Source organism: Macaca mulatta, chromosome 6 (genome assembly GCF_049350105.2).
Source record: "Macaca mulatta isolate MMU2019108-1 chromosome 6, T2T-MMU8v2.0, whole genome shotgun sequence".
In the NCBI taxonomy this organism is placed as follows: Eukaryota; Metazoa; Chordata; class Mammalia; order Primates; family Cercopithecidae; genus Macaca; species Macaca mulatta.
Genome location: NC_133411.1, coordinates 60,930,046 through 61,002,134, shown reverse-complemented (window position 1 = coordinate 61,002,134; position 72,089 = coordinate 60,930,046). Strand labels below are relative to the sequence as shown.

Here is a 72,089-nt window from a genome sequence, read left to right as displayed (position 1 = left end):
CTGGATTAGGAATCTAAAACAATTAGGATGGCAACCCTCAGATCCATATTCCTGGTGTCACATGGCTTATTCTTATGTAGATGGGCAACAATACAAATGTGCAGGGCGTGTTCCCCATATTCAGCAACCAAGACAACACCCAGGACAATATAGTGTGTGCCAATGGTTACTGGAAGGCTTAGGCCATTTATCTTTCTGTCATCCCCACTTCACTGGGAACCATTTCACCTATCATCTCTCTTGTTTGGGATCAGCAATCCTAACTGTGGAGTTCTTCCACTCGGGGTACCGCTCACACTGTGGGAGTTAAGTAATATAATAGACCATTGACTCGGAGACCAAAAGTCATATTCTTATGATGGAAAGTGGGGACAAAGGCTAGTACATGAGATGCTATTTCAGCCTTGGCCCAACACCCCATTGCCCCCCACCTTAAAATTGCTATGTCTGTGTACAATCTTTAAGGAGTTTATCTTATTGGGGCAGTTTCGTGCTCAGAAATATGCTAACTAGAGCCTCATTAACCACCTAAGAATATGCCTCAGACTTAGAATCCACTCACAGGAACAAAACTGTTTCAGGCACGCTAGTAAGAGGCCAATAAACCCAGCAGCCTGCCCTCGTTTTTTGTGGCTAAGAAGGGAGGGAAAAGAGTGCAGTTGAAACTGCTATGTCAGTAAGCACAATTAAAGCTGATAAGCAGGGTTCCATGGGTGATTGTGCACCCTGGAAAAAGGACACTAAAACAGAAGGGGACACCTAGTACCAGTGTCCACTGGGAATGACTAGGAGTGCAGGCATCCCTATGCTCTCCTTTAATATGGGAGACGTTCCCTCCAAAGCAAAGTCACCCCTGAGGTATATTCTGAGTAACTGGAACCAATTTGATCCCAGACATTGAAGAAGAAGTGGTTCATATTTTTCTGCAGCACTACCTGGCCACAATATCCTCTTCCAGGAGGAGAACAATGGCCACCTGAGGGGAGTAGAAGCTATAATACCATCCTGCAACTAGATCTATATTGTAAATGAGAAGGCAAGTGGAGCGAGGTACCATATGTTCAGACCTTCTTCTTATTAACAGATAACAAACGATTGTGTAAGACATATAACCTGCACCCGACAGGGAGTCCTCAAAGTCTACTCCCATATCCATGCCACCCCACTTCTCTTTCTCCTACTAATGCTGATCCCTCTCTGGCCTCTATGGCCAAAAAGGGAACAAATAAAAGAGCCTCCAAAGAGCCAAGAGACCCCACTGGCCCTTGGCTCTGTCCTCTTCAGGCTATAGGAGGGGAATTTGGCCCAGCCTGAGTACATGTTCCCTTTTCCTTCTCTGATCTAAAGCAAATTAATGCAGACTTACAAAAGTTCTCAGATGACCCTGATAGATACACAGATGTCCTACAGGATCTGGGATAATCTTTTGAACTTTACAGGAGAGATTTCATGTTATTGCTCGATCAGACCCTAACCTTTAATGAGAACAATTCTGCTTTAACAGCAGCCTGAGAGTTTGGGGTTACCTGGTGCCTCAGTCAAGTAAGTGATAGAAGGGTACCAGAGGAGAGAGAGTGGTTTCTTATGGGACAGCAAGCAGTTCCTAGTATGGATTCCCACTGGGACCCTAACTTGGATCATGGGGACTGGAGCTGCAAGCATTTACTGACCTGTATCCTAGAAGGGTTAAGAACTAGGAAAAAGCCTAATCAATGATGTCTACTATGACTCAAGGGAAGGAAGAAAACCCTCCTGCCTTCCTCAAAAGGCTGAGGGAGGCTTTGAGAAATTATACTCCCCTGTCACCAGATTCCCTTGAAGGCCAGTTAATTTTAAAGGACACATTTATTACTCAGTCAGCTGTAGACATTAGGAAAAACTCCAAAAGTTAGCCTTGTGCCCCAAGCAAAATTTTGAGGCATTATTAAACCTGGCAACTTTGTGTTCTATAATAGGTACCAAGAGGAACAGACCAAAAAGAAAAAGCAGGATAAGAGAAAGGCCGCGACCTTCATCATGGCCTTCAGTCAAACAAACCTTGGTGGTTCAGAAAGGAGAAAAATGGAACAGGCCAATCACCCTGATTGGGCTTGTTATCAGTGCAGTTTACAAGGACACTTTAAAAAAGATTGTCCAATGAGAAGCAAGCCACCCCCTCATCCATGTTCACTATGTCAAGGTGATCACTGGAAGCCACACTGCCCCAGAGGATGAAGGTTCTCTGGGCCAGAATCCCCCAACCAGATGATCCAGCAACAGGACTGAGGGTGCCTGGGGCAAGTGCCAGCTCATGTCATCACCCTCACAGAGTCCTGGGTAAGTTTGGCCATCAAGGGCCAGGAAATTGACTTTCTCCTGGACACTGGCATGGCCTTCTCGGTTCTACCCTTCTGCCCTGGATGGTTGTCCTCAAGGTCTGTTACCATCCAAGGGATCCTGGGACAACTTGTAACCAGGTGTTTCTCCCACCCCCTTAGCTGCAACTTGGAAAACTTATTTTCTCTCATGTCGTTCTCGTCATGCACAAGAATCCCACACCCTTACTGGGGAGGGACATGTTAGTCAAAGCAGAAGCTATCATCTATATGAATACAGGGAACAAAACACCTATCTGTTGTCCCCTGCTTGAGGAATAAATCAATCCTGAGGTTTGGGCATTAGAAGAATAATTCGATGGGCAAAGAATGCCTGTCCAGTCCAAATCAAACTAAAAGACCCCATCTCTTTCCCTTACCAAAGACAATCCCCCCAAGACCCAAAGCTCAAAAGGGATTACAAGGTATCGTTAAACATTTAAAAGCCAAAGGCCTAGTAAGATGTTGTAACAGCCCCTGTAACACCTCAATTCTAGGGGTACAAAAACCAAATGGTCAATGCAGGTTAGTGCAGGACCTCAGGCTCATTAATGAGGCCATAATTTCTTTACACCCAGCTGTACCTAACCCGTATACATTACTCTCTCAAACACCAGAAGAAGCAGAGTGGTTTACAGTCCTGGATCTTAAAGATTCCTTTTTCTGTATCCCTCTACACCCTGACTCTCAATTCCTGTTTGCCTTTGAGGATCCCTCAGATCAAACAACTCAGCTCACCTGAACAGTCTTGCCCCAAGTATTTAGAGATAGTCCTCACCTGTTTGGCTAAGCATTGGCCCAAGATTTAAGTCACTTCTTGCACCCAGGTACCCTAATTCTTCAATATGTGGATAACTTACTTCTAGCTACCTGTTCAGAGACCCTGTGTCATCAGGCTACCCAAGACCTTTTAAACTTTCTAGCTGACCGAAGTTACAAAGTATCTAAATCAAAGGCCCAACTTTGTTTACAGCAGGTCAAATACCTGGGGCTGTTTTTGGCTAAAGAAACCAGGGCCCTCAGCAAAGAATGTATCCAACCTATACTGGCTTATCCTTGCCCTAAGACATTAAAACAGTTGCGAGATTTCTTGGAATAACCGGTTTTTGCTGACTGTGGATCCCCAGATATGGTGAAATGGCCAGGCCACTTTACATTCTAATTAGGGAGACCCAAAAAGCTAACACCCATTTGATAGAATGGGGATTAGAGGCAGAGGCAGCCTTCAGAACCCTAAAACAGGCCCTAACACAAGCCCCAGTCTTGCATATACGTATGGGACAAAATTTCTCTTTATATGTCACAGAAAGAACGGGACTAGCCATTGGAGTCCTTACCCAGACTCAAGGGACTACCATACAGCCTGTAGTTTATTTGAGTAAAGAAATTGATGTGGTCACAAAGGGTTGGCCTCATTGTCTATGGGTGGGCATTTTAGTATCAGAGGTCATCAAAATAATACAGGAAGAGACCTCACTGTATGGACTACTCACGATGTAAACAGCATGCTAACTGCTAAAGGAGGTTTGTGGCTGTCAGACAATCACGTACTTAGGCACCAGGCCTTATTATTTGAGGGACCAGTGCTTCAGATGTGCACTTGTGCACCTCTTTACTCGGCTACCTTTCTCCCAGAAAACGAAGGACCAATAGAACACGACGGTCAACAGATCATAGCCCAAACTTATGCCGTCCAGGAGGATCTTTTAGAGGTCCCCTTAACCAACCCTGACCTCAACCTATATACTGAGGGAAATTCATTTGTAGAAAGGGGATTATGAAGGGCAGGATATGCCGTAGTTAGTGATAAAGCAGTTACTTGAAAGTGAGCCCCTTCCCCTAAGGACCAGCACCCAGTTAGCAGAACTAGTGAAAGTTACCCAAGCTTTAGAGCTGGGAAAGGGAAAAAGAATAAATGTGTATATAGACAGCAAATATGCTTATCTAGTTACACATGCCCATGCTGCCATGTGGAAAGAAAGAGAGTTCCTAATTTCTGGAGGAACACCCAATAAATACCATAAATAAATCATGAAATTATTACAGGCAGTGAAAAAACCCAAGGAAGTGGCAGTCTTACACTGCCAAGGCCATCAAAAAGGAGAAGGAAAGGAAGGAGAAGGAAAGGAAGCAGAAGGAAATTACCAGGCAGAAGCTGAGGCCAAAGTCACCACAAGACAGGATCTTCCATTAGAAACACCTATGGAGGGACTCCTAGTATGGGATAATCTCCTTTGGGAGACCAGGTCCCAGTATCCCGTGCAGAAACAGAATGAGGACTTTCATGGGGACATAGTTTTCTCCCCTTGGGATGGCTAGCTACAGAGGAGGGAAAGGTGCTCATACCCTCAGCTAATCAATGGAAAAATGCTTCATCAAACATTCCATATGGATATTAAGAATAACCATCAAAAGACCAAATCTCTGTTCACTGGACAAGACCTCCTTAAAGCTCTCCAGCAGATAGTCAAAGCCTGCAAAGTGTACCAAAGGAATAACCCCTTGGTCCATCCTGAAGCCCCTCAGGGAGAACAAAGGACAGGGCACTACCCTGGAGAGGGCTGGCAGTTAGATTTCACTCATATGCCTAAGTCATGGGGACTTCAATACTTATTAGTCTGTGTTGATACCTTCACAAATTGGATTGAAGCCTTCCCCTGTGAGATAGAAAAGTCCCAGAAGGTAATCAAAGCCCTGGTTCCTGAAATAATTCCTAGGTTTGGACTTCCCCTTAGTTTACAAAGTGATAATGGCCCGGCTTTCAGAGATACAGTGACTCAGGGAATTTCCAAGACACTAGGGATAAAATATCACCTTCATCATGCCTGGAGACCACAATCCTCAGGGAAAGTCGAGAAGATGAATGAAACACTCAAAATGCACTTAAGGAAATTAACACAAGAAACTCACCTCCCATGGACTACCATCTTACCCGTAGAATTATTAAGGGTCTGAAATTCTCCCCACAAGATAGGACTCAGTCCTTATGAAATGCTATATGAACAACATTTTCTCACAAACAACCTCTTCCTTGATCAAGAAACTGCCAACTTAGTCAAGGACATAACTTCTTTGGCTAAGTACCAACAAATCCTTAAGACATTACCTGAGAGACGCCACTGAGAAAAGGGAAAATAATTGTTCCATCTTGGGGATCTAGTATTAGTCAAGTCCTTCCCTTCCGACTCCCCATCCCTAGATCCACTGTGGGAAGGACCATATTCGGTTATCTTCTCCTCTGCAACTGCAGTCAAGGTGGTTGGAGTAGAGTCTTGGATCCATCACACCCGAATCAAACCTTGGATGGCAACCTGAAAAACCTGCGCAATCATCAGCTTAGGAATCTAAGAGTCAGCCAGACAAACCTTCTTACACCTGTGAGCCATTGGAAGACCTACGTATCTTCTTTTGGAAGGAAAAAGCACAGGAAAGTAATTAGTGCTCATAAGCTCTACCTCAGTTCTTGTTTTAAAAACAGAACGTATTCTAATATCCTAAATTTCTCTGCGTTTGCCTAAGTCTTAACCTTTTCCCACTCAATATTTTCCCCTAACTTTGAGGGAATTATAAACATGTCCTCCTGGTTTTCATTTGAAGCACATCCCAGCTGGAGTAACTCATCCTGATGGGTTTGCATGAACCATAATTCCCCCTTATGTACAGCAGTTCCAGCCTCTCAACATAAGGGTGGAAACCTCTTATACATAGGTAACACTTAAAAAGGCCCAGGATTTTTTCATCCTAGTGGTAGGTCCAATTTTCCTGAAATGGCTCAAGCAGCCTTAAAAGCAGCCACCACCATTCTCTGACAATTCACCATATCAGTCATCCCAATCATAGGTTTTATGGGCACAGTAACCTCCTTCTCTTCACCTGCACTCCTTCGTATCTCCTGTCAAGTGTTCCCAGGATCACAAGATGTGGGACATGTGGCTGGCTGCAACTATACACTTGCCTTGGGTTTAGAGTCCAAATATTCTAATTCCTACAGTACCACTACTGGTACTCCCACATTTTGTGGAAATAAACAAGAGCTCCTTGGAGATCCCATTTCAGTCACCTATCCCTTAACATTTACCAACCCGAGCCAAATAATTCCCCCAGCAGAGGCCAAGACAACAAGCAATTACTGATGAGGCAGACTTCCCTTTGTCCAGGATATTCTCCTCCTGGGATTTTGTCCCTCTCTTACAGGTGAAGGGTTAAAACTCCATTGCTCCCTGCTTCCTGTCCCTAGAGCATGAGTTTTTCTTAATGTATTTAGCCCTCGGTTTGCCTTAGAGGAACCCCATAATATATCCTTGTCAAATTCGATTCAGCTCCAACCACTAGGAGTGGCCCATTTGTCCTGAACCGTCAAATCATGGGAATGAGAAATTAATGCAGACCAAGCTCAGCCCTTATTAGATTTTCAGCTCTGGGGTATATAGAACCCTGGCAAGGAGTTTTCTTTGAGTGTGGAAATCCTTCTATGTTTGCCTCCCCACCAACTGGATGGGAACTTGTACTTTAGCCTACACAGTACCTCCTGTGACTTACTCCTTTTCAGAAGAGGCAGTAACTGTGCCCATTCATGCTAAGCTTCAGCCAAGAGCAATCTCGCTCCTTCCTCTATTGGCTGGTTTAGGATTTACTACCACCCTATGAACCAGAATCACTGGACTCACAGTGTCCTTAACATCCTCTAAAGAACTAAGAGAAAGTCTAGATGAAATCTCTGTCCAACTTACTCAAATCCAGGACCAAATAGACTCATTAGCAGCTGTGGTTCTCCAGAACCAACAAGCACTAGATCTCCTCACTACTGAAAGGGGAGGGACATACCTTTTTCTGAATGAGGAGAGTTGTTTTATGTCAATAAATCAGGCATAGTCAGATATGGTATTAAACCACTTCAGGATAGAGGCAGCAGACTACATGGTGGGATAACCGAAGCTATCTCATGGTTCTCACAGTGTGTTCTCCCCTGGTTTCTTCCATTTTTAGGTCCCCTCCTTATGATTATTCTAGGAGTAACTTTTGGCCCATGTCTTTTCAATTCCCTCATCTGTTTCATTTCTTCATGAATAGAATCAATGAAACTACAAATGGTACTGCAGATGGAACCTCGGATGCCTTCAACCAGCACCTATTATCAAGGACCCCTAGACTGGCCTGCCAGCCCATACCCAGATGTTGACACCAAAACCACCTCTCATGAGGAAACCTCAGCTGCAGGGTCTCTTCTATGCCCCTATTCAGCAGGAAGCAGTTATAGTGGTCATTGTCCCACACCCCAACAGCAGTTGGGCTCTCCTATTGAGAGGGGGGACTGAGGGGTGGAGTTGGCAGGACTTCCTGGGCTGGTTTGAGGACTTTTGCAAAAGACCCCTGTGACTCAGGGTTTGAGTTCTTAACCATTCAAGTGAAGGATTCAAAATTAACCACTCCGACGGAGGATTGAAAAAAGAACCACTCTCAATGGACAAAAAGAAAGGAAGAAGAGAGGGTAACACAGGAATATAAGCCCTAGCCACCCGAACCAGCAACAGCAACCCTTCTGGGTCCCCTTCCACCATGTGGAAGCTTTCCTTTCACTTTGTTCAATAAACTGCACTGCTGCTCACTATCCTGGTCCATGGACTCTTTTTGGACTGTGAACACTCACCACGAAGTGCAGCTTCGTTCTTTGAAGTTAGCAAGACCAGGAACACATCAGCAGAAAAAACTCCTGACTGAATATGACCCAGCAATTCCATACCTAAGTATATAGCCAAGAGAAATGAATTCATATATCTTCATGGAAACATGTATACAAATGTTCTCAGGTTATTAATAATAGCCACAAAGCAGAAACCATCCAAATGTCCATCAACAATTGAGTGGATAAATAAAATGTGGTATGGCCATACAGCAGAATATTATTCAGCCATAAAAAAAGAATGAAGTACACTTTGCCCTCAAACAACACATGTTTGAACTGTGAGGGTCCACCTGTACACAAATTTTCTTCCACCTCTGACACTCCTGAAATGAGACCAATCCCTCCTCTTGCCCCTTCTCCTCAGACAATATGAAGACAGTAAGGATGAAGAACTTTATGATGACCCATTTCCACTTAATGAATAGTAAATACATTTTCTCTTCCTTGTGATTTTCTTAATAACATTTTCCTTCTTCTAGCTTATTTTATTGTAAGATAAATATATTTTACCAATTGTATTGTGTAATACATTTAACATGCAGTATATTGTTTCTATTGTTTATGATATCAGAAAGACATCTGGTCAACAGCAGGCTATTAGTAATTAAGTTTGGAGAAGTCAAAAGATATACTCAAATTTTTGACAGTGCCAAAGCTCAGTGCCCCTAACTCCTATATTGTTCAAAGGTCAACTGGTCTGATTAATGCCACAATCAGATAAGCCTTGAAAACATTTTGCTAAGTGAAAGAAGACAGACACAAAAGGACAAATATATAATTCCATTTATATGAAATGTTCAGAATACTCAAATCTGTAGAGACAGAAAGTAGATTAGTTGTTTCCAGGGGCTGGGAGCAAAGGAAAAGGGGAGTGACTGCTAATAAGCCTAGTTTTTTTTTCTTTTTCAGGGTAGTGGGGGCAGGTGATGAAAATGTTCTGAAATTAGTTAGTGGTGATGGCTATGCAGCTTTGCGAATATACTAAAAACCACTGAATTGTACACTGCAACAGGATGTATCTTATGGTTACGTGAATAATATCTCAATTTAAAAACAGATTATGCTGTTTCAAGACATTGAATAGTTTGGTTTTAGCTCGACTAATGAGTTATTGTTAATGATGTTTTGGAAGTGATATTACATCTAGAAATAGAAAATGAGAGAAATATTCTGCATAAGGTAAACTCTTTGGTTTATTGAATGCCCCTTCAATCTGCCCCTCTCCACACCAGATGGATTTTGCATTATATGTCATTACATTAGAAATGTGACTACTTCTTTTCTGATTGGTCTATCCAAGGGATCCGCAAGTAATCCCACTACAGCATGAAGACATTTTACTTTAAAAAATAAAAATAAAAATAAACTTACCAAACAGGTACATCTTTAAGGAGTTTATATTGAATAGTGAAATTCTTGTGATTTAAAATATGATAACATTCACAAAGATTGATTTGCATATGCCTTAAGAAACATGTGATCAAAAGGTCACCAGTATATTATAATCAGTATTCTGAAAGGATTTGCAAACTACAGCTCCGGGGCAACATCTGGCCTGTAAAGGCACTTTTTGTGGATTTCAGGATATTTTGTAAGCCAAAAAACCTTATAAAAATTCTGAGTTGATGTCTTCTTTAACAAAATTGAAAGACCTGGCAACGCTTCCTCTATTTTATTCCAAGAAAGCAGTGGGCTGGAGGTAAAAAGTGGCTGCTCCTTTTGGATGGGGCTGTCAATTTCTACTTTGCCACAGTCCCTGACATTCTGTGCTGATCACATACTTAGCCCATGTCATACATTTACACCAATTCCTTGATTGTTTAGGCATTTGGGGTTATGACTTCTTTTGAAATTTTGAGGTTGTTAGAACTTTTGGTGTTTTCTTTATTCCCCCCACCCATTTTTCTTTTCTTCTTTCCCTCCCTTCTTTCTTCTGTCCTTTTTTTCTTCCTTCCTTCTTTTCTCTCTTTGTTCCCCTCTCTCTGATTCTCTCTCTTTTTCTTGGTGCATACAAACTTGTGTTTGTCACCCAATTAGCTCAGATTCACAGAACAGTTGGATTTAGGCTCATTAACACCTTTATTCTTTTTTTTTTTTTTTTTTTTTTAATCAGTATAGCCTGACTTGGAGAATGTGGCCATATAAAAACTCTCCAGCACAGCTTTTCATGCAGATCAGAGAGATTACTTTCTTTCTCTATTATGTTAAAATACTTAAAAGACTTTTATTATACTGGTAGTTACAAAGACATCTCCATTTCCTGTCCCACTTTAACTAAATTAATCACAGTAATGACTTTGCCTGCCACAATATTCAAGCAGAAGCACAAAGTAGAGACACTGAGAGCTTGGGTGGCCAATAAATTTAGGAAAGTTGGATAATTTTCATAGGGAAGGATGAACTGCCCCTTACTAAGGGCATGCATTTTTTCACGTTGTCTGCTTCTGTAAGACAAAGGAAAGCCCCATAAATGTGAATCTATTATGAGTACATGTTCAGTTCTCCTGGAAGGAGACTCTGGGACTGAGTTTAGTGTGCAGGATATTTACTAAGGACTATGCTGGAATCAATACTTATCCAAGGGACAAGTCAAGTTGTGATGAAGGCCTGAGGAACTTTAAAGCCAGAAAGGTCCTTGAGAGGTATTCCTCATCAGGCCAAAATAGCCAAGCCTTTATGCTCCTGTATCAAGAAGTTGTTAGTAGCTGTCAACTGCTCCGGGAATGACATGACCTTGAGTGAGGAGACTTTTTGCAAATGAGACAGTCCTTGAAGAGAATGACAGTTCTAATTGTCTTCTGACAAACCTCAGCTGAGGCTTTGGCTCCTTCATTGAAGGAACCAAACCGTAGCTGAGGCAATGATTTCTTCATTGAAGAGGCATCCAGGTGGTAAATTTTAGTCACCACCACAAATGACATAGAACATAGCTGTCAGTTTCAAGCAATCAATTGATGAATCCATTTGTAGGTGGTTTATAAATGTATTAGTTATTCTCATGCTGTGATAAAGAACTGCCTGAGACTAGGTAGTTTATAAAGGAAAGAGGTTTAATTGACTCATAGTTCCAGACTGCTAGGGAAGCCTCATGAAACTTACAATCATGAAGGCACCTCTTCACAGGGCAGCAGGAGAGAGAATGAGTGCAAGCAGGGGAAATGCCAGATGGTTATAAAGCCACCAGGTCTCGTGAGACTCACTCATTATCACACAAACAGCATGGGAAAACAGCCTCTATGATCCAATTACCTCCACCTGGTCCTGCCCCTGACATGCAGAGATTATCACGGTGACATTTGGGTGTGAACACAGAGCCAAACCATATCTGTGAATATAGTAGGTATTTAGGTGGAATGGACTTCATTTTATTTTCAATCACTTGATGACTGAATTTTAAGTCTCTTTCTTTCTCTCTTGCTTTTAAACTGGGAATAAAATGTGCAAACCAGTACAAACTGGGATGCCAACAACATACATGTCAACTGTAGGAATCCTATCACCTAAATACCAATACTTATATTAAGGCTGGTGAGAAAAGCAAAATAAAGTCAATAAAAGCTACTTTGGAGGCTGGGTGCAGTGGCACATGCCTGTAATCCCAGCACTTTGGGAGGCTGAGGTGGACGAACTTGAGGTCAAGAGTTTGAGATTAGTCTGGCCAACATGGTAAAACCCCATCTCTACTAAAAATAGAAGAATTAGCTGGACTGGGCACGGTGGCTCATGCCTGTAATCCCAACACTTTGGGAGGCTGAGGCGGGTGGATCACTTGAGCCCAGGAGTTCCACGCCAGCCTGAGCAACATGGCAAAATCCTGTCTCTACGCAAAGTACAAAAATTAGCCTAGCGTGGTGCCTGTAATCCTAGCTACTCAGGATGCTGAGGCAGGAGGATCGCTTGAACTCAGAAGGCAGAGGTTGCAGTGAGCTGAGATCGTGCCACTGCACTCCAGCCTGGATGACAGAGAGAGACCGTGTCTCAAAAAAAAAAAAAAAAAAAAAAAAAAAATTAGTTGGACACGGCAGCAGGTGCCTATAATCCCAGCTACTTGGGAGGCTGAGGCAGGAGAATTGCTTATACCTGGGAGGCAGAGGTTGCAGTGAGCCAAGATCACACCACTGCACTCCAGCCAGGGTGACAGAGCCAGACTCCATCTCAAAAAACAAACCAACAAACAAAAAGCTACTCTGGAAACATTCCTGATCCCCCTCTCAGGAAGCACAAGCTATTCAGGATCTGTCACAAGTATGATACATCTGCTTTAGGTCTTCAGGAACTGAGCCTTTGTGAGTTTGAGTGATAGGACAGGCAATAGCTTTCTTGGATCTGGACTCACTGAAGCACAAAGACTCCATGAGCTGGCTGAGTGATGACTACTCATTTCTTTACTCTTTTTTATCTCTTTCTTCCTCTTTTCGTTCTCTGAGATCCTCCCAACAACATGTCCCAGTATTGCTGTTGCATTTGGATAACTCAAACAATAATTCACAAATTCTGATTTGTATAATTTCCAGTATATATTTTTTAACTTCCTTAGAGAATCCCAAACTAAATAATGTTTTTCCTTTCTGTGCTTCATTTGAAATGATCTGCACAGAAACGTCTTCAATAGTGATCTTTATGTTTTGAAAATCAAGACATTGTTTTGACTTCAAAATAATCTCAATCTTTGCTTCACAATTACACTTAGTATCTTTGCAAATGTAGAATCTTTTATTAAGGCTTTTCCTTATTTTATTAACCCTAAATATGTATTCATGAATAAACATTACTTTATGTTACACTTTAAAGTACTATTAAACTTTCTAAAATTTTATTTCAAGCATATTTTGAACAGTAGTATGTTCAAAATATATGTAGTCACTTAAAATAGCCCCCAACACAGATTTATAATCAAATTCAAGACTAGCTGAAGCAAAATAAGAACTTGGAATACAAACTTAAGTCAGATTATCTGATTTCATGATTTCTCTGCAGCAAGTTTGCCTCTGAATTATTTTCTTCACTTTGAGGAGTAAGCTCTGATTTTTCTTTATGTTGGCCAAATTATTATCTAAGGGGTCTGGGGAGTGATGCCCTAAAAACCATAAATTCTCATCAGATGGGCTGACCCTGCATATCATGACTTACTTTCCAACCTAACTCTGGCATAACAAGAAACAAAATCAAAATGTTTTACCCCAAAATATATTTCCTTACCATACCTTGAATTTGCCCCACAAAGCCTCTTGTGGGAAAAATCCACATTCTATAGAGAATCCCATTTCCTCCTTGATTTCCTTCCTTCCTTTCCAGACCCAGGGGATAATCATTTTAGAGCCAGGTACCCTTTTAAGTCAGATAAGAAATATTTTACAACCTTCTCTCTCTGAAGTCTACTGTCTGAGAGCTTCCTTGGCACAATAAAATGTATTCCCCACAATCCTTGATCTTAACCTGAACCCTTCCTTTCTATTGATTTCAGGTCTTCAGATAAATCAACCAATTGTCAACCAGAAAATGTTTAAATTTACCTATAGCCTGGAAGCCCTTGATTTGAGTTGTCCCACCTTTCTAAACCAAACCAATGTATTCCTTAAATGTATTTGATTGATGTCTCATGCCTCCCTAAAATGTATAAAACCAAGTTCTACCCCAATCACCTTGGACACATGTTCTCAGGACCTCCTGAGGGTTTGGCTCAGAATAAATCCCTTAAAATGTCTTACAGAATTCGACTCTTTACATCAACAATAATTTGGTGCCCAAACACATGGGGCCTCAGAGAAGACTAAGGACTCACAAGGAGTTGCCCAAACTCGGAGCTAAGGTACCAGCGGGGCCCACTGAAGCCTGTCCAACTTCGAGTTTCTCCTCTGGTGGAACTGGTAAGCCCTCCTGAGCCCTGGACCCCCCTAGTTGATAGTCTTTGATTTATTCTGAGCTGGTTTTCTCCTAGGAAAATGTTTAAGGATCATAATTGAGTTTGGAGATGCATTCTAAAGGGAATTCTCTATTGCTTTTTCTCCTAAAATTTATCTTGATTTGGTTTTTCTGTGTGCATTTGCATGAGGAATGGAACTGTTGCTTTCACAGATAAATGAGAGACTAAGTTTTTCATCTCCAAAGAGAAAGGACATTTGCTCCTCCTGGCTGAAAGGTGCCCCTGGGTGACCAGGAGCCTCGTGGGAGTGTCTGGGGGGTTGATCCCCCACGATGTGCAGTGGCCCTGCAGGGAAATCCCCAACAAGAATTAATTTAAAAACTACTCGTCCAGGAAACGCATATAAGGGCTGATCACCCAGCGTTCTGAGCCCTCTCATAGGTCATAGACCTCTGGAGAGAGAAACTGAGACATGTCAGAGGGTGGAAATGACTCAGTAGTGACACACTGTGGAGTCCTGTCCACAAGGAGCACGCATCCATCCACTCAGAATAACCCCAGGCAACAGCTCAGTTTCTCCTTTTAAGAAAACAAACAAACAAACAAAAAAAGCGGGAAACGATTTAAGAATAAGTACAAAACAAGGAGAATGATCCCCTTTCGGGCACTTCATAGGTTTTATGGCACCTCTACTTGACAAACTTTATGTAAAATGGAACTAATACAGTCTCTGTGCACGTTTACATTAGGGAAAAAGAGTCCTAGGGTAGACCTGCAAACTATAGAATACCTAGGTTCTATTTTCTCTTCTGCCTGCTGTAAATCTGCTGTAGCTTTTCTACTGAGATAAAAACCACTGTTCGGATCTAACAGTGTTTTTGCAAGTTGGCAAAATTGTATTTATCTCATGGCTAAAGTACTGAAGTAATAGCTATGGGAACTTTGTATTTGTGTGTGTATATGTGTGTATATATTTAAAGGTCTTTATAATAATAGACTTATATTATTTTATGTTCAATTGACAATTGAATCCGTTTTAATATCCCTCTAGCACACTAGACTAATTTTGCTATCTGATGTTTACCTGAGTTGCCTTTAATATGCAAATTAAGACCATTTAGCTGACAACTGCTTAGGGTTAGATTTTTTAAAATAAGAAAAAAAGGTCTTTCAGGGATGTCCTCTCTCACCACTCCTATTCAACATAGTGTTGGAAGTTCTGGCTAGGGCAATCAGGCAAGAGAAAGAAATCAAGGGTATTCAGTTAGGAAAAGAAGAAGTCAAATGGTCCCTGTTTGCAGATGACATGATTGTATATTTAGAAAACCCCATTGCCTCAGCCCAAAATCTCCTTAAGCTGATAAGAAACTCCAGCAAAGTCTCAGGATACAAAATCAATGTGCAAAAATCACAAGATTCTTATACACCAGTAACAGACAAACAGAGAGCCAAATCATGAATGAACTTCCATTCACAATTGCTTCAAAGAGAATAAAATACTTAGGAATCCAACTTACAAGGGATGTAAAGGACCTCTTCAAGGAGAACTACAAACCACTGCTCAGTGAAATAAAAGAGGACATAAACAAATGGAAGAACATACCATGCGCATGGATAGGAAGAATCAATATTGTGAAAATAGCCATACTGCCCAAAGTAATTAATAGATTCAATGCCATCCCCATCAAGCTACCAATGACTTTCTTCACAGAATTGGAAAAAACTACTTTAAAGTTCATATGGAGCCAAAAAAGAGCCCGCATCTCCAAGACAATCCTAAGTCAAAAGAACAAAGCTGGAGGCATCACACTACCTGACTTCAAACTATACTACAAGGCTACAGTAACCAAAACAGTATGGTACTGGTACCAAAACAGAGATATAGACCAATGGAACAGAACAGAGTCCTCAGAAATAATACCACACATCTACAGCCATCTGATCTTTGATAAACCTGAGAGAAACAAGAAATGGGGAAAGGATTCCCTATTTAATAAATGGTGCTGGGAAAATTGGCTAGCCATAAGTAGAAAGCTGAAACTGGATCCTTTCCTTACTCCTTATATGAAAATTAATTCAAGATGGATTAGAGACTTAAATGTTAGACCTAATACCCCAAAAACCCTAGAAGAAAATCTAGGTAATACCATTCAGGACGTAGGCATGGGCAAGGACTTCATGTCTAAAACACCAAAAGCAATGGCAACAAAAGCCAAAATTGACAAATGGGATCTAATTAAACTAAAGAGCTTCTGCACAGCAAAAGAAACTACCATCAGAGTGAACAGGCAACCTACAGAATGGGAGAAAATTTTTGCAATCTACTCATCTGACAAAGGGCTAATAGCCAGAACCTACAAAGAACTCAAACAAATTTACAAGAAAAAAACCAAACAACCCCATCAAAAAGTGGGCAAAGGATATGAACAGACATTTCTCAAAAGAGGACATTCATATAGCCAACAGACACATGAAAAAATGCTCATCATCACTGGGCATCAGAGAAATGCAAATCAAAACCACAATGAGATACCATCTCACACCAGTTAGAATGGCAATCATTAAAAAGTCAGGAAACAACAGGTGCTGGAGAGGATGTGGAGAAATAGGAACACTTTTACACTGTTGGTGGGATTATAAACTAGTTCAACCATTATGGAAAACAGTATGGCAATTCCTCAAGGATCTAGAACTAGAAGTACCATATGACCCGCCCATCCCATTACTGGGTATATACCCAAAGGATTATAAGTCATGCTGCTATAAAGACACATGCACACATATGTTTATTGTGGCACTATTCACAATAGCAAAGACTTGGAATCAACCCAAATGTCCATCAGTGACAGACTGGATTAAGAAAATGTGGCACATATACACCATGGAATACTATGCAGCCATCAAAAAGGATGAGTTTGTGTCCTTTGAAGGGACATGGAAGCAGCTGGAAACCATCATTCTCAGCAAACTATCGCAAGAAAAGAAAACCGAACACCGCATGTTGTCACTCATAGGTGGGAACTGAACAATGAGATCACTTGGACTCAGGAAGGGGAACATCACACACCGGGGCCTATCACGGGGAAGGGGGGGGAGGGATTGCACTGGGAGTTATACCTGATGTAAATGACGAGTTGATGGGTGCTGACAAGTTGATGGGTGCAGCACACCAACATGGCACAAGTATACATATGTAACAAACCTGCACGTTATGCACATGTACCCTAGAACTTAAAGGATAATAATAATAAGAAATAAATATTAAAAAATGCACAAATACAAAACTAAATAATTGCTTAAAACAAAATTTTATGACAAATAGAGTTATTTTTAATACAAGATATTTAAAAATTTTTTAATGCCATAATCTGTTTTTTTAACATTCTTCAGGTTGGTATCTTAAAAGCGACAAGCTTTCTCTTTTGAAAAGGTCTTGAATGATGACTCTCTCCTTCACCTTTTTTTTTGGCTCCTGTAACTTTACTAATTATCTGCAGTAAGGGAGAAAAATTGTTTCTAAAATCAGGCAAATAAGGTATGTTTTGAACATGTCTTTTATTGTGCATGCCTGTTATATCTCTAACTTTATATGTGTCATGTAGAGGTGATATTTCAATACCTAACTGCATGAAAAACCTCTAATCAATTAACTTACAAAAATGTAAATGCTTTTCAGATTAGTAAAAGCTAGCTCAGATGTTTTTTAATTTACATTACTTTGGTAATCTTTGGTAAAAATTAGTTTGCTAAATTTAATCTCAAAATTGTCCAGTAATTTAAAAACCTTAAAGTCATGTTTAAATGCTTGTTTTCTTTTTCCCACAGAAATTTGGGTTACTAAAAAGTTAAAATAGTAAAAGCATGAAATGTGCCTTTGTTAGAATTTTATAAACACAAGGATGTTAATTCTCAAAAATATGTTACTTTTTTTGTTAAGAAACTATTTAAGAGTTGCTTTATAATGAAGAAAATTATACAGATAAAATGAAATAAATTAGAAAAACACAAGCCAGGGCATCAAAAGTTAACTCTGAGCCCTGTGGTTACCAAGAAAATAGTTGATATGGGAGAACAGTAAAACCAAGTAACTATTAAAAACCAAAGGGTGTAATGCAAGGAATTGTTCCATTTTTAGATTGGTATCATTCAGTTTCTTTAAAAATGGTGGATTGTAAAAATAACCACTTTAAGGACCAAATTCTTAATTTTAAATGCCAGAGAACTTAGGAGCTTGCCTGGATTACTGCAGGACCCACAGTTCATTACTGAATGATTACTGAGTATATGTGATCCAAATGCACAGGGGGTTATTCCTGAGAAAGCTATCAGCCTAGTAGACCAGATAATGCCATTACAAGGTCCACTTGCCTTGAGAAGGGGACTGCCCAACTCTCCCTATAAAATACCAAGTGAAATACCCCAGATGAAGCAGTTAATAAGTTTCATATGCAAGCCATGTTGGACTAGCTTTAGATAACTGGACTATCCTCCCACCAAATAGGTCTATTACCTGGGTCATGGCAAATTTGGGGTTAAGAGGGCCCCTTTTGCATGGGTACCCCTCCCACAGAATCATAGATCTGTTTAAGAAGCCTTATCAAGTCTGCTGCCCCTCATGAGTCTTACAGATGCAACTCCCTGATGAGAACCCAAACCCTTTTCACAAGAAAAGGTAAAATTATCTAGGGCAAAAACAAAAAGGGCTTCCTGGGACCAGAACATAAAAACTTATAGGTTAATAGAAGTATAAAATGTTTAGACACACTTTATGTAAGGTAGCTGTAACCCCCTTTACCTAAATATCTTATGAAAATGATTACTATATCTAATTGAGGGATGTTTTCCCCTTTCTATTACTATAAAACTGAAGACCTGTCAGTCTGCTCATGTAAATCCTCCACTGCATAGCCTTTTGTGTAACACATTTATCGGGGCTGATGGCAAAAACTATGAGTACTTTTCAATAACACCAACTGAGCTAGATAAGTTCTACTTGATGAGGCATTTACTACCTTGCTATGAAATGTTAACTGAAGCTACCCCTATACTAATGGAAAAAATGTTTCCCAAAGAGTTCCATGATCAAATAAAAAATAGTTTACATAAATCTTGCTACCTAATAAGTAGAGAGCCTTTTTCCTAGGACTAATTGTGAAAAGCTGCTAAATTCTATATGTCTATCTGGTTTGTAAATAACATTTCCAAGGTAAACAAACATCTTGTCTTAAAAGCTGCTGCCGTGGTTAAAGGAGGGTCAGGAAAATCTTTTTTTTTTTTTTTTTTTTTTAAGTTATTTGGGTAAAGTATGTTTTTGTAAGCGAATTTACCTTTCTGAATTCTCCAAAATTTAGATTGTAATTTTATAACAGTATAGTTGTCTGCATGAGTTCAGTAATAGTTAAAAAAAAAATTGTTTTAGGGGAAAAGCGTGACATTCAATACTAGATTTCAGCCTTAACTTTTTAGGTGCAGATTAATTCATTCTTTCTTGGCTACAATAATCCTCTAGAAGGTACCAGATTATAATTTTTCTGTATATTTGTCATTGGTGCTCTAATGAAATAGGTTTCTTTTTCTGTTCTAACATATGAATTACTCTTATAACTGTCAAACTATAAATGTTACTTATCTCTCCTTGTTTTACTTCCAAGGAAACCAAAATCACGGTATTCTGAAAACCAGAAATATGAATCTCCCTCATTTGGCATCCCGCTGACCCCAGACCTGTTTCACTGCTAATGCTCTGCAGCCAAAACTCTACAAGCTGCCTCCCTCTAGGCCCAGGTACTATCGTGGAAGAGGTGGGTACATAAGATTGTAAGAGACTGTTTTGAGGAATAAAATTGGGTCAAGATCAAACCCTCCAAATCAAAAAGATGGTAAAAAAAAAATGCCTAAACAGCTGGTAAAACAATTTTAGTTGCCTTCTAAACTATTATGTGTCACTTTTGCATCCACCCCAACCATAAATTTTTCTGCTTACTATAAAATTAAAGGGAAATATTTCCTAACAGGATAAAATACCTTGTAACAAAGCCTCCTGGGTATAAGACTCCCAATTATGAGTTGTGGAGATAAATCTATCTATCTATATTTTTTATTTTTCAGAACAATGTTTATGTTGTGTATAGCTAATTGCTGTTAAGTCTAACACAAATGAAGCTTACAGTAGCTCAACACATAAAAGTTAAAAATAAGTTGATCTTGCAACTTTGCCTTTTGGTTTTATTGTCGGCTTTATTGATTGAATTATTTACTTTTTGAGGAATAAACAGTCTTTATTGGACTCAGAGCAGGAGTCCGTGGGTCTTGAGGACCTCTGTATATTTGTCAGTTTTCTTCTCCACGTTCTTTTCGGCTGTTTCCATAGCCTCATGAGCTGTTTCTTTTTCCAGTAGTGGATCTTGGTCTTCTCCTTCCTCTTCTCCTTCAGGGTGGCTGTGACTGTCTGGCACTTCTAGCTTGAGGGCAGCAGGAACCACCACCTGTTTTTTCTTGTCATAGGGTGTTGGGATGCTGTCAAACACCTTGAAGGGTCCAGGGAGGCCTGGCCTCCTTGGTCTTGTGAGGCAGCATGCCTCGCAGTCTGCTGGAAGATGAAGCTGGGGGCCAGGAAGTGGTGGGGACCAGGAAGTGGTGGGGCCAGGAAGTGGTAGATGTCTCAGGAAGGGTTGCTGTTCATCCCCTTGCAGAGGAAGGCCAGGTACTTCAACTTGTTTCTGTAGACATTGCCAGAAATGTTAATGCCCCTGCAGCATATGACCACCACCTTCCAGCCAGCTTAGCCACCATGGCAGTCAGGAAGCCCAGGAGATGGCTTCAACCACAGAGCTCCAGGCCTTGCCCCTACACCATCTTCAGCAGCCACCTGGGAAAAGAGTTCCCTGTTTTTAGATGAAACAGGGAAGGGTATGGGGCCCCCTCACCCCTGAGGTACCTCTGCCAGATTTCCCTGGAACCCTGTTTGAAAACCACAGATCAATTTCAATCCTCATTGTCCGTATGAGGAAACAGAAGCCAAAATAATAGAAAGAACCAAGATGACCTTGTGCAGAGGGAACAGCAGGATTAGGACTTCACCCTCCTAATTCTTGGAGTTCTGATATTTCCTGCTCCCTACTCTGCTATGAAGAACAAAGCCAAGGTGTGAAGTTACAGGGGCTGTGCAGGGTCTGACCTCCAGGGCTGTAGGGGACCATTTACCACAAGAAGCCAGTAGCCAGGTACGGTGGCTCACACCTGTAATCCCAGCACTTTGGGAGGCCGAAGAAAGTGGACGACTTGAGCCCAGGAGTTCCAGACCTACTTGAACAACGTGACAAAACCCTGTCCCTACAAAACATACAAAAACAATTAGCTGAGGGTGGTGGCACTTGCCTGCAGTCCCAGCCACTTGGGAGGCTGAGGTAGGAGGCTGTAGTGGGCCGTGATTGCACCACTGCGCTACAGTCTGGGCAACACAGTGCGATCCCATCTCAAGAAAGAAAAAGAAAAAAAAAAAGCCACTAGCCTGGCATTACTCAGCTCAGTCAACAAAACAAAACATTTGTTTGTTTGTTTGTTTTTCTGGAAAAGGAATTACAAACATTTTTCCAAGGGCACATCTAGCATGTCTCCCAGAAATGTACCTGCCTTAGTATCCCTTCCATACCCAGGAACTAGCTGCAGGGCTCTTGTATCGGGTTGAAGCCCAAGAGTGCACCAACAAGCAACGCAAGGTGGTGTGGAGCAACATGCTGTTTTAATGAGGATCTGGGTGCAGGCGGGCTGAGGCCTAAAATGGCATCACCCTCAAATGAGGATGGGGCAGGGGTTTTATAGTCTCCTGTAAACAGGAAGTGTCTCAGTCTGATGTAACTGCTACGCAGTACCCAAATGGAGTCTCTCTTGATCTTCAGGAGTACGTGTCTTCTGGCTAGCTGTCTTCTTGCTTTTGCTATCTTGCTGATGCTTGCTGCTGGCACAAGTGGTCTTACACCTTGGAACTGGGCCTGAGAAGGGAGGAGTTATTCATTCCCTTAAGCTTTCAGGCCCCGGGGAGAATCTTTCATTCCTGTCTATTTGGTTATTGAAAAGGGAAAAGGGATGGCTTTGTCATTACTTTAAATGTGACATAAGAGTAGCGTGGGCACCTTGGAAAAAGATAAACTTAACTTTGGGGTATTCTTGAGAGATAGGTTGGTATCCATTGTGTCGCTGTAGCAGGAACATCATTTAGATTGTCTGGCAGCTAACTGCAGTTTCAACAAGAATTTTAATGGCTTTTATTATTAGTGGGATAACATAGGTGAGAAACAGGAAGAACCCAGTGATGAAGACTACTGTCCCTACCAGCGTTTTAAATCTTCCTAAATTAGAGAACCACCTTCCTGGAAGATTTGTTGGGTCCAATCCCTTCCAGGTTTGGACTGGTACAGGGGCTACTTTTCTGATGTTTAAAGCAATTTCTAGTACTGCTTTTCTGTTATCGTCTATGTTAAGACAACAATTGGAGATATGAAACTTACCACAGGCCCCACCTTCTTCTGCTAATAAGTAGTCTAGTACCAGCCTGTTTTGATAAATTGCCACATGCATTTGGCTCTGTTATTACACGAGCATTTCCAGGGCTGAGGCGGTTTGGTTGGTGATTATCTCTAGAATCACCTTTAGTCTAATTCTTCTATTTAGCGTATATATGGCAGTTGCAATAACCCCATGAATCATCCTCAGCCCAAGTGGCAAGACTGTAATATTCGATGATCTGCTGTGGAGGCCATTCTTCCTATTGCCATCTTTGGCTTCTTTCTACCTTTAAGGATCCTTTTGTTGTTGTTGTTTAGGTTATTATATACAGGGACACTGAGGGTGTTGCCTGCTGTTAATGTTTCGGAGGAAGGAGTAACCTTGGGCATGAGCTTGACTCATGTGCGATGGACCCAGTGGGGGAGTTCTTGGACTCTCACTGCAGTTGGCATGCTGAGTATTAGTGTAGGGGCCTGTCCACTTCAGTTGTAGCTTTTTGTGAGGGTCAGGTTGGAAGATAAACACGTCTGTCCTACAAGACAGTTATGTTGAGAGGACAAGGAGGTGTTGACAGGGAGGGGCACAGCCTCATTTGCTGCTTCATGAATGAAAGACCGTGTCTGGATTAAGGAGAGGAGGTAACTCCCGAGTGGCTCAGAGTCTGCCAAGGGTGGAGGCCCTAAGACAAAAGTCTGACCATACATGATTTCAAAGGGACTTTAAAAAGAGGGTGATTTTGGTGTTGAGTGGAGTCTCATGAGGGTGAAAGGGAGATTTTTTTTTTTTTTTTTTTTTTTTTTGTCCACAACTGGCAGTTTTCTAGAGTGAACTTGCTGAGTTGGGCTTTAAGGACAGTTATTTTTTTCAATTTGCCTGAAGATTGAGGCCTGTAGGGTATGTGGAGAACCCATTTTATACCTTAGGATGTAGAGACGCCTTGGGTAATTTGGCTGATGAAGGTGGGCCTGTTATCAGACTGGATGGATGTTGGGAGACCAAAATGGGGAATTATATGCATGATGAGAGATTGTGTGATGACATTTGCACCTTCTGAAGTTGTTGGGAATGCTTCTACCTATCCAGAGAAAGTACAGACAAAGACTAGAAGATAGTGGAGCCATTTATCAGGCCACATGTGAGTGAAGTATACTTACCAATCTTGCTAGGTACCTGGCCCCAGGCTTGGTGGGTAGGAAAAGGCAGTGGCCGGAGGGAGCCCTTGTGTGAGTGCCAGATAGAGCAGGACTGGGTAATTTCTCAAACACGGCTGGAAAAGTAAGGACAAGTGAGAATATGGTGGAGAAGTTGCAAGAGAGGTTTGTAACCAACATGGAAAGAGTTGAAGCTTTGGAAGTGAGGAAGGCTTTGAGAGTGAGGAAGAATGAAGCACCCTTCCTTGACATGCCATGGTCCTTGCTTTTGAATGTTTTGGGCTTGGAAGTCTTCCTTTTCTTCTGAGGAATAAAGAGGAAAGAACAAGGAAAGGGACAGAAACTGGGCTTGCATGCATTGTAGGACTACTTGTTTGGCTACATGATCTGCTAGCACATTTCCAGCTAATATAGTATTGTCTGGGGTTTGGTGACCCCTGCAATGAATGAAGGCAACTTTCTGTGGGAGCCTGGCAGCTTGAAGTAGTTTGCTGACAAGAGAGCCATTTATGACAGGAGTGTTTTTTGCAGTTAGAAAACCCTGTTCTTTCCAGATGGACAAGTGTGAGTGTACTATGTGGAACACATAACAAGAATTTGAATATATGTTGATCTGTTGTCTGGCTGCTAGAGTTTGAGTGAGGGTGATGAGTTCAGCTTTTTGGGAGGTGGTGCCTAGGAGGAGCAGCTTGGCTTCGATAGTGTTGGGGTGACACTACAGAATAGCCGGCATGCTGGCATCCTTTATGTAGGAAGGAACTGCCATCTACAAACCAAGTAAAGGAGGCACCTGGAAGGGATTGGTCTGTTAGGTTTGGAAAAGGTATGAGAAAGGTTTGAACATTGTTCACACAGAAGCATGTAGGGTCTTTGGCTGTTGTAGCTTCAGGTAAGATTATGGCCGGGTTTAGATGGGAACTGGTTAGCACGGTGATGTGGGGAGTTTCTATGAATAGAGCATATAGTTGGAGGAGCCGTGGGGCAGATGAGACTTAGTACACTGCGGTGAGCTAGCATGTCTTTGATGTTAAGGGTTGACTAAACTGTTAGGTTGGCATGAAGAGATAGTTTTAGGCTTTCAAGGGTGAGGACAGTAGCTGCCGCCAATGCTTGGAGGCAGGCAGGCCATCTGAAGACTGTGACTTTGAATTGTTTGGAGAGGTAGGCAACAACTTGAAGGGTGGATCCCTTAGACTGAGTTAGAACACCTAGTGCATCTCCATGCTGTTCATCAGTATAAAGGGAGGAACGTTTGGTGAGGTCTGGGAGAGTGAGGACAGGCGCTGAGGTGAGAGCCTTCTGCAGTAGATGGAAAGGTTGGGTAATAGTCTGTGCAGTGTTTAAAGGCTCCTGGAGAGGGCCTTTAGTGGCTTGGTATAATGGTTTGGCAAATAGAGCAAAGGAGGGAACCTAGAGTCTAAAATATCCCGCTAGTCCTAGAAAAGAGAGAATTTCTTGTTTAGTCTATGGAGGCAGGAAGGATTGGAGGAGGGATATGCGGTCAGTTGTGAGCCCTCAGGTTCATGGAGTAAGTGCTAGGCCTAGATAGGTGACTAAAGTGGTGCATATTTGTGCCTTTTAAGGGGAGACCCAGTACCCCCGCTCTGTCAGGAAATTTAAAAGAGAGATAGTATGGGCATTGCAGTCCTTTTGAGAGAGCTACATAGGAGCAGATCATCAACATATTGAAGGAGAGTGGACAGTTTTAGGGATAAGGTACAGAGGTCATGAACAAGGGCCTGTCCAAAAAGGTGGGGGCAGTTTCTAAAACCTTAAGGTAGTATGCACCAGGTGAGCTGACACAAAATGTTGGTGTGGGGTTTTCCCACGTAAAGGCAAAGAGGTTTTGGGAAGCAAGGTGTAAAGGAATTGTGAAAAAAGCATCCTTTAGTTTTAGAACAGAAAAATGGGTGGTGTTAGAGGGAATTGCAGAAAGTAAAGTATATGGGTTAGGATCTATGGGACATACTGGGAGTATAGCCTGGTTAATGAGCCTGAGGTCCTGGACTAAGGGAGAAGTTCCATCGGGCTTTTTAACAGGTAGAACTGGTGTGTTAAAAGGGGAGCTTGTTGGGCGGAGTAAGTCATTGATGAGGAGGCGAGAAATGGTAGACTTTAGGCCTAGAGGAGCTGCTTGGGGGATTGGATACTGCTTCTGTGATAGGAACTGGGTGGGCTCTTTAAGGGTAATGTGGACGGGGGTGTCATGTTCTGTGACTGAGAGTGTAGAAGTATCCCAAACAGTGGGGTGAAGTACAGATAGGGGATGAGGAAAGGTTGCGTGTTTTAGGGTGGGAGGTTGGAGTAGAAGAAAGCTGTAAGTACCAGAGGTGTCTAGGTGGATGCGTTGAGTACTATGGGGAATGTGGAAGTAGAGAGTAGTCTGGAGTTTTGAAAGGATGTCTGTCTAGGAGTGGAGTTGGGCATGAGGACAGGACTTAAAAGAGTGAGTGAAAGAAAAGGTGTGCAGGGAGTAGAAAAGTGGAGAGGACCTCGGGGTTTGGAGACTGGTCCTTAATTCCCACAACAGAGACTTGGGACGACTGGGTGGGTCCTGAAAAATTAGATAAAACAGATTAGGTTGCCCCGGTATTAATTCAAAAAACATACGGGCCTACCTGCCACCATCAGGGTTACCCTTGGCTCAAATTAAGAGATGGTAGTTGCTGGGGCATCCATTCCAGGGCACCATCAGTCTTCAGTGGCAAGGCCACTGAGATCTGAGTAGGTTTCGGCCAGCTCAGGAAGGGATGGGTGTGGTCCTTGTGGGGGCTGCTTACAGTCTGACTTCCAGTGGGGTCCTCTGCAGAGGGGGCACAGGCTGGTGGGCTTACCTGGGTTTCAACATTGTTTGGACCAGTGGCCTTCACTGCCACACTTGAAACAGGTGTCAGGTGGAGATGGATTGCTAGGAGGCTTCCGTGTGGAGCTGTGGCCCCATGGCCCTGTGGGGCTCCTGATGACAGAGGCAAGCATTTGAAAATCTGCCTGTTTTTGCCTTTTACTTTCCTCATCATGATTGTTAAAGAATTTGAAGGCTAAATTCAGAAGGTCTCGTTGTGAGATTTGAGGGCCGTCGTCAAGCTTCTGAAGCTGGCATCAAATATCGGATATGGATTGGGAGATGAACCAAAGTTTTAAAAGTGGTTCCTTCTGGGCTAGCTGGGTCTAGGTTGGTGTACTTTCTTATGGCTTCAGTTAAATGAGAGAGAAAAAGGGCTGGGTTTTTGACAGGACATTGGGTGATTTCTGAAAGTTTTTCATAGTTGACTGCTTTATGGGCACCCTTTTTGAGTCCTGCAAGGAGACACACAATCATGTGGCCTCGATGGTGGCATCCAGGGGCTCCATCTTGATAAACTCAGTGGTGGTACTGGTTGGAGACTGCCTCTGCACCAGTAGGTAGGGCAGGAGCTTGGTGACGTATCAGCATGTGCCTGAGCTAGGGTCCAGATAAGGTCCAGGTCTTCTGGGGTGAGGGTGGAAGAGAGCATAACATAGAGATCATGCCAGGTTAGTTCATAAGACTGGGTAAGGTACTGAAACTTTCTAATGTAAGAGGTAGGGTCTTCTGGTAATGAACCAAGTCCTTCGTTAATTTGAGAGCAAGCAGTGAGGGAGAAGGGAACATGAACTCTAACAACACTTTCTGTTTCTGCTACTTCCCAAAGGGGGCACTGCAGCACAGGCACTGAAGTAAGGGTAGAGCATGGGCCAAAGATGGCGCCTGAGTATGGGTGGGAGAGAAGGAAGAACCTGGAAGTCCTTCTTGCTGAGGGTTTGAAGGGGGAAGTAGGGTTGAATGAACAGGCAGTAGAGGATAGATAGAGGGGAAAGGTGGCAGGATGGGTTTATAAGCCTCATGAGAGGGCGGTGTGGGAGAAGAATGGGTACAGGCAATCCTAGAATTGTCCTGAGGAGGGGATGGTGTAGAAAAAAGAAGTGGATACTCCTGCCTGGGAAGATGGCGGCTGGGAAAATGGCTACCAGGAAGACAGCGGCTGAGAAGATAAAGAGGAGGCTGGGGGGTTAAAGAAGATGGTTGAGAAGGAGAGGTAGGGGTTGGGAGGGGTAGGCAGCAGTCTGCTGGATCAATGGAGGAAAAAGAGGTGTGGTCGGGAGGAGGAAGGGGATCTGGGTGGCAAGAATGGAGAAGGATTTGAACAGGTGAGCAAGAATTGCAGAGGTCACATTGTGATCTGAGTGCAAAAAGGCCTGGACAAAAAGGCCTCCCCATTTCTCCAATGATCAGCAATAATTGCTTAAAGCAGTTAAAATTGTAAAGTCGAATGTTCCATTTGCAGGCCATTTGGACCCATTATCCAATTTGTTTTGTGTCCAGACTGAATTGCAAAAAAAGACAAGGCATTTAGGGCAGATATCTTGCCTGAGGCCTAAGGTTTGTAGGTTTTTTTTACCAGGCAGCCTAGAGGGCTGGCCTTTGGAATGGAAGACTGGGAATTTCCCATAACAGAGGGTCAGCTTGGGAGAACAGGGAAAAGGAGACCATCCTGGACAGCCAGAGGGAGACAATAAAAGGAGCAATTGTCACCGCTGCCTTTTTCATTCCCAGAATGGGATCAAATGACTTAGAGGCCTCTCCCTAAAACCAGATGATCAGCGAGTGCCTGGCACCTGCTGGGAGCGTTCTTGGACCAACACTGGATTTTCAAACCAGAGAAACCAAAAGAGGCCATGCGGATTTTTTCCTGTTAACCGGGCTCCCGGGGAAACTTACCAGTAGGCGAGATCAATGACTGATGTCCATGCACAGAGAGACGACTGAGGAGCTTCCTTTGTCTGGCTGCTGTGACCTGCTCTCTGGGGTGGAGGGGTAGGTCCACCGGGGACATGGACTGGAGCCCCTCCTGGGTTTCGGCACCAGACACAAGGCTCTTGTATTGGTTCGAACCCCAAAAGTGCACCTACAAAAACACAAGGCGGTGTAGAGCAACACGCTGTTTTAGTGAGTGCCTGGGTGCAGGCTGGCTGAGGCCTAAAATGGTGTCACCCCCAAATGAGGACGGGGCAGGGGTTTTACAGTCTCCTATAAACAGGAGGTGTCTCAGTCTGATGTAACTGCTATGCCTCTCTCTTGATCTTCAGGGGGTACAAGTCTTCTTGCCAGCTCTCTTCCTGCTTTTGCTATCTTGCTGACACTCACTGCTTGCGCAAGTCGTCTTGCACCTTGGGACTGGGGCTGAAAAGGGGGACTTATTCATTATCTTAAGCTTTCAGGCCCCAGGGAGAACATTTCACTAGCTAGAAGGAGCCTGAAGGAAACCTGGTTTCAGCATAAATATGATGATGGATTTCACAGTGCCACAGTATTGTCAGTTTTTTAAAACTTTACTTAAAATAATAATTTTCAGAAGTAATGAATACCTGTCTACATCCATTCTTATCTGGCCTAGAACAATTAATTGGCTATAAATCTTTTGACCCTTAAGGCCCTCAGTCATACGGAGTCCTGCCAAGAAAAAAAAATGACACTGTAGAATTATATGACCTTTCATGTGACAAAACCTTTTGTCTCCCAAATACCAGTATATGATGCAATACAAAAGTGGAGGTGGGGGAATAGATTTGTCTGCTGTTAACAAGTCTATAATAATTTAGATACCAAGGACCAGGCGTTTCTTGCATTTAATTTACATCTTCCTCAGGATGCTCTACTTATGGAGATGAACTAGCCAGAAAAGAGATTAAATTTATTAAATTATAATTCAATGTTGGTCCCACAATTTCCAAATCAGATTTATCGTAGGGTTCAAATAACCCTTAATAAGGAAGGTAAACACATTTTGGATCTGATCAAAGAATATGATGATGCATTCAGGGTTTTCTTTCTGGCGATGGGGTTGTTAATTGCCCTCTGAGTCCACCTATAACCTTGGATGCCCAAATCTTCACTGTCTTTATGATAGACATTTTCTTGTAAATGTTATGCCAAATACAGCAGAAGGAAAGGCACAATTAAAGACCCAGGTAATGATAGCTCAGAAAATAGATGTGATCCGGCTTTTTTTTTTTTTTTTTTTTTTTTTTTGGCTAAACCGTAAGCCTGACCATTTCACCCCTTAAAGAATTGGCTATTACATCAGGTCAGGCCGTGTCCTTCCCCTAATTTCAAATCGCTAATGCTTCAAACTATTACCATCAAATCAGAGGACTCCAGGAACAAGGCTTCCTAGCACTGTGGGACCCTGCTAGATGGCCAAATTAGACAACTCTCGGAATGAGCCTTCCTAGCGCTGTAGGATCTGCTGCTGTTTGCTGGCCTGCATGTGCATTCTATGGAATGCCTTTTAACCAAGAGCGGGAACTGAGGACTAAGCTCTGATTTTTTTTTTTTTTTTTTTTTTTTTAAATCTTGCCCAAATTCCTATCTAAGGGGTCTGGGAAGTCATGCCCTACAGGACATAAATTCTTGTCAGATGGGTTTTATTTAACCCTGTATGTGGTGACTTACTTTCCAGTCTGACTCTGGCATAACAAGAAAGAAAATCAAATGTTTTACCCCAAAATATATTTCCTTGCCCTACTTTGAAATTGCCCCTCAAAGTCTCTTGTGGGAAAAAAACACATTCTATAGAGAATCCCTTTCCCCTTTGTTTTCCTTCTTCCTTTCCAGATCCAGCAGATAATCAACTAAGAGACGGGGACCCTTTTAGGTCAGATAAGGAATATTTTACAACCTGCTTTCTCTAAAGCCTGCTATCTGAGCGTTTCCTCTGCACAATAAAACTTATTCCCCACAATCCTGGATCTTAACCTGAACACTTCCTTTCTATTGATTTCAGGTCTTCAGATAAGCTCAACCAATTGTCAACCAGAACATGTTTAAACTTGCCTATAGCCTAGAAGCCCCCACTTTGAATTGTCCCACCTTTCTGAACCAAATCAATGTATTTCTTAGATGTATTTGATTGATATCTTATGTCTCCCTAAAATATAGAAAATCAAGCTGTATGTTGATCACCTTGGGCACATGTTCGCAAGACCTGAGAACTGTGTCATGGGCCATGGTCACTTATATTTGGCTCAGAATCAATCTCTTAAAATATCTTACAGAGTTTGACTCTTTTCATTGACAACTTCAAGTGTGGACTTCATGCGTCTGGTTTTAGTCCCAGTGCCTTTGATATTCAAGAAGAAATTGTCCTCAACAGGATAAAGAGTATTTCCTTAAAATACACAGTTTGCATCAGCTGACTTATTTGTATTTTTTTACCTCTGCAGTTCAGACTACTTACAAACATTCATTAATCAGCAATCTGTCCTTAGTTCAAGTATTTCATAATTTAAAAACCATAAATTGCTTTGGAGTGTACACTCATCTCTGTGCTTAGAACATTTTGATATATTGACAACGTATACTTAAAGACGGTTTTGATCGTTATAAACTTAGTTCCATTCATCTAGTTACAATGCATACAGCTATGATAGCCATAAACATATCAATACAAAGAGACTGAAAGGCAATATTGGTTAAATACAGATAAAAATGCCAATGAAGACTTGCACACCAGGAGGACATTTGAGGGTGATTTTTACATGAATCTTTGGCTTGGGCTTCTTAGTGGGCTGGGTTGTAATGGAAGCATGTTGCCCAAGTGGTATTGAAAGCTCTTGAGAGAAGAGCTTAGGAATGGAGACATTAAATGACAAATAGAAATCCTTCACCTATTGAGTTTTATCATGTACAAAAGGCAGCACTTTAAAATGTATGACTTTTATTACATCTACTAAGTAGGAATAACTTATTTATCCACTATATTGCATGACTATATCTGCATCATTCCTCTTTTTTGCATGCAGGGAAATGCCAGAGAAGTAGCAGGAAAGAGGCCTTGGCGTCCATAATCACTCTTCATGGAAGGGAGAAAAGGAGAAAGAGAGGGAAGAGAAAATTCCCAGACAACCATAATTTCTCTACCGTATCACTGAGAAAATACTTTATTTCTAGGAACATTGACATAAAAAGAGAATAAACTCATATGTTGTTGATGACTTGGACTTGGCAAGAAAGCTTACACAGGCTTTTTCTAATCATGTGGTAATATCATGTTAGGTGGCAGATCCTTTAATTGCCTTAATACTTTGTGATCCCAGTGGTTAGATGTACTTTGTAGATGTGAGATGCATAAAAACATATTTTGTTATCACACAGCATTTTGAGTTTGCTTTTTCCATAGAACCTGAATGCTTTTATGTCTTCTGTGTCTTAGAGATGAGTAAAAACAAACAAAAAAATCCACTATTTTTATAGTACTTTGTCCTCTGTTCTCTGTTTTACATCTACTTTTTAATAGGTTTTTTTTTTAACTCTTCAGAAGAGATTTCAAACTTTTCTTCACAAGAGATTTAAAATTAAGACTGCTATTATTTTTTTGAGGCACTTTCTGAAGACCCTTCTCTCCCCACCAGTTTGTGTTTGGTATACTGTAGATGCTGTGAGGATTTAATCAAATTAAAATATGTGCTTCCTGCCAGGGTCAACCACAGCCTCTGAAGATTCTTTGTGCAAATTTGACAAAGGCACCCCTTCCCTGGCAGTTAGAGCTCTGCACAAGAGTATGTAGCCTGGAGAGCAGAGTACAGACTAGATTTCTGGCCCTGCTTAGACATCAGCTGGGTGCTTAACTGGAGGAAAAAAAAAAAGATTTGTAACACTATATGTTTGACATGAGACAGTGGGAAGATCTGATCCAGGTACTCAGGATTCCAGGTGGTAGAGGCTTTCTCACTGTGGCATGATCCCATCTAAAATAGCCTTAGTGAGTGTCAAGCAAGGGGAGAAGAGACAGAGGGGTAAAGAGCCAGCCATGCTTTGGCCTTATACCCACAGATCATTGGCAGGACTAGCCACACAGCCTTGCCTAACTACAAAGGGGCTGACAAATTCAGGAGAGCAAACAGAACATTTTGTGGGCACTATTATCTCTATCAAAGCTACAATCTTTGAAGGATATATTTTTAGATGTTTTTATCCCTAGAGTACTTAAGATAGTGCTCTATACACAGAAACCACTCGAAACATTCATCATATTGAATTCATTAAATTGTTTGACTCGACCCATTTTGCTTTTCTTTTGCATGTTGTTTGCCAACTTTAAAAGGAAACCTGGCTTTTTGAAAGCCTCTTACTTCCCTATTGGATCTATTGTAGAAAGGTGACACATAAAGGGATGTGCATTGATAAATTTCCCTTTGGGACTGTCTAGAAGCTGTGACAGAAAAGAATAAAGTAGAAAAAGAGAAATAAGACCTCTTACTTACCTCTCTGTATCAGAAACAAATGCTTTAAAATAAAACTGAAAACAGAGATGAGGGAAGAGTCAGAACTGGTTCTCACCATGAGATACTGTTACTTATAAACATAGTGAGAGTCTTCTCTTTGCCAAAACATCTGTTTGTTGTTGTGTAGACATGGCCTCTCCGATGTGATCTACATTTAAAAGTATGTTATTACATATTGATCTACGACTAAAGGTTACATGTGGAATCTTGTGAAATTTACTGATGGCTTTATCTCTGGGAGGTAGAGCTTAAAATATTCAAGTAACTCTCAAGCTAAATCTTTGAAGCTGTGGGAAAGGAGCTGAAGTTGGAAACACACATGTGCTGTATCCACATCAGCAGAGATATTTTATGTAAAGTGCAAGAGTATTCACACATCTAACTGTGAGATAACTCATCTATGCCCACTCTGGATGGGACTGACATGGGAAGTGGAAGGAAATTAGGGAAGAAACAATCTTTGATACTGTTGACACTCCTTTACCCCTTGGTCTTTGAGTTTCTTTTTTTTTCTGTGACTTTAGTTCCTTCCTGCTTCTACTCTTCCCTCTCTAACCATTCTATTCCTCTTTTCCTGCCCTGGCTGCTAGACAGTCCTCAAGGAAATGTATCAACATGCATAGCTTTATGTGTCACCTTTGTGCAATAGGTGCAATCTATATTTGCAAGCAATAAATGTAGGACTTCAGTTTCCCAGTGCATAGCATCTAGGAAATTATCAACATAAATTTCAAAAGTTATAGGTCTGGTCTGGCTTTGACATTTTCTCTCCTTGGGGTTTGGGGGCAAATTATTTAACCTCCCTGAGTTTTGGTTTCCTTTTATATGAAACAAAAATAATAAATGCATCTTGCTTATACTTGCAGAGCTGTTGTGTGAGTAAAGAGTGAAAATGGTGAGAAAAGACTATTTAATGTATGGCCAGTCCTATAAAAAATACTCGAAATATTACTGAGAAAAAAATCTGAAGCCATAGCCCTGACCACTCTTTCCAGCATCAGTTCTGAATTTCCACCTATTTACTTGGTATCTTAAGTACCTTAACTTCAACATCTTCAGAAGCAAATTCTATCTCCCTATTTCCCATGATATTTACCTTCCCCTCACCCATCTCTCGAGCTTCCTTTATTTGTCCATGTCATCACCACCTATCCATTTTTTTTCTCACCTGGGAGCCTGTCATCTATAACTCATCTCTCTACTGAACCCTCATACTTGCCTTATCCAATCAGTTTACAAATCTTGTCGATATTTCCTCTAAAATGCTGCTGAGTCTATATACTATTAAGTTCAGATTGCTACCACTCTTCTGTCCTGTTCAGATACTAACCATTTGTCTTCTTCCTTCAGCCTGTCATCAGCATCTTACCTCCTTCAGCCTGTCAGCAGCATCTTACCTCTATATCAGTGATGATTCATTATGGGAAGAGATCAGTGGCTGTTCCTGGTCCCTTCCCTTTGGCAATGACTGTGGAGAAAAACTGTATATTAGATAGACCCGATACTTTAGTCCCTTCTGATCTGAACATGTGCCTCAGAGTCTATAGTCATAATATATTTCAGTCAACCAAAAAAACAAAAACTCTTAAATAAAAATACAAAGGTATTTTTAAGCTCCTGATACAGGAATTTGGTGCACAATAAGCCTATTCGAAGAAGAAATGGACTAGTATTTTCCCTTTAGTGAAACTAACATTTTATCTGAAACCAAGGAGGGAATAGCTGCAAAACTACAAGACTATATGTGTGTCACTTGCTTCCAAGTTAGTAATGTCAATGAATTACAATGGGATTTTTGTTTACTTAAGTTCAGGCAATGGTCTCTTCATCCTAGATCTTAAGCTGTACCTCCTTGTGCCCTGACATATGTGTTCACCGTGAAAAAATCTTGTGTTTACTTTGTGAGACCAGAAATGAAGATAAAACAAAAAAGTCTCAAAACTCTCTAGTGTGTTTATTATTTCATCTGTGTATCTCCTGAAAAGTCTTGTTTTTCACTCATGATATAAAAACTTTCTAACCAATTAAAGACAACTTCAGGTCTCACACATGCAAACTGAAGAGCTGTGCTTTCTTCACATGTTTCACATTAGATCAATTTTTTCATCAGTGAGAAACAAAGTGGTAGATTGAGTTCCTAGCAGGGGCTAATCTAGAAATATCAAAGTATTGAGAGATTAATGCAACATCAAGACTCAGAGTCAACAGGGTTTCTTTCACTTCAGAAACACTAATATAAAACCCCAGTGACATTCCAAGGAGTGGTGTATCTTTGTATTTCCAAAATGCTAGTTTATCTGCTTTCATTTTGAGTGAATGACTACATAGGCACTGACCTTTTGAGTTTTATCTTACAATACTGATGCTGAGCTAAATAGCCATTTCAGGGTTAAATTTGTCTTCTTCTTGAGATTGATTCTGTTTTCTGCCAAATAATATTATAAAAATTGGTTGCAGCTTCAAAACTTCCTAGACCATTTATTCATTTACTTTCAAGAAAAGCCTTTCCCCTTCATGAGCAATAAAGAGGTGATAAAAATTAAAAGTAGAGGATATTTGCATAGCTCTTATCCCATGCTAGTCATTGTTCTAAGCCCATTACATATGTTAACTTATTTAATTGTCACATTAACTCTACAAAGTAGATATCATTATTATACCCATTTACCTATGAAGAAAGCAAGGCAGCATAGAGAAATAAAAAGGCATGGCTCCCCATCTTGCATCTCATCTTGTTCAAGCATGAGACTCCAAAGTCCCTCACTCTCACAACTGTTAACTTATTTATTCCTGTTTTTATTAGGAGTTGTCACAGCACACATCATTCATTCAAAAAATATTCTTTTAGCACATACTGTGTACCAAACACCAAGTAAACTTAGAGAGCAAAGATAAAGGCATGGTCCCTGAGGAAGAAGATCTCCTAGCCTAGTGAGGGAGACACCAGCCAAAAGACAATTGTATGTGTGAGACCATAGCAAAGGAGCATGCTAATGAGACTCCCAAGCCAGGGATGGAAGCTAGGAAAGAAGGTGGAGTGACCCATGTCCTGAAGGTCAAGTATGAGAAGGCATGTGGCTCAGGGAGCAGAACATGGGGAGTAGGAAGATGTGAAAAGACATCTGAGTAGATTGGTGTGACTGGAGTACAGGCTAAAAAAGAAATTGGGCTTTGGAGTTTCCTTCAGCTTCACTTTTCTACTAATTTGTCAGGTGACTTAGGACACTTACTCTGACCATTCATTTCCTCATCTTTAAATGAGAAATGATAGTTACCCCAAACACTTGTCATGAGGATTAAATGAAATAACGTATGTGTATTAGTTTCCTGTGACTGCTATAAAAATTAACACAAACTCGGTGACTTAATGCAACAGAAATTTATTCTCTTATAGTTCTGAAGACTGGAAGTCTGAAATCAGTATCAGTGGGTTGAATTCAAGATTCCAGGAGAGCTGCACTCCTCTAGACGGTCTGGAGGAGAATCAGTTTCTTGTCTCTTTTGGCTCTTGGTAGCTTCTGGCAGTCCTTGGCTTGTGACTGCATCACTGCAATTTCTGCTTCCATGGCCACATAATCTTCTCATCTTCTTCAGTGTAACACCCTCTGCCTCTCTCTTATGAGGACACCTGTGATTACATCTAGGGCCCACCTGGATAATCTAGGATAGTCTCACCCTCTCAAGATCCATCTACAAGGATCCCTTTTCCATATAAGGAAACATTTTAAGGTTCCAGGAATTAGAACATTTCAGGGTGGTGGGCAATTATTCTGCCTACTACACTACGTAGAGGATCTACGCATATCAGAGATCCTCAATACATGCTAATTTGCACCTCTCTGTGTTATAGTTGTGCTGGGGCATCAAAGAGCCTTAATCTGAATGGTTAGACTTTATTTCTGCTGGCCTCTCTTCCTATTCCTAAGAAAGGGTTAGACAGCTTTGGTCTTCCAGACAAGCTTGTCAATATAAAAATAAAAAGAACACAAAGATGAATAGCTTTGTGACAATGCAGGAAATAATTTTTGTTTATTTTGCTAATGCAGTCTAAACCATTAAGATTACTGTGTTGAGGTCACAATGGTGGTATATTTCAGAAAGGGTTTCTTTTCCACGATTTATATTCCAGGCATGGCAATGGGCTTTGTGTGCAATTTAGAGTAGTTATCTATTGATCTCATTTTCTCTAAGTGTTACTCATTCTCCTTTGCCCATCAGCATATGGGAAGAATGATCATTGCAAAGGTCAAGTAGCACTTAGGAGCAATTTAAGAGTCAAAGCACGAGGCTATGAGCTTGGGGATATTGCTCAACCTTATACAGACTCATCAACTCTTACATTTATTTTGACAAAGAGACAAATATTTTCATAACTCACTGACCCTAAGTCAAGAGACAAAGTCTCAAGGATTTGAGATAAAATATTTATTGCCCTGAAAAAGTAAAAATTTAAATTCACTTAGAAAATGACTGTTAATGGGCTCTGGTCTACAGCTCTCACTGAGATCAATGCAAAAGGCAGGTGATTTCTGCATTCCCAACTGAGGTACCTAGCTCATCTCACTGGGACTGGTTAGACAGTGGGTGAAGCCCTTGGATGGCAAGCAAAAGCAGAGTGGGGCATTGCCTCACCCAGGAAGCACAAGGGGTTAGGGAACTGTCTCCCCTAGCCAAGGGAAGCCATGAGGGACTGTGCCATGAGGAAACAGTGCACTCCAGCCCAGATACTATGATATTCCCATGGTCTTTGCAACCCACAGAGTGGGAGATTCCCTCAGATGTCTATACCACAAGGGCCCTGGATTTCAAGCACAAAACTAGGTGGCCATTTAGGCAGACATTGAGCTAGCTGCAGGAGGGTTTTTTTCATACCCCAGTGGTGCCTGGAATGCGAGCGAGACAGAGCCATTCACTCCCCTGGAAAGGGGGCTGAACCCAGGGTGCCAAGTCATCTAGCTCAGAGGATCCCAGCCACATGGAGCCCAGCAAGCTAAGATCCACTGGCTTGAAATTCTCGCTGCTAGCACAGCAGTCTGAAGTAGACCTGAGACACTTGAGCTTGGTGGGGGGAGGGGTGTCCACTATTACTGAGGCTTCAATAGGCAGTTTTTCCCTCACAGTGTAAACAAAGCCAATAGGAAGTTTGAACTGGGCAGAGCCCAACATGGCTCCAAAAAACTGGTATAGCCAAACTGCCTCTCTAGATTCCTCCTCTCTGGGTAGGGCATCTCTGAAAGAAAGAAAGAAGCCTCAGTGAGGGGTTTATAGATCAAAACTCTCATCTCCCTGGGAAAAAACACCTAGTAGAAGTGGTGGCTGTGGGTGCAGCTTCAGCAGACTTAAACGTTCCTTCCTGCTGGCTCTGAAGAGAGCAATGGATCTCCAAGTACAATGCTGAAGCTCTGCTAAGCCTCCACAAGTGGGTCCCTGAACTCCATGCCTCCTGACTGGGAGACACCTCCCAGCAGCGGGGGACAGACACCTGATACAGGAGAGCTCTGGCTGGCATCTGGTGGGTGACCCTCTGAGATGAAGTTTCCAGAGGAAGGAACAGGCAGCAATTTTGGCTGTTCTGCAGCCTCCGCTGCAGGGTCTGGAGTGGACCTGTAGCAAACTCCAGCAGACCTGCAGTAGAGGGGCCTGACTATTAGAAAGAAAACTAACAAAGGGAAAGGAACAGCATCAACATCAACAAAAAGAACAACCACACAGAAACCGCATCTGAAGGTCACCAACATCAAAGACCAAAGGTAGATCAATCCACAAAGATGAGGAAAAACTGAAAATTCCAAATACCAGAAGGCCTCTTCTCCTTGAAAGGATCACAACTCCTTGCCAGCAAGGGAATGAAACTGGACAGAGAATGAGTTTGATGAATTGACAGAAGTATGCTTCAGAAGATGGGTAATAACAAACTCCTTTGAGCTAAAAGAGTATGTTCTATCCCAATGCAAGGAAGCTAACAACCTTGAAAAAAAGTTAGAGGAATTGCTAGTTAGAATAACCAGTTTAGAGAGGAGCATAAGTGACCTGATGGAGCTGAAAAGCACAGCACTAGAACTTCATGAAGCATAAACAAGTATCAATAGCCAAATTGACCAAGCAGAAAAAAGAATATTAGAGACCAAAGATCAACTTAATGAAATAAAAGGTGAAGACAAGATTAGAGAAAAATGAATAGAAAGAATGAACAAACCTTAAAATATGGGGCTATGTGAAAAGACCAAATCTGTGTTTGATTGGTGTACCTGAAAGTGACAGAAGAATGGAACCAAGTTGGAAAACAATCTTGAGGATATTATCTAGGAGAACTTTCCCACCTCACAAGACAGGCCATTCAAATTCAGGAAATACAGAGAATACCACAAAGATACTCTTCAAGAAGAGCAACTCCAAGACACACACTCATCAGATTCACCAAGGTTGAAATGAAAGAACAACTGTTAAGGACAGTTAGAGAGAAAGGTCTGGTTACCCACAAAGGGAAGCCCATCAGACTAACAGTGGATCTCTCTCCAGAAACCCTGCAAGCCGGAAGAGAGTGGGGGTCAATATTCAACATTCTTAAAGAAAAAAATTCTCAACCCAGAATTTCATATCCAACCAAACTAGGCTTCATAAGTGAAAGAGAAATAAAATCCTTTACAGACAAGCAAATGCTGAGAGATTTTGTCACCACCAGTCCTGCCTTACAAGAGCTTCTGAAGGAAGCACTAAATATAAAAGGGAAAAACTGGTACCAGCCACTGCAAAAACATACCAAACTATAAAGATCATTCACACTATGAAGAAACTGCATCAACTAACAGGTAAAATAACAAGCTAGCATCATGACAGGATCAAATTCACACATAACAATATTAACCTTAAATGTAAATGGACTAAATGTCCCAATTAAAAGACACAGACTGGCAAATTGGAAAAAGAGTCAAGACATATTGGTGTGCTGTATTCAGGAGACCCATCTCACATGCAAAGATGCACACAGGCTCAAAATAAAGGGATGGAAGAATACTTACCAAGTAAATGGAAAGCAAAAACAAAAACAAGAACAAAGAAAAAATAGGGGTTGCAATCCTAGTCTCTAATAAAACAGACTTTAAACCAACAAAGATCAAAAGAGACAAAGAAGGGCATTACATAATGGTAAAAGGATCAAGGCAACAAGAAGAGCTAATTATCCTAAATATATATACACCCAATACAGCAGTAGCCAGATTTATAAAGCAAGTTCTTAGAGACCTACAAAGAGACTTAGACTTCCACACAATAATAGTGGGAGACTTTAGCACCCCACCATCAATATTAGACAGATCAATGAGACAGAAAATTAACAAGGATGTTCAGGACTTGAACTCAGCTCTGGACCCAGTGAACCTAATAGACATCTACAGAACTCTCCACACCAAATCAACAGAATACACATTTTTCTCAGCACTACATCACACTTATTCTAAAACTGATGATGTAATTGGAAGTAAAACACTCCTTAGCAAATGCAAAAGAATGGAAATCAGAGCAGTCTTTCACAACACAGTGCAATCATATTAGAACTCAGGATTTAAAAACCCACTCAAAACTGCACAACTACATGGAAACTGAACAACCTGCTCCTGAATGACTACTGGGTAAATAACAAAATTAAGGCAGAAATAAAATAAGTTATTTGAAACCAATGAGAACAAAGACTCAACATACCAGAATCTCTGGGACACAGCTAAAGCAGTGTTTAGAGAGAAATTGATGGCCTAAATGCCCACAGGAGAAAGTGGGAAAGATCTAAAATCGACACCCTAACATCACAATTAAAAGAATTAGAGAAGCAAGAACAAGTAAATCCAAAAGCTAGCAGAAGACAAGAAATAACTAAGATCAGAAGTTACTAAGATCAGAAATAACTAAGACAAGAAATAACTAACTGAAGGAGATAGAGACATGAAAAGCCCTTCAATAAATCAATGAATCCAGGAGCTGGATTTTTGAAAAGAATAACAAAATTAATAGACCACTAGCCAGACTAATAAAGAAGAAAAGAGAGAAGAATCAAATAGACACATTAAAAAACAATAAAGGGGATATCACCACTGATCCCACAGAAATACAAACTACCATCAGAGAATACTATAAACACCTTTACACAAATAAACTAGAAAATGTAGAAGAAATGGATAAATTCTTGGACACATACATCCTCCCAAGACTAAACTATGAGGAAGTTGAATCCCTGAATAGACCAATAACCAGTTTTGAAATTGAGGCAATAATTAATAGTCTACCAACCAAAAAAAGTCCAGGACCAGATGGATTCACAGCCGAATACTACCAGAGATACAAAGAGGAGCCAGTACCATTTCTTCTGAAACTACTCCAAACAACAGAAAAAGAGGGACTCCTCCCTAGCTCATTTTATAAGACCAGCATCATCCTGACACCAAAACCTCACAGAAACACAATGATAACAAACAAATTTCAGGCAAATATCCCTGATGAACAATGATGTGCAAATCCTCAATAAAATACTTGCAAAGCAAATCCAGCAGCACATCAAAAAGCTTAGCCACCATGATCAAGTTGGCTTCTTCCCTGGGCTGCAAGACTGGTTCCATATACACAAATCAATAAATGTAATCCACTATATAAACAGAACCAATGACAAACACCACATGATTATCTTAATAGATGCAGAAAAGGCCTTTGATAAAATTTAACACCGCTTCATGCTAAAAATTCTCAATAAACTAGGTATTGATGGAACATATCTCAAAATAATAAGAACTATTTATGACAAACCCACAGCTGGAAAAATTCCCTCTGAAAATTGGCACAAGACAAGGATGACCTCTCTCATAACTCCTATTCAACAGAATATTGAAAGTTCTGGCCAGGGCAATCAGGCAAGAGAAAGAAATAAAGCATATTCAAATAGGAAGAGAGAAAGTCAAATTTTCCCTGTTTGCAGATGACATGATTGTCTATTTAGAAAGCCCCATCATCTCAGCTCAAAATCTCCTTAAGCTGATAAGCAACTTCAGCAAAGTCTCAGGATACAAAATCAATGTGCAAAAATCACAAGCATTCCTCTACACCAATAACAGACAAACAGCTAAATCATGAGTGAATTCCCATTCACAATTGCTACAAAGAGAATAAAATACCTAGGAATCCAACTTATAGGGAATATGAAGGACCTCTTCAAGAACTACAAACCACTGCTCAAGGAAATAAGAGAGGACAGAAAGAAATGAAAAAAACATTCCATGATCATGGATAGGAAGAATCAATGTTGTAAAAATGGCCATACTGCCCAAAGTAATTTGTAGATTTAATGCTATACCCATCAAGCTACCATTGACTTTTTTTTCACTGAATTAGAAAAAAATACTTTAAATTTCATATGGAACCAAAACAGAGCCTGTATAGCCAAGACAATCCTAAACCAAAAAAAACACACACAAAAAAACAAAAAACAAACAAACAAACAAAAAACCCAAAAAACCAAAACAAAGCTTGAGGCATCATGCTACCTGATTGCAAACTACACTATAAGGCTGCAATAACCAGAACAGCATGGTACTTGTACCAAAACAGAGATATAGACCAATGGAACAGAACAGAGGCCTCAGATGCCACACATCTACAATCATCCCATCTTTGACACACCTGACAAAAACAAGCAATGGGGAAATGATTTCCTATTTAACAAATGGTGTTGGGAAAACTGGCTAGCCATGTGCAGAAAACTGAAACTGGACCCATTCCTCAAACCTTATAGAAAAGTTAACTCAAGATGGATTAAAGACTTAAAAGTAAGATCTAATACCATAAAAACACTAGAAGAAAACCTAGGCAATACCATTCAGGACACAGCCATGGGCAAAGACTTCATGACTAAAACACCAAAAGCAATGGCAATGAAAGTCAAAATAGGCAAATGGGATCTAATTAAACTAAAGAGCTTCTGCACAGCATAAGAAACTATCATCAGAGTGAACAGGCAACCTACAGAATGGGAGAAAACTTTTGCAATCTACCCATCTGACAAGGGGCTAATATCCAGAATCTACAAATAACTTAAACAAATTTACAAGAAAAAAAACAAACAACCCCATCAAAAAGTGGGTGAAGGATATGATCAGACACTTCTCAAAAGAAGACATTTATACAGCCAACAAACCTGTGAAAACAAGCTCATCATCACTGGCCATTAGAAAAATGCAAATTAAAACCACAATGAGATACCATCTCACACCAGTTAGAATGGTGACCATTAAAAAGTCAGGAAACAACAGATACTGGAGAGGATGTGGAGAAATAGGAACACTTTCACACTGTTTGTGGGAGCGTAAATTAGTTCAACCATTGTGGAAGAAAGTGTGGTGATTCCTCAAGGATCTAGAACGAGAAATACCATTTGACCCAGTAATCTCATTACTGGGTATATACCCAAAGGCTTATAAATCATTCTACTATAAAGACACATGCACACATATGCTTATTGCAGCACTGTTCACAATAGCAAAGACTTGGAACCAGCCCAAATGTCCATCAATGATAGACTGGATAAAGAAATTGTGGCACATGTATACCATGGAATACTATGCAGCCATAAAAAAAGGATGAGTTCATGTCCTTTGCAGGGACAAGGATGAAGCTAGAAACCATTGTTATCAGCAAACTAACACAGGAACAGAAAACCAAGCACCACATGTTGTCACTCATAAGTGGGAGTTGAACAATGAGAACACGTCAACACAGGGAGGGGAAAATCACACACCGGAGCCTATCAGGGGTGAGGGGCTAGGGGTGGATAGAGAAATACCTAATATAGATGACGGGTTGATGGGTGCAGCAAACCATCATGGCATGTATATACCTGTGTAACAAACTTGCACATTCTGCACATGTATCCCAGAACTTAAAGTATAATTTAAAAAAGAAAGAAAGAAAGAAATTGGACAAGGGGGCTAATTTCTCACTGCACAAGTGTTCATCCCCTGACTTTATTTAGTCATTTTTCCCCTCAGTGTATGTTATGTTGACTTTGGACTTTATCTGGTAGGCAGGTACCTAGGAGCTATTTAGCTATTTAGCACTTTTCTTTGTTTCTTTGTTTCTTTCTTTGTTTCTTTCTTTCTTTGTTTGTTTCTTTCTTTCTTTCTTTCTCTCTCTCTTTTTTTTTTTTTTTTTTTTTTTTTTTAGAAGGAGTCTCTCTCTGTCGCCAGGCTGTAGTGGCGTGACCTCGGCTCACTACAATCTCCACCTCCTGGATTCAAGTGATTCCTCTGCCTCAGCCTCCCACGTCTGGCTAATTTTTTTATTTTAGTAGAGACGGGGTTTCACCACATTGACCCTGGATGATCTTGGCTTCCTGACCTCATGATCCGTCCGCCTCAGTCTCCCAAAGTGCTAGGATTACAGGCATGAGCCAAAGGGAACAGTAACACAATCTGGTTTATATCAGAGATGGATCTCTTTGGTGGCAGCATGAAGGAGGGATTCAAGGAAGTAGAGCTTTTAGACATGCAAAGCAACTCAATTCAAGATCAACTACTGCTGAAAATTGCATTGTAGCATGATGGTTAAAGATGTTGGCTCTTTACTTAGATATACGTCCATTCAAATTCTACTTCTGCCATTTATGCAGAATATAAACTTGAGCTAGTCACTTGTCTTCTCTAAGTTTCAGTTTCTTATCTACTAAAACAAAGTAATGACAACAGGGTTCTTATGAAATTTGATTGCAAAGAGATACATGAAGAACTTAGCACAGTGCCTGGTTCATTAACTATAGCTATGATTATTATTATCATGTGGGATGGGTTATTTGTTTCCCTTCCCAGCTCCATGATTATGCCCTTTCTAAAACCACTGTCCTTCCAACATAAGGAAAGAGGGACACATGGATGACCACCCCATCAATTGGTTTGTCTCCCTCTGCAACCCACAATGCTATAAAAGCAGAAGGAATGGCAATGTATTCCTTCCCCTACTTTAATCTTATTCTTCTATATAAAGGCAGCAGACTTGTGATCTAGCTGTCAGATATGGAGTAGCAGCTTACCCACTTTACAGAAGAAACTTCCGACAGAGTCCAGGATATGTGAAAACAATTCAGAAAAATCCACTTTCTGTCCATAGCTTAATTTTATTTTTTATTTTTTATTTTTTTTGTTAGATATGATCCTTTTATGTGCTGCTCTTTTTCTTTTTTTTTTTTTTCAATTTATTTATTATTATTATACTTTAAGTTGTAGGGTACATGTGCATAACGTGCAGGTTTGTTACATATGTATACTTGTGCCATGTTGCTGTGCTGCACCCATCAACTCGTCATTTACATCAGGTATAACTCCCAATGCAATCCCTCCCCCCTCCCCCCTCCCCATGATAGGCCCCGGTGTGTGATGTTCCCCTTCCTGAGTCCGAGTGATCTCATTGTTCAGTTCCCACCTATGAGTGAGAACATGCGGTGTTTGGTTTTCTGTTCTTGTGATAGTTTGCTAAGAATGATGGATTCCAGCTGCATCCAAGTCCCTACAAAGGACTCAAACTCATCCTTTTTTATGGCTGCATAGTATTCCATGGTGTATATGTGCCACATTTTCTTAATCCAATCTGTCACTGATGGACATTTGGGTTGATTCCAAGTCTTTGCTATTGTGAATAGTGCTGCAATAAACATACGTGTGCATGTGTCTTTATAGCAGCATAATTTATAATCCTTTGGGTATATACCCAGTAATGGGATGGGCGGGTCATACGGTACATCTAGTTCTAGATCCTTGAGGAATCGCCATACTGTTTTCCATAATGGTTGAACTAGTTTACAATCCCACCAACAGTGTAAAAGTGTTCCTATTTCTCCACATCCTCTCCAGCACCTGTTGTTTCCTGACTTTTTAATGATTGCCATTCTAACTGGTGTGAGATGGTATCTCATTGTGGTTTTGATTTGCATTTCTCTGATGGCCAGTGATGATGAGCATTTTTTCATGTGTCTGTTGGCTGTATGAATGTCTTCTTTTGAGAAATGTCTGTTCATGTCCTTTGCCCACTTTTTGATGGGGTTGTTTGTTTTTTTCTTGTAAATTTGTTTGAGTTCTTTGTAGGTTCTGGATATTAGCCCTTTGTCAGATGAGTAGATTGCAAAAATTTTCTCCCATTCTGTAGGTTGCCTGTTCACTCTGATGGTAGTGTCTTTTGCTGTGCAGAAGCTCTTTAGTTTAATGAGATCCCATTTGTCAATTTTGGCTTTTGCTGCCGTTGCTTTTGGTGTTTTAGACATGAAATCTTTGCCCATGCCTATGTCCTGAATGGTACTACCTAGGTTTTCCTCTAGGATTTTTATGGTATTAGGTCTAACATTTAAGTCTCTAATCCATCTTGAATTAATTTTCGTATAAGGAGTAAGGAAAGGATCCAGTTTCAGCTTTCTACTTATGGCTAGCCAATTTTCCCAGCACCATTTATTAAATAGGGAATCCTTTCCCCATTTCTTGTTTCTCTCAGGTTTGTCAAAGATCAAATGGCTGTAGATGTGTGGTATTATTTCTGAGGACTCTGTTCTGTTCCATTGGTCTATATCTCTGTTTTGGTACCAGTACCATGCTGTTTTGGTTACTGTAGCCTTGTAGTATAGTTTGAAGTCAGGTAGCGTGATGCCTCCAGCTTTGTTCTTTTGACTTAGGATTGTCTTGGAGATGCGGGCTCTTTTTTGGTTCCATATGAACTTTAAAGCAGTTTTTTCCAATTCTGTGAAGAAACTCATTGGTAGCTTGATGGGGATGGCATTGAATCTATAAATTACCTTGGGCAGTATGGCCATTTTCACGATATTGATTCTTCCTATCCATGAGCATGGTATGTTCTTCCATTTGTTTGTGTCCTCTTTGATTTCACTGAGCAGTGGTTTGTAGTTCTCCTTGAAGAGGTCCTTTACATCCCTTGTAAGTTGGATTCCTAGGTATTTTATTCTCTTTGAAGCAATTGTGAATGGAAGTTCATTCCTGATTTGGCTCTCTGTTTGTCTGTTACTGGTGTATAAGAATGCTTGTGATTTTTGCACATTAATTTTGTATCCTGAAACTTTGCTGAAGTTGCTTATCAGCTTAAGGAGATTTTGGGCTGAGACAATGGGGTTTTCTAAATATACAATCATGTCATCTGCAAACAGGGACAATTTGACTTCTTCTTTTCCTAACTGAATACCCTTGATTTCTTTCTCTTGCCTGATTGCCCTAGCCAGAACTTCCAACACTATGTTGAATAGGAGTGGTGAGAGAGGGCATCCCTGTCTTGTGCCAGTTTTCAAAGGGAATTTTTCCAGTTTTTGCCCATTCAGTATGATATTGGCTGTGGGTTTGTCATAAATAGCTCTTATTATTTTGAGGTACGTTCCATCAATACCGAATTTATTGAGCGTTTTTAGCATGAAGGGCTGTTGAATTTTGTCAAAAGCCTTTTCTGCATCAATTGAGATAATCATGTGGTTCTTGTCTTTGGTTCTGTTTATATGCTGGATTATGTTTATTGATTTGCGAATGTTGAACCAGCCTTGTATCCCAGGGATGAAGCCCACTTGATCATGGTGGATAAGCTTTTTGATGTGTTGCTGAATCCGGTTTGCCAGTATTTTATTGAGGATTTTTGCATCGATGTTCATCAGGGATATTGGTCTAAAATTCTCTTTTTTTGTTGTGTCTCTGCCGGGCTTTGGTATCAGGATGATGTTGGCCTCATAAAATGAGTTAGGGAGGATTCCCTCTTTTTCTATTGATTGGAATAGTTTCAGAAGGAATGGTACCAACTCCTCTTTGTACCTCTGGTAGAATTCAGCTGTGAATCCATCTGGTCCTGGACTTTTTTTGGTTGGTAGGCTATTAATTGTTGCCTCAATTTCAGAGCCTGCTATTGGTCTATTCAGGGATTCAACTTCTTCCTGGTTTAGTCTTGGAAGAGTGTAAGTGTCCAGGAAATTATCCATTTCTTCTAGATTTTCCAGTTTATTTGTGTAGAGGTGTTTATAGTATTCTCTGATGGTAGTTTGTATTTCTGTGGGGTCGGTGGTGATATCCCCTTGATCATTTTTAATTGCATCGATTTGATTCTTCTCTCTTTTCTTCTTTATTAGTCTGGCTAGTGGTCTGTCAATTTTGTTGATCTTTTCAAAAAACCAACTCCTGGATTCATTGATTTTTTGGAGGGTTTTTTGTGTCTCTATCTCCTTCAGTTCTGCTCTGATCTTAGTTATTTCTTGCCTTCTGCTAGCTTTCGAATGTGTTTGCTCTTGCTTCTCTAGTTCTTTTAATTGCGATGTTAGAGTGTCAATTTTACATCTTTCCTGCTTTCTCTTGTGGGCATTTAGTGCTATATATTTCCCTCTACACACTGCTTTAAATGTGTCCCAGAGATTCTGGTATGTTGTATCTTTGTTCTCATTGGTTTCAAAGAACATCTTTATTTCTGCCTTCATTTTGTTATGTACCCAGTAGTCATTCAGGAGCAGGTTGTTCAGTTTCCATGTAGTTGAGCGGTTTTGAGTGAGTTTCTTAGTCCTGAGTTCTAGTTTGATTGCACTGTGGTCTGAGAGACAGTTTGTTATAATTTCTGTTCTTGTACATTTGCTGAGGAGTGCTTTACTTCCAATTACGTGGTCAATTTTGGAGTAAGTATGATGTGGTGCTGAGAAGAATGTATATTCTGTTGATTTGGGGTGGAGAGTTCTATAGATGTCTATTAGGTCTGCTTGTTGCAGAGATGAGTTCAATTCCTGGATATCCTTGTTAACTTTCTGTCTCGTTGATCTGTCTAATGTTGACAGTGGAGTGTTGAAGTCTCCCATTATTATTGTATGGGAGTCTAAGTCTCTTTGTAAGTCTCTAAGGACTTGCTTTATGAATCTGGGTGCTCCTGTATTGGGTGCATATATATTCAGGATAGTTAGCTCTTCCTGTTGAATTGATCCCTTTACCATTATGTAATGGCCTTCTTTGTCTCTTTTGATCTTTGATGGTTTAAAGTCTGTTTTATCAGAGACTAGTATTGCAACCCCTGCTTTTTTTTGTTCTCCATTTGCTTGGTAAATCTTCCTCCATCCCTTTATTTTGAGCCTATGTATGTCTCTGCGTGTGAGATGGGTCTCCTGAATACAGCAGACTGATGGGTCTTGACTCTTTATCCAGTTTGCCAGTCTGTGTCTTTTAATTGGAGCATTTAGTCCATTTACATTTAAGGTTAATATTGTTATGTGTGAACTTGATCCTGCCATTATGATATTAACTGGTTATTTTGCTCATTAGTTGATGCAGTTTCTTCCTAGCCTCAATGGTCTTTACATTTTGGCATGTTTTTGCAATGGCTGGTACCGGTTGTTCCTTTCCATGTTTAGTGCTTCCTTCAGGATCTCTTGTAAGGCAGGCCTAGTGGTGACAAAATCTCTAAGCATTTGCTTATCTGTAAAGGATTTTATTTCTCCTTCACTTATGAAACTTAGTTTGGCTGGATATGAAATTCTGGGTTTAAAATTCTTTTCTTTAAGAATGTTGAATATTGGCCCCCACTCTCTTCTGGCTTGTAGAGTTTCTGCGGAGAGATCTGCTGTTAGTCTGATGGGCTTCCCTTTGTGGGTAACCCGACCTTTCTCTCTGGCTGCCCTTAAGATTTTTTCCTTCATTTCAACTTTGGTGAATCTGGCAATTATGTGTCTTGGAGTTGCTCTTCTCGAGGAGTATCTTTGTGGCCTTCTCTGTATTTCCTGGATTTGAATGTTGGCCTGCCCTACTAGATTGGGGAAGTTCTCCTGGATGATATCCTGAAGAGTGTTTTCCAACTTGGTTCCATTTTCCCCCTCACTTTCAGGCACCCCAATCAGACGTAGATTTGGTCTTTTTACATAATCCCATACTTTTTGCAGGCTTTGTTCGTTTCTTTTTCTTCTTTTTTCTTTTGGTTTCTCTTCTCGCTTCATTTCATTCATTTGATCCTCAATCGCTGATACTCTTTCTTCCAGTTGATCGAGTCGGTTACTGAAGCTTGTGCATTTGTCACGTATTTCTCGTGTCATGGTTTTCATCTCTTTCATTTCGTTTAGGACCTTCTCTGCATTGATTACTCTAGCCATCAATTCTTCCACTTTTTTTTCAAGATTTTTAGTTTCTTTGCGCTGGGTACGTAATTCCTCCTTTAGCTCTGAGAAATTTGATGGACTGAAGCCTTCTTCTCTCATCTCGTCAAAGTCATTCTCCGTCCAGCTTTGATCCGTTGCTGGCGACGAGCTGCGCTCCTTTGCCGGGGGAGATGCGCTCTTATTTTTTGAATTTCCAGCTTTTCTGCCCTGCTTTTTCCCCATCTTTGTGGTTTTATCTGCCTCTGGTCTTTGATGATGGTGATGTACTGATGGGGTTTTGGTGTAGGTGTCCTTCCTGTTTGATAGTTTTCCTTCTAACAGTCAGGACCCTCAGCTGTAGGTCTGTTGGAGATTGCTTGAGGTCCACTCCAGACCCTGTTTGCCTGGGTATCAGCAGCAGAGGCTGCAGAAGATAGAATATTTCTGAACAGCGAGTGTACCTGTCTGATTCTTGCTTTGGAAGCTTCCTCTCAGGGGTATACTCCTCCCTGTGAGGTGTGGGGTGTCAGACTGCCCCTAGTGGGGGATGTCTCCCAGTTAGGCTACTCAGGGGTCAGGGACCCGCTTGAGCAGGGAGTCTGTCCCTTCTCAGATCTCAGCCTCCGTGTTGGGAGATCCACTGCTCTCTTCAAAGCTGTCAGACAGTCGTTTGCGTCTGTGCAGAGGTGTCTGTGTGTCTTAGTTTACTGTGCCCTGTCCCCAGAGGTGGAGTCTACAGAGACAGGCAGGTTTCCTTGAGCTGCTGTGAGCTCCACCCAGTTCGAGCTTCCCAGCAGCTTTGTTTACCTACTTAAGCCTCAGCAATGGCGGGCGCCCCTCCCCCAGCCTCGCTGCTGCCTTGCCGGTAGATCACAGACTGCTGCGCTAGCAAGGAGGGAGGCTCCGTGGGTGTGGGACCCTCCCGGCCAGGTGTGGGATATGATCTCCTGGTGTGCCTGTTTCCTAAAGCGCAGTATTGGGGTGGGAGTTACCCGATTTTCCAGGTGTTGTGTGTCTCAGTTCCCCTGGCTAGGAAAAGGGACTCCCTTCCCCCTTGCGCTTCCCAGGTGAGGCAATGCCTCGCCCTGCTTCAGCTCTCGCTGGTCGGGCTGCAGCAGCTGACCAGCACCGATCGTCCGGCACTCCCCAGTGAGATGAACCCAGTACCTCAGTTGAAAATGCAGAAATCACCGGTCTTCTGTGTCGCTCGCGCTGGGAGTTGGAGACTGGAGCTGCTCCTATTCGGCCATCTTGCTCCGCCCCCGTCCATAGCTTAATTTTAAATGTATTTTCTTGCTAAAGAAATAATCTCAGTCACTTATTCTTTCCTTCACTCATTCATCCTCTCTTGCCCTGGGCCAAAAATCCTAGGTAAAGGAAGAACTGAAGGATGATCATTTAAAAGAGAAATAAAAATACATTCTTAATAAAAAGAAAATGACTGTTAATGGAATAATGAGCAATTGAGTATCTAGAAAGAATAAATGACTAAAGGCATATAGAATGCTGAGGATGTGACCTACTCCTAGTTCCACTGTCTGGCTGACTTGAAATACTTTTACTTTGGCTACTGGGCCTAACTTCCCATGTTTGCGCTTTAACAGTCATGTGTCTTCTTGAAACTGTGCCTTCTAGTATATTTGTCCACTAATATACATGTTGCACTTTGGTAGTCATTTTTATTGCTGCCTTTTTAAGTTTAATCAAATTAGGTCAACAAATATATCCTGGGTACCTTCACCATACTAGAGACAGTAAGGTTGCCTACAAGCAACTTTTAGTCTATCTTAACCTAAGTATCCCTCTGAAAACAGACGCTGAGGGAAGGGCTTGAGAACAGGTGGTTTATTTGGGTAATGGATTTCAAAGAGCAGGAGTGGGGTTTAGGAAGTTAAAACAGGAACTGAAGAAGAGCCAGTCCAGTTAGGAAGTTAAAACAGGAACTGAAGAAGAGCCAATCCAAACTAGCTGGTTTCTGCTGTGGCAACTGGGGGCTCTATCTTCCTGGGTATCCACTGAGAAGATGCAGAATATGTCTTGGAATTTCTGGTTTAAGAGACAGTGAAGAGAAATATTTATTCAGTGGCTCCTGCGCCACCTTGGTCAAGGATCTCTCATACTTCAGGATTGGCCTAGGAATCAGAATGGCTGAGTGGGATCCCCAGTGTCAGCAGAAGAGCCCCTGGGGCAGGAAGTGAGAGTTAGTTCATGTTACTGAGGCAAAGCGCTGCCTGTTTATCCCTACACAGGGCCGACTGCTGCACCAGTATCTAGACTGGAAAGATTGGCCATGAGCATGTGAGGTTGGGTACAACACCCAGAATCCACATGGAAAGCTAAGAGCACAAATATAACCAGTAGTTTATGACAACTTGGGGCACAATATCACAGGCTGTACAGAAGTTATTGCCAAAGGAGTGAGAGAGACAATGATTATATTTGGGAGTTCAGTGTAGGGTGCTTCAAGACTGGCTATTCAGAAATGCTTAACTGGAAAGGGTGGATTCCAATATTGGACTTGAAGGATGGGTATTGTTGCAGATACCACTTGTGTTTGCTGCTCAGAATTCATTTGCCTTTCTTCTGATAACCAAATCAAGATTAGCCCTTAAAGAATGACTCCTCCTCTCAGCCCACAGGTTTTGTCTTCGTTTAGCTTAAGGGTCAAGAACCCATGCAAATTGGGAGTATTGGTGCTGTATTGCATGCTGGGATCAGCATGTGACCCAGTCTCATTAATAAAATGAGACTTTTGTTGAAATGTCTGGGCAAGAGACTTGCTCTTAGCTCCCGGATTTAAAACAAAGAGGATGCAAAGTATAGACTTGCTGAAGTTATCCTGCTTCTTTGAAGTGTAAAGTTGCCCTAGGAGGCGGAGTCAAGAAATGGAAAGAGAGAAGCTAACGCCCAGAGGTGTTTGAGTCTCTGCATCAAACAATATCTGAAGCCAGCAGCTCCCTGGACTTTTCAAATATACGAGCCAATAATTTCCTTTTTATGTTTAAGCCAGTTTTGGATGGGTTTTCAGTTGCCTCCGACAGGAAAAACAGCAACAAATCTTGTAACTTACGTAACTTTTAGGCATTTTTTTGTCTCCTGTATAATTTATTCTATTTTTCTTATTTTACTTTTAATGATCTCTGTATTTCTTTCCTTAACTTTTTCACTTAAAAATGAACAAAGACGGAGATAATGACTGTTAACATAAAGAATCAAAATAGGGTAGGATTTGTAAAATCTAACTCAGAAGTTTGTGTGATTATGGTAGACAAATTTTTGTGTATGTCATATATGTAAGATATCATCTTATAGCTTGATTATGTAGCTGAAAAGTATAGTAAAACTATGTATTGCCTTCCCTCAAATGCCCGTACTGGCCTCATTAATTTGTTGTTGACTTTATGTAAAAGCTCTGAAGGTTACAATATAGACCTAGGGTCTAAACCAAACTGTCTCTGAAGGATCTATAGTTCCAAGCAGGACACGAAATAAGTAAATATGAATTTGTAGAAAAGAAAATTTAGCCTAATTGCCAGGAAAATCTTTTAGACAGTGAAGTGGTTACTTACTTATCGTATTTATTGGATTTGCTCAACACTTATTACCTCCTAGGCATAGTTGTGTATCACAAATCTGAAAGGTTGAAAGGCCACATCTGGTAGCAAAGCTCACAGTCTATAGTAAACACAACAAGCAAACTATGGAAGCAAATCGCATTTCAAGCAAAGCCAAGCAGAGAACCAAAGACCTCAGGAAGGAAACTGATAATGGCAATGCTGATAAATGAGCATTAGGACTCTGAGTGGAGGGCAACACATCAACCTCACTTTCACTGTAATTTCAGATTCAGATTATGGGAGAGATGCAGTTACTTTTGTGTTCAGACATTATATTTTCATTAGAGTTATCTAAACATTGTATAAACCCTGGCCTGTTCTACATAATCCTGGCCTTTCGAGTCTGTAACAGACTTTGTTTTTTAATGTGTGATGAGTTATTGGAACCACATGAGCAGCCATTTATGCTGATCACATTTTTAGCCACTGTCTCATGGAAAACATATATTGGGTGGTCATTATTTCTGCCTGAGGTCATAGCAGAAGCAGGGATATTACATTTATTCATCTACAGACTGAAAGTCAAATTGGAAGAAGGGGCTATTATTATCTTGGATCTACAATCTTTGAACAATCTAGTTTGGAAGTTTAAACTGTTTAAACCAATCTCTAGCCATTATTTCCTTACTCATCATAGGTCTTTGCACATACTTAGAGCTCAGTGCATATTTCTCAAGTAAATTAATATCTAAAATGTGATTCTTCTTTCAATAGTAGAAACTGACATTGTGTCCAAACGTTGAGTAACACACTTGTGTTAGTTTGTTCTCGCACTGTTATAAAGAAATATCTGACATTGGGTAATTTGTAAAGAAAAGAGGTTTAATTGGCTAATGGTTTTGCAGGCTCTACAGGCTTCTGCTTCTGGGGAGGCCTCAGGAAACTTAAAATCATGATGGAAGGTAAAGAGGAAGCAGGAACATCTTTACTGCCAGATGTGGCCAGAGCAGGAGGAAGGGGTAGGGGTGGCATACACTTTTAAACAACCAGATCTCGTTATAATTCATTCACTATCACAAGAGCAGCATCAAAGAGGAAATTCGCCTCCATGATCCAATCACCTCCCACCAGGCCCCCACCTCCAACACTGGGGATTACAATTTGACATGAAATTTGAATGAGGCCACAAACTCAAACCATATCAACACTTAACTTTTATTTTTTTTAATTAGATGGAAAAGAATCTATTTTAGAGACAATATTTTTATATTTTCTTCTTCAAACCTGATATAAAGGCACCCAGCACATCTGTAATTATTCCAAAATGAACCAAAAAGTTTTGAGAAAAGATTTCAAAGGGAGAGTAACATCTTTTAAAATAGGAATGGCATACAACATTTGGGATAGAAGTAGAACAAAGTCAGGGAATCAAATAGAATGCCTCCTTCTAACAAAGCAGAGTCATTGCTCTGAACTAATGAGGAGGTGGCTTGGTTAAACAAAAATATTTGGGTTTATTTTAGATTGGTTTAGATTTTCAGAAATACCTTGTTAATGTAGGGAATCATTTTGAAGATAATTTGGATATTTAAAATTGCTCACTGAATGACTTTAAACATTTCTAATGGGAGATTTCACTACATCTGAGACAGGCTTGATTTTGTTAAAACTCCCAAGTTCCATGTTTGGCCACATCAACCTGAGACCATGATTAGAGTTAGAAAAGAGACTCTGTAAAAGATGTCATCTTCCTAATGAACCATAGCTGCAGCTCCCTATGTGTCTCTGGATCACATCTGTTTGCTGACAGAGGTCCAACTGATGTCCTCATTCACTCACACGCAACACCAGTGAGGGTTGCGTGTATTTCTGACAGTACGTGTTGGCCCCAAACACAAGTTGTTCTACTGTCAACCTTGAAGTCCTTATTGTTATGAAAGTGACCTGGCTTCTAGCTACTCAACCCTGTGCATCATCCAATAACTTTCATGTAAATTCCTACCCCTGAAGCTTTACCTTTCACGGTAGTAGAAAAAACAAATACTGTACTACAATTTGATTTGCAGATGTCATGTAAGACTATTTTTTAAGCTGGCTGAAATAATAAAGGTTATCTTTCCAACAAAGCAAGCTAATTTTTTAGAGAGGTTAAAAATCTACTGGTTAAAATTAAAAGTATTTCTTTCTCCAACACACACACACACACACACACATATATATATACACACACACATATATATATATCTCCACCCTTTCTTTCCCCCCACCACTCCTCACCACTCCTTCATACCTACAAATAGTAATTTTTTTTTTTTTTTTTTTTTATGAGAGGGGTTTCTGGGAAAAAGTGAGATATGGCCTCAGATAATCTGAGCATATTTTATAGAGAAAGGATATAGGAGTGTTTGAATGATGATAAATATAGAATCCTATTCTTATCTTTAAATAAATAGTTGTTTAATGTGTTTTCTTTGTGATCACTGAAAATAAGATTATGCCTTTTCATTTTATGACCAGCATAGATATTTTTCTGCTTCGGTAGCTTTTGTAGTTTTAAAAGTTAGGTTTTTAAAAAGGCTATCAATTCATGACTATACAACTTCAGTTTTATTTAAAGTATATTGCTCCAGAGAAGGAGTGAACACATAATTATTAATTTTTGGTGACCAGTTTGAGCCAAATTTTTCCTTTTCACTCATGAGGAAGAGAATTATCAAGGAATTATCACAGAACTATGCATAGCAAATGTAAACAGAAGTCAAATGGCAGTTTGTGACTGCGGCCAGGTACACTGGTCACACACCAACCTTTGCAAACACATTTATTTATATGGGGAGTAGGGTAGATGGAAGCAACTTTCTTCAACACAGAGTTTTAAAGACAGAAATGATATGCTTCATGACTGGAAAATACATGGAAAAGTAAATTCAGGGCTTACATTTTGTTAGATGATTGAATACTTTTACTATTTTTGGGATTTCTCTAAAATTGTGAATTTCTTAAGACTACATACCATTTGACTCATCCCTGGAGTATGCAGATTACTTAAGGAATTACAACCCAGGCATTCATTTGGTGTATATTTTTTGAGTACCTATTATGTTCCAGGCACTATGTTAGATGATGGGAATAGAATAGTGAATGAGAGAGGGGGGAAGAGAGACCTCTACCCCAGGTGATGAGGTTGTAATCTGATTCATAAATTTAGAAGGAGGAATCAAGCATATACAACTCAATACCTTCTTCTATTTGGGATCAGGTGACTGTAGAGACCATGTTTTGTGGTCTACCTTTTGTCATGAGGTAATAGGGGTTTTACCTAGAAAGAGACACCTGAAGTTGCTTACCTAATGCCTGGGTAAGTAAGATTCCTAATTCCAGAATGAATATTAGTATGCCCACTTGGTGTCATGCCTAAGATTTCTTTTTCTCCAATCATTTTCATCACCAGGAAAGTTAACACTTTATCTCCCTGACTCCTAAGTCTGTCCCTTACTTGGTGTAAACTTGGGTGGATACGGTATAGCCTATTGTTCCTAGGCTACAAACCTGCTACTGTACTGAATACAGTATGTTATTTGTATAGTATGTTACTGCACTGAATACTATAGGCAATTGTAACACAGAAGTATTTGTGCATCTAAATATAGCTAAATATAGAAAAGGTACAGTAAAAATAAGGTAGTAATACTGATTCCTCAAAACACCAAGATCTGCCACTAACTAGCAGGATGACCTGTGGCAAATTACTTAACCTCTGAGTTTCTTTTTGGAAAATAAGGCTAGGAAGTGAGTCCTCAAATCCTGGGCTGCTCAAATATTCTGTGATTTTATGACTGTTTCTAACAGGAACTTTTTAAAATTTTAATTTATTTAAATTATTTTTCACTATAACTTGTTATTGGTTATGCTTAGGATTGTGGTCAAATTTGGGAAAATATTTATCAAGTTTATTTCACCTACAAACTGTTATATATATATACTTGCTTTTTTATTGTATTGCCACAGGCTCTGCCTACAAACAGAAATTCTGACAAATTTCATTTTACATACATTTTCATAAATTCCTTGTGATTTCCTATATAAATAATCAGGTCATTTTGGTATAAAGAAAAGTATTTCCTTTCCTTCCAACCAGTATTCCTTTGCAGACATCCTTGCCTCATTTCCTATCTTAAAAGAAAGCATTTGTTTTTTCATGATTGAGTATGATTTTACAAAGATATTTTGTAGATGTAATTTATCAGCTTGAGGAAGCTTTCTTGTGTTCCTAGTTTGCAGACAGTCTATCACTGATGTATATTCAATTTAGTCAAATGTTTTCTCTGCATCTAGGGAGATCAATATATGGTTTTCATTGTATATAGTATTGGTAAATGGATATGGTGAATTATGTTGATTGATTTTTTAAAAATTAAACCAACTATATTCCTGGGATAAACCCCACTTTATCACGATGATATAACAGGATTTGGCTTGCTAATATTTTGTTAAAGATTTTCTTGATATACATGAGAGATATTGGTCTGTGGTTTTGGTATCAGAGTAATGATGGCTTCATAAAATGTATTGGAAGGGTTCCCACATCTATGTTCTGAAATATTTTGTGTAAAATTTGTATTGTTTCTTCCTTAAAAGTTTAATGAAATTCATCAATAAGAACGTTTTAAAATATAAATTCAGTTTATTTAAAAGGTATAGGGCTTTTCAGATTATCATCTTTTCTGGAGCGAGCTCTGGAATTTTGTGCCTTCTAGTTAGTTTATCCATTTCATCTAAAGTGTCAAAATTTATTTATATGAAGTGGTAGAAATGTAGAAGGGGGATAATAGTTTTTCATTATTCTCATAAAGTTTGTAGGATCCATACAAATGACTTCTCTTTCATTCCTGATATTTGTAATTTATAATTTCTGTCTTCTCTGGCTTGAGAGTTTTTTCTTTCTTCCTTTTCAATACAGTTATGCATTGCTTAATGTTGGGGATATGTTCTGAGAAGCATGCTGTTAGGCAATTTTGTCACTGCATGAACATCAGAGAGTGTGAACATCACACAAACCTAGATGGTACAGCCTACTATACACCTAGGCTATGTGGTATAGCCTATTGTTCCTAGGCTACAAATCTGTTACTGTACTGAATATAGTATATTACTGTACAGTACATTATGGTACTGAATACTGTAGGCAATTGTAACACCGTAGTATTTGTGTGTCTAAACATAGCTACATGTAGAAAAGGTACAGTAAAAATAAGGTATAAAGGATTAAAAAGTGATATAGCTGTATAGGGCACTTGCCATGAATGGAGCTTGCAGGACTGGAAGTTGCTCTGGAGGAGTGAGTGAGAGTAGTGAGTGAATGTGATGGCCTGGGACATTACTGTACACTACCACAGATTTCATAAACATTGTACACTTATGCTACACTAAATTTATTTTTTAAATTTCTTCAATAATAAATTAACTTATTGTAAACTTTTGATTTTATAAACTTTTTAATTTTTAAAAATTTTTTGGCTCTTTTGTAATATCATTTAGCTTAAAACACAAACACGTTGTACAGATGTCCACAAGCATTTTCTTTCTTTATATCCCTATTCTATAAGCTTTTCTCTATTTTTTTTTTATTATTATACTTTAAGTTCTAGGGTACATGTACACAACATGCAGGTTTGTTACATATGTATACATGTGCCATCTTGGTGTGCTGCACCCTTTAACTCGTCATTTACATTAGGTACATCTCCTAATGCTATCCTTCCCCCCTCCCCCCTCACCACAATAGGCCCCGGTGTGTGATGTTCCCCTTCCTGTGTCCAAGTGATCTCATTGTTCAACTCTCACCTATGAGTGAGAACATGTGGTGTTTGGTTTACTATTCTTGTGATAATTGGTTGAGAATTATGGTTTCCAGCTGCATCCATGTCCCTACAAAGGACACGAACAAACTCATCCTTTTTTATGGTTGCATAGTATTCCATGGTATATATGTGCCACATTTTCTTAATCCAGTCTGTCACTTATGGATATTTGGGTTGATTCCAAGTCTTTGCTATTGCGAATAGTACCACAATAAACATACGTGTGCATGTGTCTTCATAGCAGCATGATTTATAACTCTTTGGGTATATACCTAGTAATGGGATGGCTGGATCAAATGGTATTTCTAGTTTTAGATCCTTGAGGAAATGTCAAACTGTTTTACACAATGGTTGAACTAGTTTACAGTCCCACCAACAGTGTAAAAGTGTTCCTATTTCTCTACATCCTCTCTAGCACCTGTTATTTCCTGACTTTTTAAAGATTGCCATTCTAACTGGTGTGAGATGGTATCTCACTGTGGTTTTGATTTGCATTTCTCTGATGGCGAGTGGTGATGAGCATTTTTTCATGTGTCTGTTGGCTGTATGAATGTCTTCTTTTGAGACATGTCTGTTCATATCCTTTGCCCACTTTTTGACGGGGTTGTTTGTTTTTTTCTTGTAAACTTGTTTGGGTTCTTTATAGGTTCTGGATATTCACCCTTTGTCAGACGAGTAGATTGCAAAAATTTTCTCCCATTCTGTAAGTTGCCTGTTCACTCTGATGGTAGTTTCTTTTGTTGTGCAGAAGTGCTTTAGTTTAATTAGATCCCATTTGTCAATTTTGGCTTTTGTTGCCATTGCTTTTGATGTTTTAGTGATGAAATCCTTGTCCATGCTTATGTCCTGAATGGTATTACCTAGATTTTCTTCTAGGGTTTTTATGGTATTAGCTCTAACATTTAAGTCTCTAATCCATCTTGAATTAATTTTCGTATAAGGAGTAAGGAAAGGATCCAGTTTCAGCTTTCTACTTATGGCTAGCCAATTTTCCCAGCACCATTTATTAAATAGGGAATCCTTTCCCCATTTCTTGTTTCTCTCAGGTTTGTCAAAGATCAGATGGCTGTAGATGTGTAGTATTATTTCTGAGGACTCTGTTCTGTTCCATTGGTCTATATCTCTGTTTTGGTACCAGTACCATGCTGTTTTGGTTACTGTAGCCTTGTAGTATAGTTTGAAGTCAGGTAACGTGAAGCCTACAGCTTTGTTCTTTTAACTTAGGATTGTCTTGGCAATGCAGGCTCTTTTTTGGTTCCATATGAAATTTAAAGTCGCTTTTTTCCAATTCTGAGAAGAAAGTCATTGGTAGCTTAAAGGGGATGGCATTGAATCTACAAATTACCTTGGGCAACATGGCCATTTTCACAATATTGATTCTTCCTATCCATGAGCATGGTATGTTCTCCCATTTGTTTGTGTCCTCTTTTATTTCACTGAGCAGTAGTTTGTAGTTCTCCTTGAAGAGGTCCTTCACATCCTTTGTAAGTTGAACTTCCAGGTACTTTATTCTCTTTGAAGCAATTGTGAATGGGAGTTCATTCATGATTTGGCTCTCTGTTTGTCTGCTATTGGTGTATAAGAATGCCTGTGATTTTTGCATATTGATTTTGTATCCAGACACTTTGCTGAAGTTGCTTATCAGCTTAAGGAGATTTTGGACTGAGATGGTGGGGTTTTCTAAATATACAATCATGTCATCTGCAAACAAGGACAATTTGACTTCTTATTTTCCTAATTGAATGCCCTTTCTTTCTTTCTCTTGCCTGATTGCCCTAGCCAGAACTTCCAACACTATGTTGAATAGGAGTGGTGAGAGAGGGCATCCCTGTCTTGTGCCAGTTTTCAAAGGAAATTTTTCCAGTTTTTGCCCATTCAGTATGATATTGGCTGTGGGTTTGTAATAAATAGCTCTTATTTTGAGATATGATCCATGAATATTGAATTTATTGAGAGTATTTAGCATGAAGGGCTCTTGAATTTTGTCAAAGGCTTTTCTGCATCTGTTGAGATAATCACGTGGTTTTTGTCTTTGGTTCTGTTTATATGCTGGATTATGTTTATTGATTTGCATATGCTGAACCAGCCCTGCATCCCAGGGATGAAGCCCACTTGATTATGGTGGATAAGCTTTTTGATGTGCTGCTGGATCCAGTTTGCCAGTATTTTATTGAGGATTTTGGCATCAATGTTCATCAGGGATATTGGTCTAAAATTTTCTTTTTTTGTTGTGTCTCTGCCAGGCTTTGGTATCAGGATGATGTTGGCCTCATAAAATGAGTTAGGGAGGAGTCCCTCTTTTTCTATTGATTGGAATAATTTCAGAAGGAATAGTACCAACTCCTCCTTGTACCTCTGGTAGAATTTGCCTGTGAATCCATCTGGTAATGGACTTTTTTTGCCTGGTAGGTTATTAATTATTGCCTCAATTTTAGAGCCTGCTATTGGTGTATTTGGGGATTCAACTTCTTCCTGGTTTAGTCTTGGGAGAGTGTTTGTGTCCAAAAATTTATCCATTTCTTCTAGGTTTTCTAGTTTATTTGCATAGAGGTGTTTATAGTATTCTCCGTTGGTAGTTTGTATTTCTGTGGGGTCAGTGGTGATATCCCCTTTATCATTTTTTATTGTGTCTATTTGATTCTTCTCTCTTTTCTTCTTTATTAGTCTTGCTAGTGGTCTATCCATTTTGTTGATCTTTTCTAAAAACCAGCTCCTGGATTCATTGATTTTTTGAAGGTTTTTTTGTGTCTCTATCTCTTTCAGTTCTGCTCTGATCTTAGTTATTTCTTGCCTTCTGCTAGCTTTTGAACGTGTTTGCTCTTGCTTCTCTAGTTCTTTTAATTGTGATATTAGGGTATCAATTTTAGATCTTTCCTGCTTTCTCTTGTGGGCATTTAGTGCTATAAATTTCCCTCTACACACTGCTTTAAATGTGTCCCAGAGATTCTGGTATGTTGTATCTTTGTTCTTATTGGTTTCAAAGAACATCTTTATTTCTGCCTTCATTTCGTTATGTACCCAGTAGTCATTCAGGAGCAGGTTGTTCAGTTTCCATGTAGTTGAGCAGTTTTGATTGAGTTTCTTAGTCCTGAGTTCTAGTTTGATTGCACTGTGGTCTGAGAGACAGTTTGTTATAATTTCTGTTCTGCTGAGGAGTGCTTTACTTCCAACTATGTGGTCAATTTTGGAATAAGTGTGATGTTTTGCAGAAGAATGTATATTCTGTTGATTTGGGGCGGAGAGTTCCATAGATGTCTATTAGATTTGCTTGTTGCAGTATGGAGTTCATTACTGGATATCCTTGTTAACTTTCTGTCTCTTTGATCCGTCTAATGTTGACAGTGGGGTGTTAAAGTCTCCCATTGTTATTGTATAGAAGTCTAAGTCTCTTTGTAAGTTTCTAAGGACTTGCTTTATGAATCTGGGTGCTCCTGTATTGGGTGTATATATATTTAGGATAGTTAGCTCTTCTTGTTGAATTGAATCCTTTACATATTGATCCCTTTAACATAATGATGTTATGGCTTTCTTCGTCTCTTTTGATCTTTGTTGGTTTAAAGTCTGTTTTATCAGAGACTAGGATTGCAACCCCTGGCTTTTTTTTTTTGTTTTCTGTTTGCTTGGTAGATCTTCCTCCATCCCTTTATTTTGAGTCTATGTGTGTCTCTGCAAGTGAGATGTGTCTCTTGAATACAGCAAACTGATGGGTCTTGACTCTTTATCCAATTTGCCAGTCTGTGTCTTTTAATTGGACTATTTAGTCCATTTACATTTAAGGTTAATATTGCTATGTGTGAAATTGTTTCTATGATATTAGTTGGTTATTTTGCTCATTAGTTGATGCAATTTCTTCCTAGCATTGATGGTCTTTACATTTTGGCATGTTTTTGCAATGGTTGGTACCAGTTGTTCCTTTCCATGTTTAGTGCTTCCTTCAGGATCTCTTGTAGGGCAGGCCTGGTGGTGACAAAATCTCTAAGCATTTGCTTGTCTGTAAAGGATTTTATTTCTCCTTTACTTATGAAGCCTAGTTTGGCTGGATATGAAATTCTAGGTTGAAAATTCTTTTCTTTAAGAATGTTGAAAATTGGCCCCCACTCTCTGCTGGCTTGTAGAGTTTCTGGAGAGAGATCCACTGTTAGTCTGATGGGCTTCCCTTTGTGGAAAACCAGACCTTTCTCTCTGGCTGCCCTTAACATTTTTCCTTCATTTCAACTTTGATGAATCTGACAATTATGTGTCTTGGAATTGCTCTTCTCAAGGAGTATCTTTGTGGTGTTCCCTGTATTTCCTGAATTTGAAAGTTGGCCTGCCTTACTAGGTTGGGGAAGTTCTCCTGGATAATATCCTGCAGAGTGTTTTCCAACTTGGTTCCATTCTCCCTGTCACTTTCAGGCACATCAATCAGATGTAGATTTGGTCTTATCCCATAATCCCATATTTCTTGGAGGCTTTGTTCATTTCTTTTTATTCTTTTTTCTCTAAACTTCTCTTCTTGCTTCATTTCATTCATTTGATCTTCAATGACTGATACTCTTTCTTCCAGTTAATCGAGTCAGTTACTGAAGCTTGTGCATTTGTCATGTAGTTCTCATGTCATGGTTTTCGTCTCTATCAGTTCGCTTATGGACTTCTCTGCATTGGTTATTCTAATTATCCATTCTTCCTTTCTTTTTCAAGATTTTTAGTTTCTTTGCTCTGGTTATGTAGTTCCTCCTTTAGCTCTGAGAAGTTGGATTGACTGAAGCTTTCTTCTCTCAACTCGTCAAAGTCATTCTCCGTCCAGCTTTGATCCGTTGCTGGTGATGAGCTGCGTTCCTTTGGAGGGGGAGATGTGCTCTGACTTTTTGAATTTCCAGCTTTTCTGCCCTGCTTTTTCCCCATCTTTGTGGTTTTATCTGCCTTTGGTCTTTGATGATGGTGACGTACTGATGGGGTTTTGGTGTGGGTGTCCTTTCTGTTTGTTAGTTTTCCTTCTAACAGTCAGGACCCTCAGCTGCAGGTCTTTTGGAGTTTGCTTGGGGTCCACTCCAGACCTGTTTGCCTGGGTATCAGCAGCAGAGGCTGCACAAGCTAGAATATTGCTGAACAGCAAGTGTTGCTGTCTGATTCTTGCTCTGGATGCTTCGTCTCAGAGGTGTACCGAGCTGTGTGTTGTGAGGTGTCAGTCTGCACCTAGTGGGTGATATCTCCCAGTTAGGTTCTCAGGGTCAGGGACCCACTTGAGGAGGCAGTCTGTCCATTCTCAGATCTCAACCTCCGTGCTGGGAGATCCACTGCTCTCTTCAAAGCTGTCAGATAGGGACATTTACATCTGCAGAGGTTTCTGCTGCTTTTTGTTTAGCTATGCCCTGTCCCCAGAGGTGGAGTCTGCAGAGGCAGGCAGGCCTTCTTGAGCTGCAGTGGGATCCACCCAGTTCGAGCTTCCAAGCAACTTTGTTTACCTTCTTACGCCTCAGCAATGGCAGGCGCCCCTCCCCCAGCCTCACTGCCACCTTGCAGTTAGATCTCAGACTGCTGTGTTAGCAATGAGGGAGGCTCTATGGGTGTGGGACCCTCCAGGCCAGACCTGGGATATAATCTCCTGGTGTGCTGTTTGCTAGGACCCTTGGTAAAGCACAGTATTAGGGTGGGAGTTACCTGATTTTCCAGGTGTTGTGTGTCTCAGTTTCCCTTGGGTAGGAAAAGGAATTCCCTTCCCCCTTGTGCTTCCCAGGTGAGGTGATGCTTCGCCCTGCTTCAGTTCTCGCTGGTTGGCTGCACCTGCTGACCAGCACTGACTATCTGACATGCCCCAGCGAGATGAACCCAGTACCTCAGTTGAAAATGCAGAAATCACCCGTCTTCTGTGTCGCTCATGCTGGGAGCTGGAGGCTGGAGCTGTTCCTATTCGACCATCTTGGGTGGCCCCCTGCTTTTCTCTATTTTTTAAATTTTTATTTTTTTATTTATTTTTACTTTTTAAACATTTTTGCTAAAAATGAAGACAAAAACACATTATTTTAACCCTATGTAGGTTCACGATTATCAAGATGTCAGTAGGCAATGGAAATTTTTCAGCTCCATTGTAATCTTATGGGATCACTATCATATATGTCATCTGTCATTGACCAAAATGTCTTTATTCAGCACATGACTGCATTTTAAAGATAATACTCCACTGTCTTTTAGTTTGCATAGTTACTGACAAGAAGTCTGCTGTCATTCTCATTTTGTTTCACTGTATGGAGTGAGTCCTATTTTGGCTGCCTTTAAGGTGCTCTCTTTATTTTTGGTTTACAGCAATTTGAGTAAGATGTGTTTAGTTTTATTTTCCTTTGTATGTGTCATCCATGGATTTCCCTTTGTATGTATCATCCACGGATTTCTTTGGGATTCTTGGATCTGTGGTTTGTTTTCTTTCATTAATTTGAGAAAATTCTTCTCTAGAACTAATAAGTGAGTTTAGCAAAGTTAAGACACAATGTTGAAAAGGAAGAGTAAAGTTGGAGGAATCATACTTCCTGGTTTTAAGATATATACAAACCTACAGTAATAAAGCAGTATATTAGAGGAAGAATAGACATATAGATCAATTGAACATAACGGAGTGTCCAGATGCTAAATCAGAATCTGCATTTTAACAAGATTCCCAGGTAATTCCTATTTACATTTCTCTTCTGAGGAGCACTAGGATAGAACAAGAAGAATCAATGGTGTTAATAATGATAGAAATGATCTTATATTAGCTCACATCTCTTAAAATAACCCCACCATTCTCTACCTCCTCGTCCCAAACTTAGGTATTATTATAGATTATTCTCTTTCCTTCACCGCTGCCTCCAATATCACATCACTGGCAAGTCCTGTTGCTTCATACCACTCAAATAAGTCTCAATTCATCCATGTTCCTCTCCCATGGCCACTTTATTGTAAGCTGCCATTTTCTCTTCCCTGAACTACCATGGCCTCTTAATGTCCTTACTTCCTCTCTTCTCCCATAGACAATTTATGAAATTTTCAGGTGATCTTAATGGAGTTTATGCTCTAGGAAGGAAGACAGAAAGTAAACACATAAGTAAATACATTAAAATCATTATTAATTATGATAAATGAGATGAAGGAAATCAACACAATGATGTCATAAGCAGAGATGAAGCCATGAGTCTCCTGTAGATGGTAAGTATCTTAATCTGCTCAGGCCATCATAACAAAGCACCATAGAGTCATGGCTTAAACAGCAGATGTCTATTTTCTGCAGGATAGAAGTCCAAGATCAAGGTGCTATCAGGGTAGGTGTCTAGTGAGGCCTCTTTTCTTGGTTTGTAGATGGCCACCTTCTTGCTGTGCTCACACATGGCCTTTCGTCTGTGCTTGTGTGGGAAGAGAGGGAGGGAGGGGAAGACATTTCTCTGATGTCTTCTCCTCCTCCTCCTCCTCTTCTTCTTCCTCTTCCTCCTCCTCTTTCTCCTTCTTCCCCTTCCCCTTCTTTTTCCTCCTCCTCCTCCTTTTTCCTTCCTTCCTTCTTTCCCTCCTTCTTTCCTTCCTTTTCTTTCCTTTTCTCTTTTCTTTCCTTTCTTGTCTTTCTTGTCTGTCTTTCTTTCTTTCTTTCTTTCTTTCTTTCTTTCTTTCTTTCTTTCTTTCTTTCTCTTTCTCTTTCTCTTTCTTCTTCTTTTCTTACTCTGTCTCCCAGGATGCAGTGGTGTGAACACACTTCACTGCAGTCTCACCTTTGTAGACTCAAGGAATCCTCCGACTTTATTCTCCCGAGTAGCTGGGACTATAGGCATGCTTCACCATGTATGCCTAATTTCTTGATTTTTTGATAGAGATGAGGTCTTACCATGTTCATCCCAGGCTGTTATCAAATTCCTGGGTTCAAGCAATCCTTGCACCTTGGCCTCCCAAAGTGCTAGGATTACAGGCATCAGCCACCACACCTGGCCTCTTCATCTTCTTATAAGAAACACCACCCTTATGACCTCATTCAACTTTAATTATCTTCCTGAAGACCCTACCTCCAAATGCCATCACATTAAGGGTTAGAACCTCAACATAAGAGTTGGGAGTGGGTGGTGGGGAGATACAAGTCAGTGTCTAACAAGAAGGTTGGGAAAGCCCCTCTGTCGAGATGGCATCTGAAGTTTGAGGTGGAAACCTTCATGTAAAGAACTAGAAAAAGAGAAACACAGGCAGAGGGAACCCATGGACCAGAGGCAACTTTAACTACTGGAGTTTTGGGGTATCAGGAAAAAAAAAGAAAAGAAAATAACAAACAATAAAAAAATTGTAAGTCATTCCAGCTATTTTTAGCTTGATCAGAGGTGAGACTTTAATGTCAGACCTATCCTCTTCAGATTTCTACTCAAACACTGCGTTTGAAAGTGGCATTCAGACAAGGTCAGAAAGAATACAAAGAGACTAATTACTAACAGGTTGGAATTGCAGCTTTACTTCCAATCCAAAGCTAACACTTCTCACTGAAACCAGTTTGTTTAAAAGCTGCCTGTGCAAGGATGAATTCTTGGGAAGTCTCATCAAGTATTTAGTGGATATATGTCTGCTCCATTGATGGTGATTTGAAAGCATTATCCAATTATAATGAAGAAAACATTTCTCAGAATGTTCTAAAGGTCTCATTGGCTGATGTACAAGGAGATTCTTACTCTCAGTCTTTCTTTCTAAGTCAACTGAAAAATATTTGACATCACGTGTCGGCAAAGTCCTCTTAGGGGTTGCCAATTGCTTTCTGCGGCAGCTTTCCGCTGTTTACCCAAGCAACAAGACCGGCAGATTATTGTTTGAGACATGCTCCAAGGCAGGAGTGGGGAATGTGAAACATTGAAATCCTTCCACTTGTATTCAACCACACCCCGTTTTCATTACCTCCAAGTAGGGAGGTGAACAGAGAACTATTAAATAGAACAATAGGCATGATTTGTGCTTGATTCACTCTTTCCCACCTCAGACAGTGTAATTATCACATGCATCAGAAAGCCCTAGACAAGCACCTTCCCAGTTCAGATGCAAGAAACCGTCCCTTTCATGACAGGCCTTTAGGGACTGAAGTCTTAGCCCAATCTGTTTAGTACTTTTGTGTAAACATCCTTTATAGCAATCATCTGACTGATAATATTTTTAAAAATTATATTAAATCTTTTTATTGTGCATAGTTTGAGAAAAAGAAATGTAAAAAATACATATGTTCTATTACCAACGGATGGGTTATATTCTTGTCTGATGGATTGTATATGTCACACTCCTTTGGTACACTGTATCGTTGGTTGGTTTCCTCAAGTAATGGCCAAGGAAAACTAAAATTTAACTGTCTTTACATTGTATTCAATGTTGATTGTACTTCTATAAATGAAAAATAGGGCCAGGCACAGTGGCTCACGCTTGTAATCTCAACACTTTGGGAGGCCGAGGCGGGTGGATCACCTGAGGTCAGGAGTTCGAGACGAGACTGACCAACATGGTGAAACCCTGTTTCTACTGAAAATACAAAAGTAGCGAGGCATGGTGGTGCATGCCTGTAATCCCAGCTACTCAGAGGCTGAGACAGAAGAATCACTTGAACCTGGGAGGTGGAAGTTGCAGTGAGCCAAGATCATGCCATTGCACTGCACCCTGGGCAACAAGAGTGAAACTCAAAAGGAGAGACAGAGAGAGAGAGAGAGAGAGAGAAGAACGAAAGAACGAAAGAAAGAAAGAAAGAAGAAAGAAAAGAAAAAGAGAAGAGAAGAAAGAGAGAGAAAGAAAGAAAAAAGAAAAAGGAAAGAGAAGAAAGAGAAAGAAAGAAAAGAAAGAGAAAGAAAGAAAGAAAGAAAAAGAAAGAAAGAAAGGAAGAAAGAAAAGAAGAAAGAAAAGAAAGAAACTAGATGTGTTGCTCATCTAGTGTTCCGTTATTTAATTTGTACTTGTGGTTTAATTTGCCTTTAACTGGCAAAATTGAAAGAAGCTTTTTAAAAAATCTCTGAAAATCTATTTGATTATAGCTTTTACAATTATAGCAGAGAGATAATCTTATATTTTCCTTCATGTGATATGTAAAAACGCCTACTTACACATGAATGTAAACTTTTAAAATATGAGTATGTATGTTAAAATAATATATATGTTTATTTCCACTCAGCTTCTTTTTAATGAACTGTATTTTTCTATTAAAATCCTTAAGAATCACTTAAGTAATAGTGTGGCAAGTTATCTTAAAACTACCACTGTGGAATAATAGATTTTAAATGATTATTTAGTTGAAATATCTACTTGCTGTAAATGTTTTCAACAAACCTGTATATTCTTCTTGGCTTTCTCCAAGGACTCATTTTGGGATCTTTTTCTGCTTTTGGTTTGTACTAATAATCTTTTTTCTTACAAATAATTCCAAGTTTACTTTAATACAGATGGTATTTGTCTATAGCCAAAAATCCTTTCCAAAATGCACCCTAGCTCAATAAACTAGTTTAAAAAGCATCTTCAATAAAAATAAACAATCAAAACAGAGATTAACAAGAATCAAAACCCCTAAGATCATCATAACTGGCTGTTTTCACTTCACTAGTTCTAGTTTTCTTTTTCTTTATTCTGCAATACAAATGCTATAAGAAACAGAAAATTGATTGCATGACTATATACATGATTTAATGGGACATGGTAACTTGAACGGCTGCCACCTATATTGTATTAAAAACAAGATTTTGCACATGTCTCTAAACTATGCCAGACAAAAATGATGACTGAGTTTAATACAGTTTAGATTACCAAGTATGGGATAGTTTATGCTGAAACCCTAGTCAGTAGGTTGAATAGAGAAGAAAAATTATTTTTCTGAATTCAGAATTTGTCTTTAGATTTTATATTGGCATAAAGTTATTTTTTAAATGCTATCATTGATGCTTGCTATTTGGCAAGGACTGAACTAGATATCAGTGATATAATAGTGAACAAAAAATATATAGACTCTACAACCATTAATTAAAATAAACACTGGAAAATACTTTAATTTATATTCATTTTTTATCAATTACATGGTCACTGAATTACCTTGATAAGGAAGATTGTTATTAGAATTTAAGAAAATAAAGAGCAAATTTTATTTCAGAAATAATGTGCTGAAGTAACCATGTTAGGTTGTTCTGAACATGTACTGCCACCCAATGGAGATGTGCCCAAATGACACCAGTCATTTGGAGGTTTGGAGACTGCACATTCTTTGGGGGCAGTATTCTTGTGGCAAATCACTCAGCATAGCAGAGTTTTGTCCAGATTGAGCTGGATTGCCCTAGGTGAGGGGGAGGAGATGGGAAGCTTCGGCTAAAAGTATTTCTTTCTCTAATATCAGCAAAAAAGAAAGGCTCATTCAAAATCTGATCTGAGATGATTATAGTGAAAAAGTAAAATTGCCTGTGAATAGCTTGTATGACATCAAATAATGCTACCATCTAATAGACTATCAACATGCTAACGATAATTTTTCCACATTACACAGAAATTGCAGTGTGAGGAATTGAGGTTGGGAAACACCACTGAAGTAGACCACAGGTTTTCTGGTCTGCAGGTCTCTAAATTTCAGCTCGAATCCTATGGAGAGTAGTTTGTAAGGCTCTGGACTGCTCCAAAGGAGAAATAGACTAGAGAGTTCCTTGGGGTTCCTTCCTCCCTAATTATTGCACCATCAGTGTCATCGTTCAAACCTCTGACAAAAATATTTTATACAGAATAATGTAATTCACGTCCAAAGTTCTTAAAATCACTGATATGTTTGATGCAAGTGAGGCTGGCTATAGCCAAAAAGACGTTGAAATGGCCCAGACTTTTTCACATTTTTCTTGACCCAGACCCTGAGGTAGCCGGCATATTGTCCCATGGCAAGTTTTGAAATAAGAAGGTGCCCCAAGGTCAAAGACTTTCTTTGTTTAAGAAATCTAGCATTCAGGAAGAGTTAATTTCCAGCTTAATGAAAATGTGTTACGAAGGCTCTTTATGTTCCAAAGGCCACTTCTGCTTTTCACATAGGCAACATTTACAGAGGGTTTGGGACATTGTATGGCACCCTAGCACATAGGAACCAGTGGAACTTTAGCTGTTAAGAAGGCCTAATTTTAGTAATATCCTCCTGAAATGCTGAAAATTTGTCTAAGGCAGCAATCGCCTTACTGAATTGATCGTTTGATAATCCTAACACTCAGGCCTTTAAAGGAAATAATTACCTAGTAATACATCATATAACAATTCAAGTTATATTATGAAATGTGGCAAAAGAAATTAAACTGGTTTAATGAAAAACAACATGGTAAAATTTTTGTATGTATTTTTCTAAACAAGTGATTTAAAGCCATGCTTTGTGTAGGCTTTGCAGAGTATTTCCATGTATTGAGTGTCAGAAATGATAAACATCATTTAGTCACTCAACAAATACCTACTCCATATTTACCCTCTTCTCTGTGTTGATGCCTTGCATGTACTGTGTATATAAAGATAAATAAAAAGAGGATCTCTGCCCAGTGAGGGGGAAACACTGCTATGGCTTGGCCAGTATGCTCTGACTTGGGGTGTAGGACAGAAGGCAGTTCAAAATATGAAATCCATCTTACTGGATGGAGGAGTGATGGGTCATTACATCAGTTGATCATCAAGTGAACTAATACGCTGTGGCTATAATGAGAAACCAGTCTTTTCCATTGAAAAATAAGTACTAAATTTTTAACAAAAATTGTGCCAGGGACAGCA

At 40.1% G+C, this 72,089-nt stretch overlaps 1 long non-coding RNA gene and 2 pseudogenes across 1 annotated transcript; 1 reads left to right on the top strand and 2 right to left on the bottom strand.

Annotated features, from left to right (window-relative positions):
* The first annotated feature begins 17,290 nt into the window (after positions 1-17,290).
* On the top strand, positions 17,291-31,721 carry LOC144341412 (uncharacterized). The gene is made up of 3 exons (XR_013418331.1): positions 17,291-17,435; positions 19,552-19,701; positions 31,378-31,721. It is a non-coding gene; the product is annotated as an uncharacterized LOC144341412 (long non-coding RNA).
* LOC114678682 (large ribosomal subunit protein uL13 pseudogene) lies at positions 20,188-20,755 on the bottom strand (annotated as a pseudogene).
* Positions 26,190-30,583, bottom strand: LOC144341344 (transcription factor NF-E4-like; annotated as a pseudogene).
* Positions 31,722-72,089: the final 40,368 nt, after the last annotated feature.